The sequence below is a fragment of the Schistocerca americana genome, chromosome 4, assembly GCF_021461395.2.
Source record: "Schistocerca americana isolate TAMUIC-IGC-003095 chromosome 4, iqSchAmer2.1, whole genome shotgun sequence".
In the NCBI taxonomy this organism is placed as follows: Eukaryota; Metazoa; Arthropoda; class Insecta; order Orthoptera; family Acrididae; genus Schistocerca; species Schistocerca americana.
The window spans coordinates 761,141,038-761,213,126 of record NC_060122.1 but is presented as its reverse complement, the minus strand read 5'-3'; the positions used below and the strand labels follow the sequence as shown (position 1 = coordinate 761,213,126).

Here is a 72,089-nt window from a genome sequence, read left to right as displayed (position 1 = left end):
CTTTTTTTGATCCGCAGGTGATGAAGGAGTGGTTACCATCCGGTGAATAGCGGAATGAAAAAATGCCAATTTATGAGCTTTTGGATGGGTTGAGTCAGCAGGAATGACATTATCTGAATATGTTTCCTTGCGGAAGATATTAAAATGGAAGGAATTATCTTCTATAGAAATTGTTAAATCGAGAAAATTAAGTTCACGTTTATCATTTTGAAGTTCTTTTGTGAAGGAAATTTTTTCATGTAAACCGTTGAAAGTGTTAAAGAGATGCTCTAACTCATGATCAGTGCCATCAAAAGCAATGAAAATGTCATCAACATACCGTGCATAATAGCTGATTTTGTGGCGTAATTCTGAACTTGAATTGAAGAACGTTGTTTCCAGGGCGTTAATGAAAACCTCTGCTAGAATACCGGCGAGGGGGCTACCCATTGCTAGACCATCTGGCTGTACATATATTTTCCCGTTAAATGTGAAGTAATTGTATTTTAAAATGACCTTAAGCAAACCAATGAGTTCGGCAATCTGAGTTTCACTTAATTTTTTATGTTTCAGAAGATTCTCTTTTACAAGGTCTATGGTTTCATCAACCGGAACATTTGTGTAAAGGCTGACGATGTCAAAGGACACCAGTCTAGTGTCAGGCGTACAACTTATAGATTGAATATTGTTAGTTAATTCCTTACTGTTTTTTACAGAAAAATTATTTTCAAATGTGAAAGCATCTTTAATTTTAAAATGGAGGCGCCTAGCAAGTGTGTGCTGTGGACTACCTATACCATTCACTATAGGGCGGATCGGGTGATTTTGTTTATGCAATTTAAACTGACTTCTGAGCACTGGTGGTTTAGGGTTCATATTTATAAGCCCTTTCTTTTGGAACTTATTAAACAAGCTGACGGAATTCGTTAAAGTACGCCGGATTTCATTTTGCAGTTCAGTAGTAGGATCTACAGTAACCTCAGTGATGTCGTTTTCCTCTTATTCTATATTACGTAGTAACTGGATTGTAGACCAGGTCTCGTAATTTTCTTAAAAGCCATTACTGATTGTTCTTGATGTTTTGACTTATATATGTTCTATGGGCTTCACTAATATGGTAATATAACTTTTATATTTTGGCTATATAGACCACTGCATGTAACTCACGGCGGAAGCGCCACCTGTCTTTTTGATGTATGTATCTACGTTACTGTTCCTATACCTCCCACAATGTCATAACGGGAGTGTTAAATGCTTGCCATTTTATTTATTATCACTCTATTTAAGAACGCATTTAATATTGATGTTTCAAATGTTACTTCAGTACGCCTATCGGCACATAGTTCGCGACATGAGCGCCACCTGCCCTGGCCGCTGTGCTACTACGCTGGCCGATTTTACTCAGTCGCTTAGGCGCTCTGCAACTTCTATGTACCTATTTTATTTGTCTGACAAACCCTGTTTTCAGGGCTATATTTTATATGATTAATGTAACTATGCAGATGTTTGCCTAAACGATAAGGACATATCACTTCATGTTGTTATAATACTGTAAGTACCAAGAACCTTTCTCACATCTTGTAATACAATATTTTCCTAATATATGTTAAACTTCATTCTTGACTCATGGCATTCGAGGGTTGGATTCCCTCTCTTCTTCATCGAAGAGTTTCACTGCCTGGGCTACTCTCAGGGTGCGCCTTCGACGTGGAAGATCCTTGCCGTGTCGTCTGTTTGCCGCCGCCGCCGCCGCCGCTTGGTCGCCGCCTTCCGGTCCTTGCCGCCGCCGCCGCCGCCGCCTGCCGGGGCTCGTCGCCCCCGCCTGGTCGCCGCCTGCAGGTCCTTGCCGCCGCCGCCGCCACCGCCGCCGCCGCCGCCGCCGCCGCCGCCGCCTGCCGGGGCTCGCCGCCCGCCGCCCCCGCCTGGTCGCCGCCTGCCGGGGCTCGCCGCCCCCGCCTGGTCGCCGCCTGCCGGTGCTCGCCGCCGCCGCCGCCGCCTGCCGGTGCTCGCCGCCGCCGCCGCCGCCGCCGCCGCCGCCGCCGCCGCCGCCGGTGCCCGCCGCCATCCGGTGCCGCCTGGTCGCCACCATCGCCGCCGTCCTGACCCTGGTCTACGGCCGTCTTCGTCTTCATCCGTCTTCGTCTTTGTCTGTCCCCGGTTTCTGTCCTCTCCTCTTCGTTCTGTTCGTTCTTGTTTCTCTCTCCCGTCATGTCCGCCCCCACCACCACTGTCACTACTACCACCACCGCCATTGTCTATACCTCCCCTTCCGCCGCCTCCACCACTATAACTTGGTGTGCCCAGTCCCACCTCCCTCCTTCCATTCCACCTCTCCTCACTGTCCCTTCACCCTCTATCTTTGTCGCCCCCTCTCCCGCTTCTTCCTCCCGCTCCTCTCGTTCTGATCCCTTCCCCCCACTCCCCCAGCCTGTCACTGCAGCTCCAGCTCGGGTGGTGGCCCGTCGGGCCACTGCCCACGCCCCGCTCTCCCCGTCACCTTCGCCATCACCGCCGCCTCTGCCGCCGTCATCGTCATCGTCGCCTTCACCGTCACCGTCACCATCTCCGGCGCCGACTCCGGCCCCGGGACCTGCCCCTCCCCGCCACATTCCCGTTGTTCCCATCCCCCACACCTCCTCCACCGCCGTCAAGCGCCCCGGTGGCACCCCTGCTTCCTCTGCTTCCAAAAAGGCTGCACCTCGTCCTCCTTCCCCCACCCTTGATGCCATGGAAGTCTCCCCGCCTGTCCCTGCCCCCTCATCCTCCTCCTCTCTCCCTTCCTCCTACCGCTACCTCCTCTCCCGTCCTGATCCCTCTCTCCTTGAAGCCCGGAACCTCACCCTCTTCCTTCGCCAGCATTGTCCTGGTGCCCCCATCTCCCTCCTCACTCCTCGCCGAGATTCTGTTCTCATCTCCTCCCCCAGCCCAACCCTCCATACTGACATCCTCTCCCGTCTCCCCATCACCCGTTTTGGTCCCAACGCCTCCCTTACCCCTGCTCCTTCTCCATCTCCTACCCGCCAACCCCAACCCCCGCGTCGCCCGCCGACCCTCACCGCCGTGATCACGCGGCTCAGTCCGTCGATCACGGAGGAGGAGGTGTTGGCGGAGCTCCAGGCCCATCCCACACTGGAGGTGCGGGCGGTCCGCCGCATTTTCAACTCGGCCGGCCCCACCCGCCTTATGCGGGTTTTCTCTGAGGACGCCCCCTCCATTGACCGTCTCCTGAAGGAGGGTGCCCTCCTCTTCCACCAGCGGTACAAGGTCGACCCTTCCCGTTCCCCTCCTCAATCCCTGCGCTGCCAGAGGTGTCTGCGCTATAATGCGCACCCCACAGCTGAGTGCCGCGAGGCCCCCACCTGCCCGCATTGTCGGCAGGCGCACTTCCTCCGGCAGTGCCCTAACCTCCAATCCCCTCCCTCCTGTAATACCTGCAATCTCCCTCATCCCACCTACTCCCAAAAGTGTAAAGCCCGACCCCCTCCAACCACTCCTGAACTCACCGTACCTGTCCGTCCTCTGGACGCCCCCACCCCTCCTGGCAATTCCCTTCGTCCCCCACCCACCGCTGAGGACATCATCAGGTTCCTCACCATCGTCCTCCAGAATGTTCATCCCTTTCAGCGCCCTCACACCCTCCAGCAGATCTCCCTTGCTGCCCGTTCCATCTTCCAACTCAAGATGTACGCCACCTACTCCAACAACCAGGCCCATTTCACCTTCTCCCGTCTTGACACCCTCGTTTAAATCCCAGTCATGGCGCGACAGCAACGTATCCTTTTCAACAACATACGCTCCCTTCCCGCCAACAAAAACCTGTTCCTGCACACCGCTGCCACCCACCGCGTGGATGCCTTCCTCCTCAATGAAACCTTCCTGCAACCCCACCACACAGTCCACACTTCGCCCTACCTCCTCCACCGCTCCGATAATCCCCTCCCGATTGCGCGTGGCGGAGTTGCCATTGGTCACCACCGCCAGATCCCCGTTCGGCTCCAACCTCTCCTTCCCGACCCCACCGAACACCTGATCCTTAGTCTCTTCTTCCCCGGCCTTACCGTTACCTGCGCCACCATCTATGTCCGCCCCAACGCTCCTATTCCCTTCGACTTCCTCTCCCACGTCGATCGTACCTTTTCCTCCTACGTGATCGCCGCCGACCTCAACATCCATAGTCGTTCCGCTGCCCAGTTACGGCGATGGCATCGGTTCCTCTCCACCCTTCAAGGTGACCTCGTCCCCATCCCCCGGCATACCCGTCCTGAATCCAACTCCACTCCTGATGTTATCCTCTCCTCCCCCAACCTCCTTGGCCGCATCACGGTGGATGTCCTGGAGCCTATTGGTAGCGACCATCTCCCTGTCCTCCTCACCGTTTCAGACGGTCGTCGCCCTCGCCCCGACCCTCGTACTGACCCTCCCCCTAAGTATGTCCACGACTATTCCCGAGCCGACTGGAATGCCTACCGGGATACCCTTTCCACCCAGGTCGATAGCCACCCTCTCACCTACCACCACCCTGACGATGTCACCCATGCCGCCTCCTTTCTCCAGCGGACCTTGTCTGAGGCCGTGGAGGCCCACGTTCCTACTGTCGCCATCCACCCCCACCGTCCTACCTTACCCCCACAGGCCGTTCTCCTCCTCCGTGAATCCCGTCGTCTCTACCGTGCCTTCCTCCGCACGCGTGACCCGGACACACTACGACGCCACCGGCAACTCCAGCGACACGTTCGTAATTTGCTCGCGGCTAAGAAACGCCGGGACTGGCGACAGACATGCACCCGTTTAAATGCAACCCTACCAATCAACTCGTCCAAGTTCTGGTCGGCCTTCCGTCGCCTTACCGGAACTAAACCCTCCCCCTATTATCCTCTTCTCCATGATGATCACCCTTTCCCTGACTCCCTTAGTAAGGCCAATCACTTTGCCTCCTCCCTCTCCGATGTATTTTCCGTCCCCGATGATCCCCAGTTCGATTACTCCCTCTTCCCAGATATCCGCGATCGAACTGACACCTCTTCCCCTCCCCTCGCTCCTGGCTTCCAGTACTTGGACAACATTACACACACGGAACTCAATGCCCCTATCACTACACAGGATCTCATTGCTACACTCCGCACAAAACGCAACACCGCTCCTGGTCACGATCGTGCCACCTACCGTCACCTTCGTGAAGCTCCTGTCTCTTTCCTCTCCACCCTGGCCAGGCTCTACAATGTAGTCCTGTCCACCGGTTACTACCCCGACCTGTGGAAAACCTCCCGTATCCTCATGTTCCTTAAACCTGGCAAACCGCCGTCCGCCGTCTCCTCCTACCGTCCCATCAGCCTTACCTCGGTCTTCAGCAAGGTCCTAGAATCTATCCTCACCCGCCGCATCCACCAGCATCTCCGCCAGCACCGCCTCCTTCCCGTCACCCAGTGTGGCTTTCGGCCATCCTTCTCTTCCGACGATCTTCTCCTTCACCTCACTCATCTCCTTTCCGAACAGCTTAATTCCCGTCGCTCCGCCATCTTCCTCTCACTTGACCTCGAACGCGCTTATGACCACGTCTGGCATTCCGGTCTCCTCTTCAAGCTCCAAACCTTTGCCCTTCCCATTAACTACGTCCGTCTGATCGGTTCCTTTCTCTCCCGCCGTCCTTCCTATGTCACCATCCATAACACCGATTCCTACACCTTTTTCCCCTCCGCCGGTGTGCCCCAAGGCTCCGTCCTCTCCCCCCTTCTGTACCTTTTGTACACGGCGGACATGCCGCCGCCGTCGCCCCCCGTCCACCTTCTCCAGTTTGCCGATGACACCGCCTTCCTCGCCCTTGCCCCCACCCTGCAACGCTCCCAACGCCTTCTCCAATCCCATCTTGACCGGTTCACCGCTTGGTGCAACCAGTGGTTGCTCAAGGTCAATCCCTCCAAAACCCAGGCGATCATTGTAGGCAAAACCACCCCTTCCTTCCGCCTCCTTGATTTCTATCTCACCGTCTATGGCCGTCCTATCGCCCTCACTCCCACCCTTAAGTACCTTGGCGTCACCCTCGACCGTCGCCTCTCCTGGACTCCCCATCTCCAGACAATCCAAGCCAAGGCACGTTCCCGACTCCGTCTCCTCAAGCTCCTTTCCGGCCGCACGTGGGGTCTGGACCCCTCCACAATCCTCCACACCAATAAATCCATCATCCGCCCTATCCTTTGTTACGCCCATCCAGCCTGGATCTCCGCCCCCCCTACCTTCTATAAATCCCTCCAAATCCTTGAACGCCATGCTCTCCGCCTTGCCTATCGCATCCGTCTCCCCTCCCCCACACGGATCCTGTATGATCTCATCCCCTTCCCCCACCTCCTCCTTTTCCTTGAAAGGATACGTATCCTGTACACCTCACGTAAACTTGATCCTCCTCACCCGCTCGTTTCCTCGCTCCTCTCCCACCCCCGCCCGCTGCCGCGCCTGTATTCGCACGTCCCACCCGGTCTCCATCTCTCCACCCTCCATACCCTCTCCCAAGGTGGCTTCCGCCAGCTCCCTCTCCCTGATGATGTCCTCGTCCCCTCCATCTACCCCTCCTATCAACTTTGACCCTGCCCCACCCCCCACTTCCCGTGTCCTTTCCTTTCGGCACCCTCCCTCCCTTCTCTTCTCTTCCCTTCTTTTTCCATCTCCCTGTCCCCTCTCTTCCCCCTCTTCCCCCGGGCTTCCTCTCCCCCTTCCTCCCTCCCCCCTATCTCCCCTGCCCGTGGCATCTCTGCTCTCCCCTCTCGCTCTCCCACTCCCCTTCCTCCTCCTCCTCTCTTGGCAGGTCCCCGGACTCGCACACGTATAGTGAACATTCGCGCGCCGGAGATCGTCGCCTTTTGTGCTTCGTGTGTGTGACGTCATATAGTGTTTTTGGTGTCCGCCGTCCCACTCCTACGTTCACTTGTGCCGTCGGACTCACCAGTGTTTTGTGCGCCGTGCCGACGTGTTTTCCGTGTTGTTATCGTCACATGTGAACGACTCCGTGTTTTTTATGTCTCTGTGACCTCTCTCTTTTGCCCCTCACTTTGTTCTTTGTCATTCACCATGTTTTATACTCTTGTAAAACGCTATGGCTGAAGAGCGGCGTAGTGTGCCGCTGCCAGCCTACCTGCATTGTACAGGTTTTAAAATAACAATAAAGTAAAAAAAAAAAAAACTTGACTCATGGCGCATTCGAGGGTTGGATTCCCTCTCTTCTTCATCGAAGAGTTTCACTGCCTGGGCTACTCTCAGGGTGCGCCTTCGACGTGGAAGATCCTTGCCGTGTCGTCTGTTTGCCGCCGCCGCCGCTTGGTCGCCGCCTTCCGGTCCTTGCCGCCGCCGCCGCCGCCGCCGCCGCCTGCCGGGGCTCGTCGCCCGTCGCCCCCGCCTGGTCGCCGCCTGCCGGGGCTCGCCGCCCCCGCCTGGTCGCCGCCTGCCGGTGCCCGCCGCCGCCGCCGCCTGCCGGTGCTCGCCGCCGCCGCCTGCCGGTGCTCGCCGCCGCCACCGCCGCCGCCGGTGCCCGCCGCCTGCCGGTGCTCGCCGCCTGCCGGTGCTCGCCGCCGCCGCCGCCGCCGCCATCGCCGCCGTCCTGACCCTGGTCTGCCGTCTTCGTCTTCATCCGTCTTCGTCTTTGTCTGTCCCCGGTTTCTGTCCTCTCCTCTTCGTTCTGTTCGTTCTTGTTTCTCTCTCCCGTCATGTCCGCCCCCACCACCACTGTCACTACTACCACCACCGCCATTGTCTATACCTCCCCTTCCGCCGCCTCCACCACTATAACTTGGTGTGCCCAGTCCCACCTCCCTCCTTCCATTCCACCTCTCCTCACTGTCCCTTCACCCTCTATCTTTGTCGCCCCCTCTCCCGCTTCTTCCTCCCGCTCCTCTCGTTCTGATCCCTTCCCCCCACTCCCCCAGCCTGTCACTGCAGCTCCAGCTCGGGTGGTGGCCCGTCGGGCCACTGCCCACGCCCAGCTCTCCCCGTCACCTTCGCCATCACCGCCGCCTCTGCCGCCGTCATCGTCATCGTCGCCTTCACCGTCACCGTCACCATCTCCGGCGCCGACTCCGGCCCCGGGACCTGCCCCTCCCCGCCACATTCCCGTTGTTCCCATCCCCCACACCTCCTCCACCGCCGTCAAGCGCCCCGGTGGCACCCCTGCTTCCTCTGCTTCCAAAAAGGCTGCACCTCGTCCTCCTTCCCCCACCCTTGATGCCATGGAAGTCTCCCCGCCTGTCCCTGCCCCCTCATCCTCCTCCTCTCTCCCTTCCTCCTACCGCTACCTCCTCTCCCGTCCTGATCCCTCTCTCCTTGAAGCCCGGAACCTCACCCTCTTCCTTCGCCAGCATTGTCCTGGTGCCCCCATCTCCCTCCTCACTCCTCGCCGAGATTCTGTTCTCATCTCCTCCCCCAGCCCAACCCTCCATACTGACATCCTCTCCCGTCTCCCCATCACCCGTTTTGGTCCCAACGCCTCCCTTACCCCTGCTCCTTCTCCATCTCCTACCCGCCAACCCCAACCCCCGCGTCGCCCGCCGACCCTCACCGCCGTGATCACGCGGCTCAGTCCGTCGATCACGGAGGAGGAGGTGTTGGCGGAGCTCCAGGCTCATCCCACGCTGGAGGTGCGGGCGGTCCGCCGCATTTTCAACTCGGCCGGCCCCACCCGCCTTATGCGGGTTTTCTCTGAGGACGCCCCCTCCATTGACCGTCTCCTGAAGGAGGGTGCCCTCCTCTTCCACCAGCGGTACAAGGTCGACCCTTCCCGTTCCCCTCCTCAATCCCTGCGCTGCCAGAGGTGTCTGCGCTATAATGCGCACCCCACAGCTGAGTGCCGCGAGGCCCCCACCTGCCCGCATTGTCGGCAGGCGCACTTCCTCCGGCAGTGCCCTAACCTCCAATCCCCTCCCTCCTGTAATACCTGCAATCTCCCTCATCCCACCTACTCCCAAAAGTGTAAAGCCCGACCCCCTCCAACCACTCCTGAACTCACCGTACCTGTCCGTCCTCTGGACGCCCCCACCCCCCCTGGCAATTCCCTTCGTCCCCCACCCACCGCTGAGGACATCATCAGGTTCCTCACCATCGTCCTCCAGAATGTTCATCCCTTTCAGCGCCCTCACACCCTCCAGCAGATCTCCCTTGCTGCCCGTTCCATCTTCCAACTCAAGATGTACGCCACCTACTCCAACAACCAGGCCCATTTCACCTTCTCCCGTCTTGACACCCTCGTTTAAATCCCAGTCATGGCGCGACAGCAACGTATCCTTTTCAACAACATACGCTCCCTTCCTGCCAACAAAAACCTGTTCCTGCACACCCTTGCCACCCACCGCGTGGATGCCTTCCTCCTCAATGAAACCTTCCTGCAACCCCAACACACAGTCCACACTTCGCCCTACCCCCTCCACCGCTCCGATAATCCCCTCCCAATTGCGCGTGGCGGAGTTGCCATTGGTCACCACCGCCAGATCCCCGTTCGGCTCCAACCTCTCCTTCCCGACCCCACCGAACACCTGATCCTTAGTCTCTTCTTCCCCGGCCTTACCGTTACCTGCGCCACCATCTATGTCCGCCCCAACGCTCCTATTCCCTTCGACTTCCTCTCCCACGTCGATCGTACCTTTTCCTCCTACGTGATCGCCGCCGACCTCAACATCCATAGTCGTTCCGCTGCCCAGTTACGGCGATGGCATCGGTTCCTCTCCACCCTTCAAGGTGACCTCGTCCCCATCCCCCGGCATACCCGTCCTGAATCCAACTCCACTCCTGATGTTATCCTCTCCTCCCCCAACCTCCTTGGCCGCATCACGGTGGATGTCCTGGAGCCTATTGGTAGCGACCATCTCCCTGTCCTCCTCACCGTTTCAGACGGTCGTCGCCCTCGCCCCGACCCTCGTACTGACCCTCCCCCTAAGTATGTCCACGACTATTCCCGAGCCGACTGGAATGCCTACCGGGATACCCTTTCCACCCAGGTCGATAGCCACCCTCTCACCTACCACCACCCTGACGATGTCACCCATGCCGCCTCCTTTCTCCAGCGGACCTTGTCTGAGGCCGTGGAGGCCCACGTTCCTACTGTCGCCATCCACCCCCACCGTCCTACCTTACCCCCACAGGCCGTTCTCCTCCTCCGTGAATCCCGTCGTCTCTACCGTGCCTTCCTCCGCACGCGTGACCCGGACACACTACGCCGCCACCGGCAACTCCAGCGACACGTTCGTAATTTGCTCGCGGCTAAGAAACGCCGGGACTGGCGACAGACATGCACCCGTTTAAATGCAACCCTACCAATCAACTCGTCCAAGTTCTGGTCGGCCTTCCGTCGCCTTACCGGAACTAAACCCTCCCCCTATTATCCTCTTCTCCATGATGATCACCCTTTCCCTGACTCCCTTAGTAAGGCCAATCACTTTGCCTCCTACCTCTCCGATGTATTTTCCGTCCCCGATGATCCCCAGTTCGATTACTCCCTCTTCCCAGATATCCGCGATCGAACTGACACCTCTTCCCCTCCCCTCGCTCCTGGCTTCCAGTACTTGGACAACATTACACACACGGAACTCAATGCCCCTATCACTACACAGGATCTCATTGATACACTCCGCACAAAACGCAACACCGCTCCTGGTCACGATCGTGCCACCTACCGTCACCTTCGTGAAGCTCCTGTCTCTTTCCTCTCCACCCTGGCCAGGCTCTACAATGTAGTCCTGTCCACCGGTTACTACCCCGACCTGTGGAAAACCTCCCGTATCCTCATGTTCCTTAAACCTGGCAAACCGCCGTCCGCCGTCTCCTCCTACCGTCCCATCAGCCTTACCTCGGTCTTCAGCAAGGTCCTAGAATCTATCCTCACCCGCCGCATCCACCAGCATCTCCGCCAGCACCGCCTCCTTCCCGTCACCCAGTGTGGCTTTCGGCCATCCTTCTCTTCCGACGATCTTCTCCTTCACCTCACTCATCTCCTTTCCGAACAGCTTAATTCCCGTCGCTCCGCCATCTTCCTCTCACTTGACCTCGAACGCGCTTATGACCGCGTCTGGCATTCCGGTCTCCTCTTCAAGCTCCAAACCTTCGCCCTTCCCATTAACTACGTCCGTCTGATCGGTTCCTTTCTCTCCCGCCGTCCTTCCTATGTCACCATCCATAACACCGATTCCTACACCTTTTTCCCCTCCGCCGGTGTGCCCCAAGGCTCCGTCCTCTCCCCCCTTCTGTACCTTTTGTACACAGCGGACATGCCGCAGCCGTCGCCCCCTGTCCACCTCCTCCAGTTTGCCGATGACACCGCCTTCCTTGCCCTTGCCCCCACCCTGCAACGCTCCCAACGCCTTCTCCAATCCCATCTTGACCGGTTCACCGCTTGGTGCAACCAGTGGTTGCTCAAGGTCAATCCCTCCAACACCCAGGCGATCTTTGTAGGCAAAACCACCCCTTCCTTCCGCCTCCTTGATTTCTATCTCACCGTCTATGGCCGTCCTATCGCCCTCACTCCCACCCTTAAGTACCTTGGCGTCACCCTCGACCGTCGGCTCTCCTGGACTCCCCATCACCAGACAATCCAAGCCAAGGCACGTTCCCGACTCCGTCTCCTCAAGCTCCTTTCCGGCCGCACGTGGGGTCTGGACCCCTCCACAATCCTCCACACCTATAAATCCCTCATCCGCCCTATCCTTTGTTACGCCCATCCAGCCTGGATCTCCGCCCCCCCTACCTTCTATAAATCCCTCCAAATCCTTGAACGCCATGCTCTCCGCCTTGCCTATCGCATCCGTCTCCCCTCCCCCACGCGGATCCTGTATGATCTCATCCCCTTCCCCCACCTCCTCCTTTTCCTTGAAAGGATACGCATCCTGTACACCTCACGTAAACTTGATCCCCCTCACCCGCTCGTTTCCCCGCTCCTCTCCCACCCCCGCCCGCTGCCGCGCCTGTATTCGCACGTCCCATCCGGTCTCCATCTCTCCACCCTCCATACCCTCTCCCAAGGTGGCTTCCGCCAGCTCCCTCTCCCTGATGATGTCCTCGTCCCCTCCATCTACCCCTCCTATCAACTTTGACCCTGCCCCACCCCCCACTTCCCGTGTCCTTTCCTTTCGGCACCCTCCCTCCCTTCTCTTCTCTTCCCTTCTTTTTCCATCTCCCTGTCCCCTCCCTTCCCCCTCTTCCCCTGGGCTTCCTCTCCCCCTTCCTCCCTCCCCCCTATCTCCCCTGCCCGTGGCATCTCTGCTCTCCCCTCTCGCTCTCCCACTCCCCTTCCTCCTCCTCCTCCTCTCTTGGCAGGTCCCCGGACTCGCACACGTATAGTGAACATTCGCGCGCCGGAGATCGTCGCCTTTTGTGCTTCGTGTGTGTGACGTCATATAGTGTTTTTGGTGTCCGCCGTCCCACTCCTACGTTCACTTGTGCCGTCGGACTCACCAGTGTTTTGTGCGCCGTGCCAACGTGTTTTCAGTGTTGTTATCGTCACATGTGAACGACTCCGTGTTTTTTATGTCTCTGTGACCTCTCTCTTTTGCCCGTCACTCTGTTCATTGTCATTCACCGTGTTTTATACTCTTGTAAACCGCTATGGCTGAAGAGCGGCGTAGTGTGCCGCTGCCAGCCTACCTGAATTGTACAGGTTTTCAAATAACAATAAAGTAAAAAAAAAAAAAACTTGACTCATGGTCTAGAGGGTTGGATCCCCTCCTTCGAAAGCGTCAGATTGCAAAGCCTGGGCTACTCTCAGGGTGGAATCTCCGTCTTCGAAGATTGTGTGTGTGTGTGTCTGTCTGTCTGCCCGCTGCTGTCGCTGTTCGTTCGTCCGTCCGTCCGTCCGTCCGTCCGTCCGCCTGCTGGCTGTCCATCGCCGTCGTCGTAACCGCTGCCGCTGCCGCCGCCGCCGCCGCCGCCGCCGCCGCCGAAGCCGCCGCCTGCTGTTCGTCCGCCTGTTCGCCGCCGACGCCGACGCCGACGCCGACGCCGACGCCGCCTGCTGTTCGCCGCTGCCCATCGCCGACGCCGACGCCGACGCCGCCTGCTGCACGTCCGTCTGTCCGTCGCCGTTCGTCTGCAATGAGTACTCCCACCTCCACCGTCATCTACACCTCCCCCTCCCCCTCTCCCACAGTCACTTCCTGGAGTGCCGCCTCTGGCCTCCCTCCTTCCACCTCCCCTTCCCTTCCTCCACTTACCCACCCCCCTATCTCCTCCCCTGCTGTATACCCACACCTCTACACCCTTCCTCCAGCCTCCACACCCTCAACAGCTCCCACTACTACCCCCGCCCTCACGTACGCCTCTGTTGCCGCCTCTGCTGCCGCCCCTCAGGTGGTTGGCTTCCCCTCTCTCACCGTCCCCGTCGCTTCGTCTTCTGCATCTCCCGCACGCCTCACGTTGCGCCGAGCCACCATCGCCACCACTGAACCAGCTGCTTCTCCCGGTGCCTCCACTACGCCACAGGGATCTGCCACCCGCCACCTCCCTCTCCTCCCCGTCCCTCTCCCCTCCTCCCAGCCTCCAGTCTCCAAAAAACCCCAAAAGCGCGTCCTTACCGACTCTGCTCCCGCCACTTCCCACAAAAAATCAACGCCACCTCCCCCTCCCCCTCCCCCTGCCGTCACCATGGACACCACCCCTCCTCCTGCCACCCCTACCTTGGCCCCCACCCTCCACACCTTTGTCCTGTCCACTCCCGATCCTAAGTTCCTCGACGCTCGTACCCTCACCAAGGAAATACGAAAGTACTTACCTGGTGCTCCCATCTCCCAACTCATTCCCCGCAGGGACTCAGTCCTTATCAAGTCCCCATCCCCATCATTTCACACAGACCTCCTGCGAAAACTCCCACGAGTTATGTTTGGCCCCCACGCCTCTCTGACACCCTTCCTTTCCGCTTCCACTCCTCGTCAGCCCCAGCCTCCCCGTCGCCCCCCCACCTACACCGCTGTGATCACCAAGCTCAGCCCGGTGATCACAGAGGATGAAGTGTTGGTAGAATTGAACTCCCACCCGGACTTGGACATCCGCTCTGCTCGCCGTATCCACAATGCCTCTGGTCCCACCTACCTCATGCGGGTATTCTCAGAGTCCGCCCCGTCCATAGACCATCTCCTCACCCAGGGTGCCCTGATATACCACCGTCGCCACCCTGTTGAATCCTCCAAATCCCCTCCCCAATCCTACCGTTGCCAACGGTGCCTGATGTACAATGACCACCTGACTCCCAACTGCAAAAACCCCCCCACCTGTCCCCATTGCAAGGCCTCCCACTTTCTCAAGAACTGCCCCAACCTCGCTGCTCCTCCTTCCTGTAATACCTGCAATGGCCCCCATCCCACATACTCCTACAAGTGTAAAGCTAAACCCCCTCCAGCCACCCCTGAACTTACAGTCCCAGTTCGTCCCGTCGATCCTCCTGTCCATCCTAACAATTCCCTCCGTCCACCCCCCACGGCCGAGGACATCATCCGGTTCATTACCGTTGTACTCCAAAACATTCACCCTTTTCAGCGCCCGCACACCTTCCAACAAATATCCCTTGCTGCTCGCTCTGTGTTCCACCTGAACACCTTCGCCACTTACTCCCACAACCAAGCCCACTTCACCTTCACCCGCCTCGACACCCTAGTTTAAGTCTCTTCCCTTCCCTCTCTTCCCCCCCTCCTTCCCGTCATGGCGCGGCACGAGTCTCGCATCCTCTTCCAGAACATTCGCTCCTTCCGCTCCAACAAATACCTCCTCATGCACACCCTCTCCCACCACCAGGTCGACGCCTTCCTCCTGAATGAAACCTTTCTCCAGCCCCACCATTCTGTCCGCTCCTCCCCCTATATCCTCCACCGCACTGATGCTCCTGGTCCTCGTGCGCAGGGTGGAGTCGCGATTGGCCACCTTAAGCATATCCCCGTCCGGCCACAACCTCTCCTCAATGACCCCACTGAACACCTTATCCTTAGCGTCTTCTTCCCCTCCCTCACCATTACCTGTGCCACCATCTATGTCCGCTCCACTGCTCCTCTTCCTTATAACTTCATCTCACACATTGTTCACACCTTCTCCACCTATGTGATTGCCGCCGACCTCAACGTCCATAGCCGCACTCCTGCTGCCCTTCGGCGGTGGCATCAGTTCCTCTCCACAATCCAGGGTGACCTTGTTCCCATTCCCCAGCACACCCGGCCCGAAAGTAACACCACCCCCGATGTTGTCATTGCCTCCGCCAACCTCCTTGGGCGTATCACTGTCGCCGTCCTTGACCCCACAGGTAGCGATCACCTCCCTGTCCTTCTCACCATAACGTCTGCAAACCGCCCCCCTCCAGCTCCGCAACCTGCACCCCCTCCCAAGGTCGTCCATGACTATCGCCGTGCCAACTGGGCTGCCTACCGGGACTCCATCTCCACCCAGGTCGAAAGCCACCCTCTTACCTATCGCCATCCTGACGACATCATCCGCGCCTCGTCCTTCCTTCAGACGGTAATTACTGACGCCGTGGAGGCCCATGTTCCTACTAAAACCATCCACCCACACCGTCCCACTCTCCCTCCGCGGGCTGTCCTCCTCCTCCGTGAATCCCGCCGCCTCTATCGCTCCTTCCTCCGCACTCGTGACAGGGATACACTCCAACGCCACCGGCAAATACAGCGACACGTACGGAACCTTATTACAGCAACGAAACGCCGGGACTGGCGCCAGACCTGCACACGACTCAATGCCACCCTCCCTATCAACTCCTCCAAGTACTGGTCTGCCTTCCATCGTCTTACTGGTTCCCTTTCCGCTCCCCACTACCCCCTTCTCCATAACGATCGCCCCCTTCCAGACAACCTCAGTAAGGCCAACCACTTCGCTTCCCACCTTTCCGAGGTCTTCTCCATCCCCGATGATCCCCACTTTGATTATTCTCTTTTCCCCACCGTCATGGAACGTGCTGATACCTCAGTCGCTCCACTTGCTCCTAGTCTCCAGTACTTGGGGCAGTTGCCCCCCTCGGACGTCAACACTCCCATCACAGCACAAGACATTAAACTTCTCCTCCAGTCCAAACGCAACACGGCCCCTGGTCACGACTGTGTCACCTACCGTCACCTTCGAGAAAGCCCCTATTCCTTCCTAACTGTCCTCGCCCATCTCTATAATGTCATCCTCTCTACTGGCTTCTACCCTGACCTGTGGAAGACCTCCCGCGTCCTCCTCTTCCTCAAACCCAACAAACCCCCTTCTGCCGCCTCTTCCTATCGTCCCATCTGCCTCACCTCCGTCTTCAGTAAGGTCCTTGAATCCATCCTCTCCCACCGTATCCATCGGCACCTTGCTCAACACCACCTCCTCCCCCTTACCCAGTGTGGCTTCCGACCCTCCTTCTCTGCTGATGACCAACTCCTCAACCTTGTTCACCTTCTGTCCCTCCAGCTCAACTCCCGTCGCTCCGCCATTTTTGTTTCCCTTGACCTCCAAAATGCCTATGACCGAGTATGGCATCCCGGTCTCCTCTTTAAACTCCAAACCTACGCCCTGCCTATCAATTTTGTCCGTCTGGTCGCTTCCTTCCTCTCGCACCGTCCTTCCTATGTCGCCCTCCACAACACCAACTCCCGTATCTTTTATCCCACGGCTGGCGTCCCCCAGGGTTCTGTCCTCTCCCCTCTCCTTTATCTCTTGTATACAGCTGATATGCCCAAGCCACCCCCACCAGTTCACCTTCTCCAATATGCTGATGACACCGCCTTCCTGGCTCTCTATCCTACCCTTCAAAGGTCTCAACGTACCCTCCAAACCCACCTTAACCAGTTCACCACTTGGTGTAACCAGTGGCTCCTCCGTCTCAACCCCTCTAAAACCCAGGCAATCATCATAGGCCGTACCACTCGCTCCTTTCGCCTCCAAGATTTCTACCTCACCCTTTATGGTCGTCCTATCCAACTCACCCCCACCCTGAAATACCTTGGCCTCACCCTTGACCGACACCTCACCTGGACCCCTCATCTCCTGACCATCCAGCAGAAAGCCCATTCCCGCCTCCGCCTGCTGAAACTCCTGTCCGGCCGGACATGGGGATTGCATCCTTCTACCATCCTCCACACCTACAAATCCCTCATCCGTCCTCTCCTCTGTTATGCCAGCGTCGCCTGGATCTCCGCCCCCACCCGCTTTTACAAGGCTCTCCAAATCCTTGAACGCCATGCGCTCCGCCTTGCCTTCCGTATCCGCCTTCCTTCCCCCACACGGCTCCTGTATGAACTGATCCCCTTCCCCCACCTCCTCTTGTTCCTCCAACATCTCCGCATCCTTTACATTGTTCGCAGGGTTGATCCCCCCCACCCTCTGGTTTCCTCCTTCCTCTCCACCCCCCGCCCGTTGCCGCGCCTCTATCGCTGTATCCCTCCCTCTCTCCACCTCCACACCCTCCATCTCCTTCATCAGGGCAATTTCCAACGCCTCCCCCTCCCGGATGACGAACTTCGCCGTGACATATACCCTTCCTTCCAACTATAACCCGGCCTTGTTCCCCCCCCCCTCCCCAGGGCCCCCTTCTCCTCTTTCCTCCTTCTCCCAGAGCGGATTTTCCTCCATCCCCCCCTCCCTGAGACCCTGCACCCCATACTTGCCTCTCTCCTTCCCACATCCCTCCCTACCTGGCCCTCTTCCGAGCGCCCCCCATTTCCCCTCCCCCATCTCTTCCCCTCCCTCCCTTCTTCAGGTCTCCCTCATCTCCTTGAACCTGGAAGATCCTCTGTATTGATCAACATCAGTGTGCCACGTCAGTGTTGTGTTTCGTGCTTTTCTCGTGTGCGTCAAGAGGTGTGATTTTAATTGTGTGCTGCCTTGAGGTTCGCCGTCAGTGCTACGCTGTGTGCTATGCCAGCCGTCAACACCTTTATGCTCCAGTCATACTGTGCCTTGTGTTTCTTTTAATCGTCGCAGTGTGTGGCTTTTTGTGTGTGCTACTTTTAAACAGTTTTTTATCTCCATTTTACAGTCACCCCGTTTTTTGTACATTGCCTTCCATGATGTTCTCCCTTTTTATATCTATGTTCGCCTTCTTCTCTCCTTTGCTGTTTTTAAATGTCTTCTATTGTTTTGTTCTATGTCTTTCGGCTGAAGAGCAGCGCATATGCTGCTGCCAGCCCGCCCCGATAGGGGAATTGAAATACAATAAAGAAAAAAAAAAAAATAAATCTTGACTCATGGTCCTATGTCACCTTCCACAACACCAACTCCCGTATCTTTTATCCCACGGCTGGCGTCCCCCAGGGTTCTGTCCTCTCCCCTCTCCTTTATCTCTTGTATACAGCTGATATGCCCAAGCCACCCCCACCAGTTCACCTTCTCCAATATGCTGATGACACCGCCTTCCTGGCTCTCTATCCTACCCTTCAACGGTCTCAACGTACCCTCCAAACCCACCTTAACCAGTTCACCACTTGGTGTAATCAGTGGCTCCTCCGTCTCAACCCCTCCAAAACCCAGGCAATCATCATAGGCCGTACCACTCGCTCCTTTCGCCTCCAAGATTTCTACCTCACCCTTTATGGTCGTCCTATCCAACTCACCCCCACCCTGAAATACCTTGGCCTCACCCTTGACCGACACCTCACCTGGACCCCTCATCTCCTGACCATCCAGCAGAAAGCCCATTCCCGCCTCCGCCTGCTGAAACTCCTGTCCGGCCGGACATGGGGATTGCATCCTTCTACCATCCTCCACACCTACAAATCCCTCATCCGTCCTCTCCTCTGTTATGCCAGCGTCGCCTGGATCTCCGCCCCCACCCGCTTTTACAAGGCTCTCCAAATCCTTGAACGCCATGCGCTCCGCCTTGCCTTCCGTATCCGCCTTCCTTCCCCCACACGGCTCCTGTATGAACTGATCCCCTTCCCCCACCTCCTCTTGTTCCTCCAACATCTCCGCATCCTTTACATTGTTCGCAGGCTTGATCCCCCCCACCCTCTGGTTTCCTCCTTCCTCTCCACCCCCCGCCCATTGCCGCGCCTATATCGCTGTATCCCTCCCTCTCTCCACCTCCACACCCTCCATCTCCTTCATCAGGGCAATTTCCAACGCCTTCCCCTCCCGGATGACGAACTTCGCCGTGACATATACCCTTCCTTCCAACTATAACCCGGCCTTGTTCCCCCCCCCCCTCCCCAGGGCCCCCTTCTCCTCTTTCTTCCTTCTCCCAGAGCGGATTTTCCTCCATCCCCCCCCTCCCCTGAGACCCTGCACCCCATACTTGCCTCTCTCCTTCCCACATCCCTCCCTACCTGGCCCTCTTCCGAGCGCCCCCCATTCCCCTCCCCCATCTCTTCCCCTCCCTCCCTTCTTCAGGTCTCCCTCATCTCCTTGAACCTGGCAGATCCTCTGTATTGATCAACATCAGTGTGCCACGTCAGTGTTGTGTTTCGTGCTTTTCTCGTGTGCGTCAAGAGGTGTGATTTTAATTGTGTGCTGCCTTGAGGTTCGCCGTCAGTGCTACGCTGTGTGCTATGCCAGCCGTCAACACCTTTATGCTCCAGTCATACTGTGCCTTGTGTTTCTTTTAATCGTCGCAGTGTGTGGCTTTTTGTGTGTGCTACTTTTAAACAGTTTTTTATCTCCATTTTACAGTCACCCCCGTTTTTTGTATATTGAATTTCCATGATGTTCTCCCTTTTTATATCTATGTTCGCCTTCTTCTCTCCTTTGCTGTTTTTAAATGTCTTCTATTGTTTTGTTCTATGTCTTTCGGCTGAAGAGCAGCGCATATGCTGCTGCCAGCCCGCCCCGATAGGGGAATTGAAATACAATAAAGAAAAAAAAAAAAAAAAATCTTGACTCATGGTCCTATGTCACCTTCCACAACACCAACTCCCGTATCTTTTATCCCACGGCTGGCGTCCCCCAGGGTTCTGTCCTCTCCCCTCTCCTTTATCTCTTGTATACAGCTGATATGCCCAAGCCACCCCCACCAGTTCACCTTCTCCAATATGCTGATGACACCGCCTTCCTGGCTCTCTATCCTACCCTTCAACGGTCTCAACGTACCCTCCAAACCCACCTTAACCAGTTCACCACTTGGTGTAATCAGTGGCTCCTCCGTCTCAACCCCTCCAAAACCCAGGCAATCATCATAGGCCGTACCACTCGCTCCTTTCGCCTCCAAGATTTCTACCTCACCCTTTATGGTCGTCCTATCCAACTCACCCCCACCCTGAAATACCTTGGCCTCACCCTTGACCGACACCTCACCTGGACCCCTCATCTCCTGACCATCCAGCAGAAAGCCCATTCCCGCCTCCGCCTGCTGAAACTCCTGTCCGGCCGGACATGGGGATTGCATCCTTCTACCATCCTCCACACCTACAAATCCCTCATCCGTCCTCTCCTCTGTTATGCCAGCGTCGCCTGGATCTCCGCCCCCACCCGCTTTTACAAGGCTCTCCAAATCCTTGAACGCCATGCGCTCCGCCTTGCCTTCCGTATCCGCCTTCCTTCCCCCACACGGCTCCTGTATGAACTGATCCCCTTCCCCCACCTCCTCTTGTTCCTCCAACATCTCCGCATCCTTTACATTGTTCGCAGGCTTGATCCCCCCCACCCTCTGGTTTCCTCCTTCCTCTCCACCCCCCGCCCATTGCCGCGCCTCTATCGCTGTATCCCTCCCTCTCTCCACCTCCACACCCTCCATCTCCTTCATCAGGGCAATTTCCAACGCCTTCCCCTCCCGGATGACGAACTTCGCCGTGACATATACCCTTCCTTCCAACTATAACCCGGCCTTGTTCCCCCCCCCTCCCCAGGGCCCCCTTCTCCTCTTTCTTCCTTCTCCCAGAGCGGATTTTCCTCCATCCCCCCCCTCCCCTGAGACCCTGCACCCCATACTTGCCTCTCTCCTTCCCACATCCCTCCCTACCTGGCCCTCTTCCGAGCGCCCCCCATTCCCCTCCCCCATCTCTTCCCCTCCCTCCCTTCTTCAGATCTCCCTCATCTCCTTGAACCTGGCAGATCCTCTGTATTGCTCATCATCAGTGTGCCACGTCAGTGTTGTGTTTCGTGCTGTTTCTCGTGTGCGTCAAGAGGTGTGATTTTGTGTACTGCCTTGAGGTTCGCCGTCAGTGCTACGCTGTGTGCTATGCCATCCGTCAACACCTTTATGCTCCAGTCATACTGTGCCTTGTGTTCTTTTAATCGTCGCAGTGTGTGGCTTTTTGTGTGTGCTACTTTTAAACAGTTTTTTATCTCCATTTTACAGTCACCCCGTTTTTTGTATATTGCCTTCCATGATGTTCTCCCTTTTTATATCTATGTTCGCCTTCTTCTCTCCTTTGCTGTTTTTAAATGTCTTCTCTTGTTTTGTTCTATGTCTTTCGGCTGAAGAGCAGCGCATATGCTGCTGCCAGCCCGCCCCGATGGGGAATTGAAATACAATAAAGAAAAAAAAAAAAAAAAACTTGACTCATGGCATTCGAGGGTTGGATTCCCTCACTTCCTCATCGAGGACTCGCACTGCCTGGGCTACTCTCAGGGTGTATCTTCGACGTGGAAGAGCCGCAATCGCGCTGTTGCACGACTGCACGCCGCCGCCACCGCCGCCGCCGCCGCCGCCGCCGCCGCCGCTTGGTCGCCGTCTGTCGGTGCTCGCCGCTTCCTCTTCTGCCGCCACCACCTGGTCGCCGCTTCTTCAGCCGCCGCCGCCGCCGCCGCCGCCGCCGCCGCCGCCACTGTCGCCGTCTCTTGGTGCTCGCCGCTTCTTCTGCCACCCTCTCTCGGTGCTCGCCGCTGCCGCCGTCTCTCGGTGTTCGCTGCCGCCTGCGATCATGGACGCCCCAACTACCACCATCATCTACACCTCTACTTCACCTGCCCCCACTGTAACGTCATGGAGTGCTTCCTCTGGGATTCACCCGTCTCATGCACCTGCCCTACTCACAGTCTCCTCCCCATCTCTCTCCTCTCCATCGATGTATCCCCACCTGTACGTCACTCCTGCTCCTACCCCTGCTACTGCCCCTGCTGCTTCTCCTGCTCCTGCCTCTGTCCCTGCTCCCAACCCCCCTCCCCCTCCTGTCGCCCGCCGAGACGACTTTCCCCCTCTCCCCCCTGCGACTACCGCTGCTTCCCCTGCCAGAGTCTCCGCCCGCCGCGCCACAGTCGCCGCCACAGAGCGCCCTACCCTCTCATCCGGTGCTACTGCCTCACAGGAGGGCCCTGCCTCCCACCACCTCCCCATCCATCCAGTCCCTCATCCCTCCTCCCAGGCAACACCTGCCAAAAAATCTTCCAAACGGCCCAGTGGCGACCTCTCCTCTACTCCTTCCTCCAAAAAGCCACTGCCCGCCCCACCTCCCACTGACCCCGCTATGGATACCACCCCACCTCCCTCCTCTCCAGCCCCCTCCCTGTATACCTTTGTCCTAGCCAACCCTGATCCGAAATTCCTAGATGCCCGCACCCTCACCCTTGAAATCCGGAAGTACATCCCCAGTGCACCCATCACCCAACTTATCCCTCGCAGAGACTCTGTCCTCATCAAGTCTCCCTCTCCGTCCTTCCATACTGATCTCCTCCGGCGCCTTCCCCGCATCACCTTTGGGCCCCACGCATCCCTCACCCCATTCCTTACATCCTCCTCTCCTTGTCAACCCCAACCGCCTCGTCGTCCGCCGATCCTCACTGCCGTCATCACAAAACTCAGCCCTGTGATCACGGAGGCTGAGGTGTTAGCGGAACTGAATGCCCACCCCTCCCTGGAAGTCCGTTCTGCCCGCCGTATTTACAACTCTTCTGGCCCTACTTTCCTCATGCGTATCTTTACAGAGTCCGCCTCCTCCATCGACCACCTCCTCACGCAGGGAGCCCTGATTTTCAACCGCCGCCACCCTGTTGACCCGTCCCGTTCCTCTCCTCAATCCTACCGCTGCCAGCGTTGTCTTCTGTACAATGACCACCTCACCCAAAACTGCAAGAACCCACCCACCTGCCCCCATTGTAAGGCCTCCCACTTCCTCAAACAGTGTCCCAACCTCGCCTCCCCCCCATCCTGCAACACCTGCAATGAACCTCACCCCACCTATTCCTCCAAATGCAAAGCCAAGCCCCCTCCCACCAACCCTGAACTCACTGTCCCCGTTCGCCCCATTGACCCACCTATCCACCCTAACAATTCCCTCCGCCCTCCCCCTACAGCAGAAGGCATCATCCGGTTCCTCACCGTCGTTCTGCAGAACATCCACCCCTTCCAGCGCCCCCACACACTCCAGCAGATTTCCCTCGCTGCCCGCTCTATTTTCCACTTAAACACCTATGCCACGTTATCCCACAACCAGGCCCACTTTACCTTCACCCGCCTAGACACCCTCGTTTAAGCCCCTCTCTCCCCTTCCCACACCCTTCCCACACCCAACCCCATGGCTCGTCAACAGTATCGTCTCCTCTACCTCAACATTCGCTACCTCTCTGCAAACAAATACCTCTTCATGCATACCCTCTCCCAGCACCAGGTTGACTCCTTCATCCTTAATGAAACCTTCCTCCAACCCCACCATGTGGTCCGCATCTTCCCTTATCTCCTTCACCGCACCGACAATCCCCTTCCCCTAGCTCGAGGCGGGGTCGCTATCGGCCACCTCCGGCATCTCCCTGTCCGGCCACAACCTCTCCTCAATGACCCAACCGAACACCTTCTCCTCAGCCTCTTTTTTCCCTCCCTCACCGTCACCTGTGCCACTATCTATATTCGCCCCGCAGCTCCTCTCCCCTTTGACTTCATTTCCCATGTTGACCGTACCTTCTCCACCTATGTGATCGCCGCTGAGCTCAACATCCACAGCCGTGACCCTGCCACCCTTCGGCGGTGGCATCAGTTCCTTGCCACCCTCCATGGTGACCTTGTTCCTCTCCCACAGCACACCCATCCTGAAAGTAACTCTACCCCCGATGTTATCCTCGCTTCCCCCAACCTCCTTGGTCGCACTGCCATTGATGTCCTCGATCCTGTCGGTAGTGATCATCTCCCTGTCCTTCTCACCATCTCCTCTACCCGTCCTGCCACTGCAGCCACCCGCCCACCTGCCCCTCCAAAATCTGTCCATGACTACCACCGTGCCAATTGGGATGCCTACCGGGAATCCATTGCCTTACAGGTTGAAAGCCACCCCCTCACTTTCCACCACCCTGATGACATCACCCATGCCTCTTCCTTCCTTCAGAAGACCATCACTGACGCTGTGGAGGCTCATGTCCCTACTAAACTCATCCACCCTCACCGCCCTACGTTTCCTCCACAGGCCGTCCTTCTTCTGCGTGAATCCCGCAGGCTCTACCGCTCCTTCCTCCGCACTCGTGACTGGGATACTATCACCCGCCACCGGCAATTACAGCGACATATCCGGAACCTCCTCACTGCAAAGAAACGCCGGGACTGGCGACAGACATGCACACGCCTCAACTCCACCCTCCCTGTCACCTCCTCCAAGTACTGGTCAGCCTTCCACCGCCTTACTGGTAGCCATCCCACCCCGCATTACCCCATCCTCCATGACGATCGACCCTTTCCTGACAACCTCAGTAAGGCTAACCATTTTGCTTCCCACCTGTCCGAGGTCTTCTCCATTCCTGACGATCCCCATTTTGATTACTCCCTCTTCCCCACTGTCCTTGATCGCACTGACACCTCTGTACCCCCGCTCGCCCCTAGCTTCCAGTACTTGGATCGGCTACCCCTCTCCGACATCAACACTCCCATCACCATGCAAGACATCACACTCGTCCTCCGCTCCAAACGAAACACCGCCCCTGGTCATGATGGCGTCACCTACCGTCACCTCAAGGAATCCCCTCCATCCTTCCTGTCTATCCTTGCTACGCTGTACAATGTCCTCCTCTCCACTGGATTTTGCCCTGACCTGTGGAAGACTTCCCATGTCCTGCTGTTCCCTAAGCCTAACAAACCCCCCTCTGCTACCTCTTCCTATCGTCCCATCTGCCTCACCTCCGTGTTCAGTAAGGTCTTTGAGGCCATCCTCTCTCGCCATATCCACCGCCACCTTAACCAGCACCGCCTCCTTCCTCTTACCCAATGTGGCTTCCGGCCTTCCTTCTCTGCTGACGACCAGCTCCTTAACCTTACCCATCTTCTTTCCCTCCAACTTAACTCCCGTCGCTCTGCTATCTTTGTTTCCCTTGATCTCCAGAACGCCTATGACCGTGTCTGGCATCCCGGGCTCCTTTTCAAACTCCAGACCTATGCTCTCCCTATCAACTTCGTCCGTCTCGTTGCTTCCTTCCTCTCCCATCGTCCCTCCTATGTGACTATCCACAATTCCAATTCCCGTACTCTCTACCCCTCTGCCGGCGTGCCCCAAGGTTCTGTCCTTTCCCCTCTCCTCTATCTCCTGTACACTGCTGATATGCCCAAACCTCCCCCTCCTGTTCATCTTCTCCAGTTCGCTGATGACACCGCCTTCCTAGCCCTTTATCCTACCCTTCAACGGTCCCAACGTACCCTCCAAACCCACCTTGACCAATTCACCGCTTGGTGCAACCAGTGGTTCCTCCGTGTTAATCCCACCAAGACCCAGGCGTTCATCATAGGCCGCACCACCCGCTCCTTCCGCCTCCATGATTTCTACCTCACCATTTACGGCCGACCTATCCACCTCACTCCTACCCTCAAATACCTTGGCCTCACACTCGACCGCCACCTCACCTGGACTCCCCATCTCCTTACCATCCGAAACAAAGCTCACAACCGCCTCCGCCTCCTGAAACTCCTGTCCGGCTGGACGTGGGGTCTGCATCCTTCCACCATCCTTCACACCTACAAATCCATGATCCGCCCCATCCTTTGTTATGCCAGCATCGCTTGGATTTCCGCCCCTCCCCGGTTCTATAAAGCCCTCCAAATCCTCGAACGCCATGCACTCCGCCTCGCCTTCCGCATCCGCCTTCCGTCCCCCACGCGCATCCTCTATGACCTCATCCCCTTCCCCCACCTTCTCCATTTCCTTGAACACATCCGCACACTATATGTTGTCCGCCGCCTTGATCCCCCTCACCCCCTGGTGTCTCCCTTCCTCTCCATTCCCAACCAGTTGCCGCGCCTTTACCGTTGTGTCCCTCCCTCTCTCCATCTCCACACCCTCCATCTCCTTTCCCAACACAACTTCCACCGTCTACCGCTCCCGGATGATGAGCTTCACCCTGACATCTACCCTTCCTACCAACTCTAACCCCCTCTTCCTGCCTCCTCCTCAGGGCTCCCTCTCCTCCCCCTCCCTCCTTCTGAGCGGATTTCCCCTCCTACTCCCCGTCCATTTCTTGTGCCTTCTTTCAGTGTCTCTGCGCTCCCTCCTGCCCTGTCTTCCCTTTCCCTCTCCCGCCCCATGTGTCTCCTGCCTCTTCGTGCATCCACGGTTGCCCCTCCTCTCTTCATCCCGCCGCTTCCCCAGCTGCCCCATGCTCTCCCCTCCTTTTCCATCCTCTCTGCCCTTTCCCTCGGCAGGTCCCGCCTGGTAGTTTTACTCTTCGTCGTGTGTGCTCCAAGTGGGTTTTAAGTGTGTTGTTTTCGGAGTGTTTTTCATACTGTGGCCAACTTTTAAACTGTGCATGCGCATCCAGTGTCTTCTCTGTGTTTTACGACCGCACACTGTGTTTTTTAAACTTTCTGGTGACTATTTTAACTGTCCCCAATGAACTTCTACATGTCAGTGATTTTTACCTCCATTTTCTCCCCTTACTCTGTTTTATGTTCCCCTTTTTTACCTCCTTATGTATGTATTATTTTATTCTTGTTTTAGTTGTCATGTCACTCGGCTGAAGAGCGGCGGATTGTGCTGCTGACAGCCCTCCCCTGCCCATATGGGGCAGGGGCATGAAATCACAATAAAGTCGTCTCGGCGGGCGACAGGAGGGGGAGGGGGGTTGGGAGCAGGGACAGAGGCAGGAGCAGGAGAAGCAGCAGGGGCAGTAGCAGGGGTAGGAGCAGGAGTGACGTACAGGTGGGGATACATCGATGGAGAGGAGAGAGATGGGGAGGAGACTGTGAGTAGGGCAGGTGCATGAGACGGGTGAATCCAAGAGGAAGCACTCCATGACGTTACAGTGGGGGCAGGTGAAGGAGAGGTGTAGATGATGGTGGTAGTTGGGGCGTCCATGATCGCAGGCGGCAGCGAACACCGAGAGACGGCGGCAGCGGCGAGCACCGAGAGAGGGTGGCAGAAGAAGCGGCGAGCACCAAGAGACGGCGACAGCGGCGGCGGCGGCGGCGGCGGCGGCGGCTGAAGAAGCGGCGACCAGGTGGTGGCGGCAGAAGAGGAAGCGGCGAGCACCGACAGACGGCGACCAAGCGGCGGCGGCGGCGGCGGCAAGCACCGGGCGGCGGCGAACAGACGACGACGACGACGGCGGCGGCGGCGGCGGCGGCGGCGGCGGCGGGCAGCAGTGACGGCGTGCAGACGTGCAACAGCGCGACAAGCACGATTGCGGCTCTTCCACGTCGAAGATACACCCTGAGAGTAGCCCAGGCACTGCGAGTCCTCGATGAGGAAGTGAGGGAATCCTGTCCGGCCACAACCCCTCCTCAATGACCCTACCGAACACCTTCACCTCAGCCTCTTTTTTCCCTCCCTCACCGTCACCTGTGCCACTATCTATATTCGCCCCGCAGCTCCTCTCCCCTTTGACTTCATTTCCCATGTTGACCGTACCTTCTCCACCTATGTGATCGCCGCTGATCTCAACATCCACAGCCATGACCCTGCCACCCTTCGGCGGTGGCATCAGTTCCTTGCCACCCTTCATGGTGACCTTGTTCCTCTCCCACAGCACACCCGTCCTGAAAGTAACTCCACCCCCGATGTTATCCTCACTTCCCCCAACCTCCTTGGTCGCATTGCCGTTGATGTCCTCAATCCCGCCGGTAGTGACCATCTCCCTGTCCTTTTCACCATCTCCTCTACCCGTCCTGCCACTACAGCCACCCGCCCACCTGCCCCTCCAAAATCTGTCCATGACTACCACCGTGCCAATTGGGATGCCTACCGGGAATCCATTGCCTTACAGGTCGAAACTTTCCACCACCCTGATGACATCACCCATGCCTCTTCCTTCCTTCAGAAGACAATCACTGACGCTGTGGAGGCTCATGTCCCTACTAAACTCATCCACCCTCACCGCCCTACGCTTCCTCCACAGGCCGTCCTTATTCTGCATGAATCCCGCAGGCTCTACCGCTCCTTCCTCCGCACTCGTGACCGGGATACTCTCACCCGCCACCGGCAATTACAGCGACATATCCGGAACCTCCTTACAGCAAAGAAACGCCGGGACTGGCGTCAGACATGCACACGCCTCAACTCCACCCTCCCTGTCAACTCCTCCAAGTACTGGTCAGCCTTCCACCGCCTTACTGGTAGCCATCCCACCCCGCATTACCCCATCCTCCATGACGATCGACCCTTTCCCGACAACCTCAGTAAGGCTAACCATTTTGCTTCCCACCTGTCCGAGGTCTTCTCCATTCCTGACGATCCCCATTTTGATTACTCCCTCTTCCCCACTGTCCTTGACCGCACTGACACCTCTGTCCCCCCGCTGGCCCCTAGCTTCCAGTACTTGGATCGGCTACCCCCCTCCGACATCAACACTCCCATCACCATGCAAGACATCACACTCGTCCTCCGCTCCAAACACAACACCGCCCCTGGTCATGATGGCGTCACCTACCGTCACCTCAAGGAATCCCCTCCATCATTCCTGTCTGTCCTTGCTACCCTGTACAATGTCCTCCTCTCCACTGGATTTTACCCTGACCTGTGGAAGACTTCCCGTGTCCTGCTGTTCCCTAAGCCTAACAAACCCCCCTCTGCTACCTCTTCCTATCGTCCCATCTGTCTCACCTCCGTGTTCAGTAAGGTCTTTGAGGCCATCCTCTCTCACCGTATCCACCACCACCTTAACCTGCACCGCCTCCTTCCTCTTACCCAATGTGGCTTCCGCCCTTCCTTCTCTGCTGACGACCAGCTCCTTAACCTTACCCATCTTCTTTCCCTCCAACTTAACTCCCGTCGCTCTGCTATCTTTGTTTCCCTTGATCTCCAGAACGCCTATGACCGTGTCTGGCATCCCGGGCTCCTTTTCAAACTCCAGACCTATGCTCTCCCCATCAACTTCGTCCGTCTCGTTGCTTCCTTCCTCTCCCATCGTCCCTCCTATGTGACTATCCACAATTCCAACTCCCGTACTTTCTACCCCTCTGCCGGCGTGCCCCAAGGTTCTGTCCTTTCCCCTCTCCTCTATCTCCTGTACATTGCTGATATGCCCAAACCTCCCCCTCCTGTTCATCTTCTCCAGTTCGCTGATGACACCGCCTTCCTAGCCCTTTATCCTACCCTTCAACGGTCCCAACGTACCCTCCAAACCCACCTTGACCAATTCACTGCTTGGTGCAACCAGTGGTTCCTCCGTGTTAATCCCTCCAAGACCCAGGCGATCATCATAGGCCGCACCACCCGCTCCTTCCGCCTCCATGATTTCTACCTCACCATTTACGGCCATCCTATCCACCTCACTCCTACCCTCAAATACCTTGGCCTCACACTCGACCGCCACCTCACTTGGACTCCCCATCTCCTTACCATCCAAAACAAAGCTCACAACCGCCTCCGCCTCCTGAAACTCCTGTCCAGCCGGACGTGGGGTCTGCATCCTTCCACCATCCTTCACACCTACAAATCCATGATCCGTCCCATCCTTTGTTATGCCAGCATCGCTTGGATTTCCGCCCCTCCCCGGTTCTATAAAGCCCTCCAAATCCTCGAACGCCATGCACTCCGCCTCGCCTTCCGCATCCGCCTTCCGTCCCCCACGCGCATCCTCTATGACCTCATCCCCTTCCCCCACCTTCTCCTTTTCCTTGAACATATCCGCACACTATATATTGTCCGCCGCCTTGATCCCCCTCACCCCCTGGTGTCTCCCTTCCTCTCCACTCCCAACCAGTTGCCGCACCTTTACCGTTGTGTCCCTCCCTCTCTCCATCTCCACACCCTCCATCTCCTTTCCCAACACAACTTCCACCGTCTACCACTCACGGATGATGAGCTTCACCCTGACATCTACCCTTCCTACCAACTCTAACCCCCTTTCCTGCCTCCTCCTCAGGGCTCCCTCTCCTCCCCCTCCCGCCTTCTCAGCGGATTTCCCCTCCTACTCCCCGTCCATCTCTTGTGCCTTCTTTCGGTGTCTCTGCGCTCCCTCCTGCCCTGTCTTCCCTTTTCCTCTCCCGCCCCATATGTCTCCTGCCTCTTCGTGAACCCACAGTTGCCCCTCCGCTCTTCCTCCCGCCGCTTCTCCAGCTGCCCCATGCTCTCCCCTCCTTTTCCATCCTCTCTGCCCTTTCCCTCGGCAGGTCCCGCCTGGTAGTTTTACTCTTCGTCGTGTGTGCTCCAAGTGGGTTTTAAGTGTGTTGTAGCCCGCATCTCGTGGTCGTGTGGTAGCGTTCTCGCTTCCCACGCCCGGGTCCCGGGTTCGATTCCCGGCGGGGTCAGGGATTTTCTCTGCCTCGTGATGGCTGGGTGTTGTGTGATGTCCTTAGGTTAGTTAGGCTTAAGTAGTTCTAAGTTCTAGGGGACTGATGACCTAAGATGTTAAGTCCCATAGTGCTCAGAACCATTTTTTTAAGTGTGTTGTCTTCGGAGTGTTTTTCATACTGTGGCCAACTTTTAAACTGTGCATGTGCATCCAGTGTCTTCTCTGTGTTTTAAGAATCGCCAACTGTGTTTTTTAACTTTCTGGTGACTATTTTAACTGTCCCCAATGAACTTCTACATGTCAGTGATTTTTACCTCCATTTTCTCCCCTTACTCTGTTTTATGTTCCCCTTTTTTACCTCCTTATGTATGTATTATTTTATTCTTGTTTTAGTTGTCATGTCACTCGGCTGAAGAGCGGCGGATTGTGCTGCTGACAGCCCTCCCCTGCCCATATGGGGCAGGGGCATGAAATCACAATAAAGAAAAAAAAAAAAAAAAAAAACTTGACTCATCCCACCCCCGCCCGCTGCCGCGCCTGTATTCCCACGTCCCACCCGGTCTCCATCTCTCCACCCTCCTTACCCTCTCCCAAGGTGGCTTCCGCCAGCTCCCCCTCCCTGATGATGTCCTCGTCCCCTCCATCTACCCCTCTTATCAACTTTGATCCTCCCCCCACCTCCTATGTCCTCTCCCTTAGGCACCCTCCCTCCCTCCCTTCCCATCCCTCCTCTTTCCTTTCCCCCCTCCCTCCTCCCCTCTCCACCGGGCTTCCCTCCCCCTTCCTCCCTCCCCCTCTCTCCTTTGCCCATGGCATCTCTGCTCCCCCCCATTCCCCTTCCCATTCCTCCTCCTCCACCTCCTCTCTTGGCAGGTCCCCGGACTCGTACACGCTCAGTGAACATTCGCGCGCCGGGGATCATCGCCGTCAGTGTTTCGTGTGTGTGCCTTAGTTTGTGTGTAGTGTTGTTCGCCGTCGCGCCCCCACCGTTCACGTGCCGTCGCCATCATCCATGTTCTGTGCATCGTGTCGCCCAGTGTTAGTGATGTTTCTCGTCTAGCGTGAACGGCTCCATGTTTTTTCGATTTTTAGTGTCTACATTTTTTTTTGCCCACCGTTTTTACTGTCTACTCTGTGCCACCTTTATGTACTACTTGTTGTAACACTCAAAGCTGAAGAGCGGCGTATTGTGCTGCTGCCAGCCCGCCTTTGTATAAGGTGTTAAAATCACAATAAAGTAAAAAAAAAAAAAAACTTGACTCATGTTTCATACCTTAATATGTATTACGATGTTCATTGTCCCCAGGCCGTCTTCTGAAGAAGATAGATTTATATCTATTGAAACCTAGGTAAAGATTACTTTATCCTTTGCAACTGGTCGGCTGCTCTTAGTCTGATTTTTAGAAAACTAAAGTTTGGATCAACAATTAGCATTTAATTTCTTTAAGTAGGACATGTTTACAATAGTACTATTGGTGGGGTAGATCGTTTTGACCAGCTAAAAGTAAGATACACGATTGGCAGGCGATCAGTGGAATGGTGACACCTTCACTTTCAAATTTTTTTGTTGACTTAGCCATGGTCAGGTGCTATATATTACTTAAACTCTTAAGACCAGATCAGCTGTCATTTCGAATGAGACTGGCAGGACAGCTGACAAACGGATTTTCATCCTCATCGCCTGCTTTCTGTTCCAGGAAAAGAGGTGTCACTATCGTGCCAGAGGAAGTCAGGCATGTGAATTTCGGGAGTCATACTCCATTGGAACTAAAGACCAGGAGGCGGTAAATGGAAATGTCGTGTGGCTAGGGCCTCCCGTCGGGTAGACCGTTCACCTGGTGCAGGTCTTTCGATTTGACGCCACTTCGGCGACCTGCGTGTCGATGGGGATGAAATGATGATGATTAGGACAACACAACACCCAGTCCCTGAGCGGAGAAAATTTCCGACCCAGCCGGGAATCGAACCCGGGCCCTTAGGATTGACAGTCTGTCACGCTGACCCCTCAGCTACCGGGGCGGACACCAGGAGGCGGTGTAGGTTCTGTCGTACAAAAGAGACAGTTTGGTTTTCCTGTACCGCGCCACTCTTTATTTCACCTTGCTTTCACAAATTTCATGTAAAATGTATAATGTTCACTAACTTGTATCTGTAATATGGCATTCTGTATTTCACCTTCGTTTCACAAATTTCGGGTAAAGTAACTAACGTTTACTAACTTCAAAACGTATTTTTATTGGAAATAATAATGGAATCAACTTGTATGTGTAACAGCAAAAATGACAAATTTAGTATCCTATTGGATGATGTTAAATACTGGTGCAAGTAAGTCTTGCTTGTAAGTGTTGTATTAAATTGTAGTGATTTCATTCTGAGGAAAATCGGTTCCAGGAATGGTCAGTGGGATGTGTGCGTCCCACTTTTCTTTTTGGAAAAATAGTTGTTGTTGTGGTTTTCAGTCCAGAGACTGGTTTGATGAGGCTCTCCATGCTACTCTATCCTGTGCAAGCTTCGTCTCCCAGCACCTACTGCAATCTACATCATTCTAAATCTGCTTAGTGTATTCATCTCTTGGTCTCCCTCTACGACTTTTACCCTCCACGCTGCCCTCCAGTATTAAAATGGTGATCCCTTGATGCCTCAGAATATGTTCTACCAAGCGATCCCTTCTTCTAGTCAAGTTGTGCCACAAATTTCTCTTCTCTCCGGTTCTATTCAATACCTCCTCATTAGTTATGTGGACTACCCATCTAATCTTCAGCATTCTTCTGTAGCACCACATTTCGAAAGCTTCTATTCTCTTCTTGTTTAAATAATTTATCGTCCATGTTTCACTTCCATACAAGGCTACACTCCATACAAATACTTTGAGAAAAGACGTTCTGACACTTAAATCTATAATCGATGTTAACAAATTTCTCTTCCTCAGAAACGCTTTCCTTGCCATTGCCAGTCTACATTTTATATTCTCTCTGCTTCGACCATCATCAGTTATTTTGCTACCCAAATAGCAAAACTCATTTACTACTTTAAGTGTCTCATTTTCTAATCTAATACCCTCAGCATTACCCGATTTAATTCGACTACATTCCATTATCCTCATTTTGCATTTGTTGTTGTTCATCTTATATCCTCCTTTCAACATACTGTCCATTCCGTTCAGCTGCTTTTCCAGGTCCTTTACTATCTCTGACAGACTACAATGTCATTGGCGAACCTCAAAGTTTTTGTTTCTTGACTGTGGATTTTAATTCCTACTCCGAATTTTTCTTTTGTTTCCTTTACTGCTTGCTCAGTGTACAGATTGAATAACATCGGGGAGACGTTCTGACACAAATTTCTCTTCCTCAGAAACGCTTTCCTTGCCATTGCCAGTCTACATTTTATATTCTCTCTGCTTCGACCATCATCAGTTATTTTGCTACCCAAATAGCAAAACTCATTTACTACTTTAAGTGTCTCATTTTCTAATCTAATACCCTCAGCATTACCCGATTTAATTCGACTACATTCCATTATCCTCATTTTGCATTTGTTGTTGTTCATCTTATATCCTCCTTTCAACATACTGTCCATTCCGTTCAGCTGCTTTTCCAGGTCCTTTACTATCTCTGACAGAACTACAATGTCACTGGCGAACCTCAAAGTTTTTGTTTCTTGTCTGTGGATTTTATTTCCTACTCCGAATTTATCTTTTGTTTCCTTTACTACTTGCTCAGTGTACAGATTGAATAACATCGGGGAGACGTTCTGACACTTAAATCTATAATCGATGTTAACAAATTTCTCTTCCTCAGAAACGCTTTCCTTGCCATTGCCGGTCTACATTTTATATTCTCTCTGCTTCGACCATCATCAGTTATTTTGCTACCCAAATAGCAAAACTCATTTACTACTTTAAGTGTCTCATTTTCTAATCTAATACCCTCAGCATTACCCGATTTAATTCGACTACATTCCATTATCCTCATTTTGCATTTGTTGTTGTTCATCTTATATCCTCCTTTCAACATACTGTCCATTCCGTTCAGCTGCTTTTCCAGGTCTTTTACTATCTCTGACAGAACTACAATGTCATTGGCGAACCTCAAAGTTTTTGTTTCTTGTCAGTGGATTTTAATTCCTACTCCGAATTTTTCTTTTGTTTCCTTTACTGCTTGCTCAGTGTACAGATTGAATAACATCGGGGAGAGGCTACAACCCTGTCTCACTCCCTTCCCAACCACTGCTTCCCTTTCATGCCCCTTGACTCTTATAACTGTCATCTGGTTTTTGTACAAATTGTAAATAGCCTTTCGCTCCCCGCGTATTACCCCAGCCACCTTCAGAATTTGAAAGAGAGTATTCCAGCCAACATTGTCAAAAGCTTTCTCTAAGTCTACAAATGCTAGAAACGTAGGTTTGCCTTTCCTTAATCTATCTTCTAAGATAAGTCGTAGGCTCAGTATTGCCTCACGTGTTCCAGCATTACTACGGAATCGAAAATTATCGTCCCCGAGGTCGGCTTCTACCAGTTTTTCCATTCGTCTGTAATGAATTCGTGTTAGTATTTTGCAGCCGTGGCTTATTAAACTGATAGTTCGGTAATTTTCACATCTGTCAATACCTGCTTTCTTTGGGATTGTAATTATTACATCTTCCAGAAGCCTGAGGTTATTTCGCCTGTCTCATACATCTTCCTCACCATATGGTAGAGTTTTGTCAGGGCTGGCTCACCCAAGGCTGTCAGTAGTTATAATGGAATGTTGTCTACTCCCGGGGCGTTGTTTTGACTTAGGTCTTTCAGTGCTCTGGAAAAATAGTATGTATCAAAAATTTTTGTGTAACATATGTGTAATCCTGAACCAAATCAGATTCTGTAACAGCTGAGGTAACTTAAGAAATTCTAAAAAAATGAGTAACACCCGACGACAGGGGTAACGTTCTCCATGTATTCGCCAAACGCGAATCCTTCCATCATATTGTCGGTATAGCTGGACTCACCACACCAAATTAATCGTTTCCAGTGAGCCAGCCGCTGTGGACGAGTGATTCTAGGCGCTTCAGTCCGGAACCGCGCTGCTGCTGCGGTCACAGGTTCGAATCCTGCATCGGGCATGGATGCGTGTTATGTCCTTAGGTTAGTTAGGTTTAATTAGTTCTAAGTCTAGGGGACTGATGACCTCAGATGGTAAGTCCCGTAGTGCTCAGAGCCATTTGATCCATTAGTTTCCAGTCAACGGGTACCCAGTGGTGTCGCTCTTTACATCACATCATGCGTCGCTTAGCATCACACAATACCACCTGCCTCCTTTTTTACTGAGGAGTGTGCCTCACGTGACATCTAGTCGTCAATTCCGCGTTGTATACAGGTGGCCGCATATTTTTGATTAGATAGAGTGCATAACTGAACGCAGCGGACAAGAGATGTGACAGCTCACGTAAGAGGAACATGATTCATAAATCATTGCTTGATTCAGGTTCCCTCCAGGCAACACGATTTGCACTAAACTCAAGATGGTAGGCGCCTAGTTTGCAAACATCAACGAAAACGAGGGTCAGTACACACACAATGATTGATGTGTTGTATTTACATACATTTAACACACAGCTTTAGCATCCGACGGTTTGAAAATATGCTATCTCTCCTGCGGTTTGGCATTCGTATGGCGCATAGGGCGCAAAACGAGGAACGATATATGCACAACATGACTGTGAAGCAGCTCTGGAAGCGATAACTTTTCATTATGCGGCTCAAATTGAATTCGTGGCCGCGAAAACGGCCGTAAAGACGCGGACGGATAATGGCCTGTAGCTCATTTTCCTCGTGTTAGGGAGGTGGATGGGGGTGAGAGGGCGGAGAGGGGTGGCCTCCATGTTCCTGTTTTACTGGCTGCCGACGGGTCCGTGATTAAAGTCGGTCTTTTACGATCTCTTAATGCGTCGACAGCCACGCCCACCGCTCGCTATCTGCGGTTCCACGGAAATTAGTGCGCAGCAGCCGACGCCGCAGCGGCTGCCGATCGTAAAAATGGCGGAGGCCCGCCCTCGGGCTACCGATGAGCTGCGCGTTGGAGAACAGAAAGTTAAGACGTGTGAATCTGACACAGAAATAGCTGTCTGCTTCAGGCAATGGCACTTGGAGATGCTTCGCGTTAATAGACTGGAGACTTGCACGGAAGTACCAGCGTCCAGAGAAATAGAAATGATTGTATCTTGCGGAATATGTTCTGTTTTACCTTATCATTTCTGAAACTTGATACTCCAAGCTCACGACAGATGACTGAAATAAAATAAAGAACTGGGTGGTTGGTAGGGTGACCAGATGCAATTGTTTAAAAAGGAGGACAAACAGTTCCAAAAAGGAGGACAAAGGAAGAAAAAAGAGGACACATCAAACGGGTCAACTGCAGATGAGGATACCACCCGTCAGATTTAGACAAGTCACGTGACTGCCGGGAATTACCGATAAAACTAGTAGTTAATTGTTACTGATGGTCAGGTGGTGGTTAACTGAGCAATATAAAAAAAATTAAAAACATTTATTGTGGTGACAGTGTGGCGTCAATTGTTTTGTTATGTCAACAACACGGAACTGTTTACAAAGCGAAAAACTTAAGACCATTCACCTCCCTTCATTCGACGCACTGCTACCAACAGCAGCAGCAGCAGCAGCTGACGACATGTAAACTGCACTTTAACTTGCCGAATACAAATAAATTGAATGACTGTGAAACAATGAAATAAAACCATTACAGTTAATCTGTCGAGTTATTTTTTACCTTTGTTGACCACTGAGACGTACGTTCCAGGTCCACATATCTTACATTCCGCTTCAAAACGAAAATTTTAAATACTCGATATTTGCATTCTCTTAAAGGTAGATCAACGATAACGTCGACGATCCTGGTGCCACCTACTAACACCGCCTTCGAGCGTGTTTGTCACGAAGGCCCTGCCAATAGTTAAAGTATTTAAGAAAAGCGCAATAGAACGGGACGAATTTTAAATTTAACTGTATTACGCTCAACTTTGCGAAAAAGCCGGACACTGTAAAAATCCGCCCGGACCCCGGACAAAGAGCTAAAAAGGAGGACATGTCCGGATTAATCCGGACGTCTGGTCACCCTAGTGGTTGGTTACAATTAAACTTTCACTACTTGAGCCGGTGCAGACGTAAAACCTGTAGGTAGCCAACTTTATAGGAATAATGTTCAGATTGTGCGCTGAAGAATTTACGTTGTTAGTAGTGCTAGGGGCACAACTTGCTGTCAGGCAAAATAACAGCAACAGTGCTGTCGCACTTCACCAGTATCAACGCGTTAAATGAATACGGGGAGGTCCTCCTTCCGCACAGCGATTGAAAAATACATTCGAATTAACTGGCGGTATAGAAAATGCTCCTAGGAGAGGTCGACGGCCATTGCGCGACAAATTCTTGAAGAAGCTACTATTGTCATGGATGAGAATGCTTGGCTCAATGTGCGATCCTGAAGCAGTGCACGATCTGTGTCACGACAGCTGAGCATTCCGCCGTCTACCGTCCTGAAAGTGTTGAGAACAATTATGAAATGGTATCTCTAGCAGTAATTTGTATAGCAATCCAAGGGAAAATTTGAGTGTATCTAAACTAAATGATGTACCTAGTGTTCCAGATATACTCCCATCGCAAGTCAAGTGTGCTCTAGATAGCATAAAGAAGGGAACAGTGCCACGTGACGATGAGCTCAGTATTGACATCCTCAAACTGGCAGGAGACGTAACAATAAATCACTTGGCAAAAGTATTTACTTCTTGCCTGCACTATGCTTCAATCCCACTATCGTGGAACAAGGCTAAGATTATTTTGATACACAAGAAAGGAAATATTCACAATATTAAAAACTACCGTCCTATCAGCTTGCTCTCAATTTTGTACAAAATTTTCACAAAGATCTTGTTAAACCGAATTAGTTCCACTCTAGACTCAGCCAAACCTATAGAACAAGCAGGATTCCGAAGCAATTTTAGAACTATTGACCACATTCTGGCCGTTAGTGGAGTGATAAGCAGAGCGAATGGATACCAACTGCCTCTCTGCATTGCCTTTGTTGACTTTGAAAAGGCATTTGACTCCGTTAGCCATGTAGCTGTCCTCCAAGCTTTGAGTGAGCAAGGAGTGGAAGCAGCATACATTGAAGTGCTCGGGAAAGTCTACGAGAATTCTTCAGCAACTCAAGAATTCCGCGCCGGCGCTGCAGTCCGGAACCGCGGGATTGCTACGGTCGCAGGTTCGAATCCTGCCTCGGGCATGGGTGTGTGTGATGTCCTTAGGTTAGTTAGGTTTAAGTAGTTCTAAGTTCTAGGGGACTTATGACCTAAGATGTTGAGTCCCATAGTGGTCAGAGCCATTTCCTTTCAAGAATTCCGCATCATGAGGGGTGTCAAGCAAGGCGATCCCATCTCCCCAAAACTGTTCTCTGCTGTATTGGAAATGGCTATGTCAGAGCTGAGCTAGGAAGGTAAGAGAATTAGAATTAATGGAAGAAGGCTTATCAACTTGAGATTTACTGACGATATTGCCTTACTGGCCGAAGACTTTGCAGAGCTCCAAAACTTAGTTACAGATCTTGCATCGGAATGTCAGCTGGTTGGCTTGAACATGAACCTTTCCAAAACAAAAGTAATGTCCAACAAATGGGTCCCAGCTGGAGATGTGAAAGTCAAAGCCATGGAGAGATCAATGCTGGGCTATACAAGAAAGGATAGGAAAATGGCAGATGACATCCGGTCCGTGACGAACGTTAATGACATCTTAGAGACACTAGGTTCCTTGAAATGGCAGTGGGCTGGCCACTTCGCAAGAAGAAAAGACAAAAGATGGACGAAGCTAGTACTGGAATGGAGTCCGAGAGAGCACCGGAGGCCTAGAGGAAGACCACCAGACAGATGGGACAAAGACACCAAGAAGATCGCTGGTAACACCTGGCAGAGAACTTCCCAAGACCGCAACACTTGGAGAAGACTGCTGAAAGCCTACCTGAATCCACGACTCGAAGAGGCCACATCATTTAATGACTGAATTGGCTGATGTTGATGAGGATGATGATGATGATGATGATGATGATGATGATCTCTAGTGTGGTTCTAGGCTCTAGTGGATTCAAATGTTAGTCACATTGAGCAACACTTGTAATGTGGAACGTAAACATGGTACGCAATTAACAAATCTTAGCCTCTCTTGTGGAAACTGAACTGTGGTCCTTTCAATAGTTTATGTGTTTTATGTATGTCTGCAGGTATTCGTGGCTGTTGTCACTGAAGTTAAAAATCTTCTGGGCCGTTAGACCGTGTTATATTTCTTCACACAATCGACGTTTCGACTCCTCTTCTGGGATCGTCTTCAGGTTCTTCTGAAGTCCACTGTAGACTGAGGTCAATCTATAGTGGTCACCAGAAGATCCTTAAGAAGGTCACCACAGTAGTTGGTCGAAACGTCGATTGTATGAAGAAATATGACGTTACGCGGCCTAACAACCAAGAATATTTTAATTTCAGTTTATTCTTTATTTCTCTTCCGCTTGTCCTTACAAATGCTTGCATCAAGTTTCATTGTCCTATGAACACTCGTATTTCATGGGGGCCTTCTCGAGTAGCGGAAGTTTCTTTATAACCACTCTGTATATAATTGTGCACACGATAGCACGAAGTATCTCAGCACTTACTAATTACCATGATGAACAAGCGGCAAACAAACTATATGGCAGATTTGTTCGATGCACGACGTATCAGTCAGCTTTGAGGAATAGCTTGCTGTGATATCTGTCATTCTTTGAAGAAAGCATGTACATTCCTCGTCTCATGTGACTGGGCATTGCCTGCTTAAATATGTCTCCGAAGCTATCTGAAGGATGGACAATTCTCTGGGCACTATTACTTGCCTTTCAGAATGTCTTGAAAGAAGTCGGTATGCTGTATCTTTTTGTAAGAAACACATTCGTTTCATTTCCTATTAGGGGAAGTCCCCAAATTTGGCGTTATCAAGATACATAACACAAAAAAGTCATGCTAACGAACGGTAGCAATAAAGTTTAACTCTCCTCAAAAAATAAAATATTCAATTAATTTTTCGGTAATTTTCGGGTACAAGTCTGTATTCATGGTACACATAGAAATTCCCTCACCCCACAACTTTGTAACATGGCGCTAGGCAAAAAAAAAAAAAAAATGTTGATAAAATCGAGTACCGTACAGTAATTCGTTTTCCCAGTGTTACAGGGAACAATATTGCAACGTTAGATGATGAGTTGTTGGAAGTGTGCGGCAAAACTATGCACCAACGTGTGAAGCAGTAGTTACTGGCTTGGTGCATAAGTTCGCATCGTTTTTCCGTAAGTTTCAAAACACGACAGACACACATAGCAGAGACTTTGATCATCAATAATAAGTTGTTCTTCATTATTAACAGCAGTCTGTCAACGCCGGAGTAACTTTTCGATTTCGCGACTGTAGAAATCTCATGGTTTTTAGGCTAAGAACTCGTCGAGCCATGTTCCGAGAGCATTTTCATGCGGAAAGGAAGTTCCTGGAAGGCTGTTCGGTAGAGAGCGGAAAAGCTGGAAATCTGAGGATGCAAGACTAGGCTAATGTGGTGGGTATGGAATGACTTCCCAAACTAATTCCTGTATAGTATTTTTTGTCAGTCTAGCAGAATGTGGGCGGACCTTGTCGTGGAGTAGCATCACTTCACACAGTCTTCCTGCTCGTTGTTCTTGGACTGCTTCTGCAAGATGTCTCAGTGATGGTTACACCTCAGAGGAGCAATTCGTAGTACACCATACAATCATTAGTCCACCGGATGTGTAACATTATCTTTTGTGGAGGTGGCAGGTCTTTGCACGGGGAGCCGCTGCTTTGTTTTGGTTCAGTCATTTTCTTTTCCTTTTGTTAGCATAAGGATACTGGACAGGAATGGTCGGTACTGTTCACGGGCCAGTTGATGACGAGCAAGCAGAGATGCATATTTTTGTGATTTTGGTGTAGAGCATGCGGTACCCATACACCCGATTTTTGAACCTTCCGCAATGCATATAAGTGTCGCGCGATGGTGGAATGATCACAGTTCGTCACATTAAAAAAAAATAAAAAAAATAACAAAACCTTTGTGTTTTGCCTTGCGACAGGTCTGGTCATGGGGAAAGCCTCGTCAGAGAGGTCCACCGCATGAGCGTCTAGGGAAGTGATTCCAGTGGTGGTTTCCCGTTGCCTTCCACTGATGATGATGAAATGATAATGAGGACAACACAACACCCAGTCCCTGACAGGAGAAAATCTCCGACCCAGCCGGAAATCGAACCCAGGCTCATTGGCGTGACAGACCGCCGCGCTGACCACTCAGCTATTAGGGCGGACACTGATGTCAAAAGGATCCTCTTTAAAACGAGAAAACATTTTCTTGCCGCGCTCTGCCCAATGGCCTTATTCCCATGCACGGCGCAAATATTTCTGGCTGCCTCTGCTGCTGTCACCGCTCTATTGAAACAAAAAGAAGAATATGTCGGGAATATTCCGATTTCTCCACTTGGCACTCCATTCTCTAGCGTCCACAGCTTCACCCAGTAACTTCAAATAACGATACAGGAACTCGCATAGCAACAATGAACTACAAATAACAATCGACAAATAAATCCATAACAACCGAAATACCAACATGCAAAACAAAAACGGTGCGAACTTACTTACCAACCTAATAGGTTCCGCAGATGTTTCTAATATCGTCAAAAAATCTGAAAGACGAAAAGCGATGTAGTGTATCATTTATAACTGCAGGTCTGGGGCCTTTAAGAGAAGGACCTAATGTTCTTTGGCTATTGTATGACAATCGAGGCCATAGAGGAAAAAAGTGAAAATCAATCATGCATCAGCTTTCAACATTTTGCATAATATTTTGAACAGAAGACGGTCGCCACCCTTTGGGTTCAAAATTGTTCAAATGGCTCTGAGCACTATGGGACTTAACTGCTGTGGTCATCAGTCCCCTAGAACTTAGAACTACTTAAACCTAACCAACCTAAGGACATCACACACATCCATGCCCGAGGCAGGATTCGAACCTGCGACCGTAGCAGTCGCACGGTCCCGGACTGCGCGCCTAGAACCGCGAGACCACCGCGGCCGGCACCCTTTGGGTTCTGGGACTTCTCACACCCACTGAGAAACGTCACCGAACCGAGGTAGAAGCGGAAATGCGGCTCACGCCAGTCAAGATGAATTTTTTTTGCCGCCTAATCATCGTGTACGAACGCTAGGTTTAACAGTATGAGCGAAAGAACAAGCAGTAGAAATACCTGGATCGACCATCGCTGAAACTGACGAAGATCTAAGCATCATCGGGTGATGCAGTGATGAGAGTTTTTAGAACTGCTGTGGTGTGATGCTAGCAGTTTACGTTCATAAGGATCAGTCTATCACAGGAGCATCCCCTCACACCGTTATGGCAGTCTGTCAAGACGAAGTGTGGCGACAAGCTATTCAAAGAGGTATGAGACCTTTGTTTCTCCCAGTGTGTACAATGTTCAAATAGCTTAGAGGATTACAGCCGGGTGAGGACGTCGACGTCCTGCATTACCGTGACGTATTTGAATATCCAAATGGATATTTTTGCTCGGTGGCAACGCCCGAGTAGATTCTCTCTGCACACGACGCAAAGCAGCTTCTTTGGGCTTTCACGTTTTGCCCCCACCCCTCCCCCCTATTCGCCAGGTGTGGCAACCAGTGATTTCCGTCTCTTTACTTGGGTAAAGAAACCATTGCGTGCAAAGATTTCCAGAATGACTACGACGTGATTTTCGGGCTGAGACGTTACCAGAACAGCTAAAAGCAGACTTGTACAACATAGCTCTCTGACAAGTCATCCATTTTTAGGAAAAATGCGCCTTTCGTAGTCGCATCTGCTTGTTCCTTATTTTCTAGGTAATATTTAAAAGCCGAGCGGAGTGGCCGAGCGGTCTCAGGCGCCATGTCACGGACTGCACGGCCCCTATCGCTGGAGGTTCGAGTCCTCCCTCGGGCATGGGTGTGTGTCTTGTTCTTAACATAAGTTGGTTTAAGATTTTAAACATGGCTGCAGCAGTAACTGTTAAAATTCTTCACAATAAAGGCTGGCAGCCAAAAACAGTTGCAGGATAGAATTTTTTTATTAAAATTCTTGACCAAGGTTTCGGTACATATAAATATACCTTCATCAGAAGTAAAACTTCCTGAATAGAAAGACACATTCATTAGAAAAGCCATATCAACGAAAGTGAGAAACAGAAGCTTAAATAACGCTGAAATTGCTAAAGTAATACAGGCACACAATCTTTAGTACTTACTAAAATTACATCATGCACTGGAGAATAATAAAACAATTATGCCAAAAGGCGTCGTCAGTAATTAAAATATCATCTCCATTTGTACAACATGTGTAATGGGCACAAGATCAAAGCGAACAGTTTAACAATGTTACTTCGCCTATGAACTGTTGAGACACGAGTGTGAAGGCACTAAGGCAGATTGTTTCGCCGAGAGAGGGCACTTGCATGTGCCAGACTCGCGCATATTACAATCCATAAATACATACATAAGCGCATCAAAAATTATTAAAGGTGGTGTTAATTCAAACTTTGTCTTAATAAATAAAGCGTATCACACCAATTAAAGACATTTATGTAAACTAGAAATATAGAACCAAATTTACCTGTGTCCTAGTGTCAAACGGATAAAGCTTGCGCTTGGAACATCTAACGAGAGAGGGCACTACTGTAATGCGCGAGAGTCTCGCGTAACGTAGGCAGTGAAATACATACTAGCGAAACAACCAAAATGTTATAATAAAACGAAACCATCTGTCTGTATGAATAAAACATAGTAGTCATTTAACCACACATACACATTGAAATTCATAATTAACAAACATCACAATATATCTTTAATTGGCGTGATACGCTTTATTTATTAAGACAAAGTTTGAATTAACACAACCTTTAATAATTTTTGATGCGCTTATGTATGTATTTATGGATTGTAATATGCGCGAGTCTGGCACATGCAAGTGCCCTCTCTCGGCGAAACAATCTGCCTTAGTGCCTTCACACTCGTGTCTCAACAGTTCATAGGCGAAGTAACATTGTTAAACTGTTCGCTTTGATCTTGTGCCCATTACACATGTTGTACAAATGGAGATGATATTTTAATTACTGACGACGCCTTTTGGCATAATTGTTTTATTATTCTCCAGTGCATGATGTAATTTTATTAAGTACTAAAGATTGTGTGCCTGTATTACTTTAGCAATTTCACCGTTATTTAAGCTTCTGTTTCTCACTTTCGTTGACATCTAGAGGGTTGGATCCCCTCCTTCGAAAGCGTCAGATTGCAAAGCCTGGGCTACTCTCAGGGTGGAATCTCCGTCTTCGAAGATTGTGTGTGTTTGTCTGTCTGCCCGCTGCTGTCGCTGTTCGTTCGTTCGTTCGTTCGTTCGTCCGTCCGTCCGTCCGCCTGCTGGCTGTCCATCGCCGTCGTCGTAACCGCCGCCGCCGCCGCCGCCGCCTGCTGTTCGTCCGCCTGTTCGCCGCCGACGCCGACGCCGACGCCGACGCCGCCTGCTGTTCGCCGCTGCCCATCGCCGACGCCGACGCCGCCTGCTGCACGTCCGTCTGTCCGTCGCCGTTCGTCTGCAATGAGTACTCCCACCTCCACCGTCATCTACACCTCCCCCTCCCCCTCTCCCACAGTCACTTCCTGGAGTGCCGCCTCTGGCCTCCCTCCTTCCACCTCCCCTTCCCTTCCTCCACTTACCCACCCCCCTATCTCCTCCCCTGCTGTATACCCACACCTCTACACCCTTCCTCCAGCCTCCACACCCTCAACAGCTCCCACTACTACCCCCGCCCTCACGTACGCCTCTGTTGCCGCCTCTGCTGCCGCCCCTCAGGTGGTTGGCTTCCCCTCTCTCACCGACCCCGTCGCTTCGTCTTCTGCATCTCCCGCACGCATCACGTTGCGCCGAGCCACCATCGCCACCACTGAACCAGCTGCTTCTCCCGGTGCCTCCACTACGCCACAGGGATCTGCCACCCGCCACCTCCCTCTCCTCCCCGTCCCTCTCCCCTCCTCCCAGCCTCCAGTCTCCAAAAAACCCCAAAAGCGCGTCCTTACCGACTCTGCTCCCGCCACTTCCCACAAAAAATCAACGCCACCTCCCCCTCCCCCTCCCCCTGCCGTCACCATGGACACCACCCCTCCTCCTGCCACCCCTACCTTGGCCCCCACCCTCCACACCTTTGTCCTGTCCACTCCCGATCCTAAGTTCCTCGACGCTCGTACCCTCACCAAGGAAATACGAAAGTACTTACCTGGTGCTCCCATCTCCCAACTCATTCCCCGCAGGGACTCAGTCCTTATCAAGTCCCCATCCCCATCATTTCACACAGACCTCCTGCGAAAACTCCCACGAGTTATGTTTGGCCCCCACGCCTCTCTGACACCCTTCCTTTCCGCTTCCACTCCTCGTCAGCCCCAGCCTCCCCGTCGCCCCCCCACCTACACCGCTGTGATCACCAAGCTCAGCCCGGTGATCACAGAGGATGAAGTGTTGGTAGAATTGAACTCCCACCCGGACTTGGACATCCGCTCTGCTCGCCGTATCCACAATGCCTCTGGTCCCACCTACCTCATGCGGGTATTCTCAGAGTCCGCCCCGTCCATAGACCATCTCCTCACCCAGGGTGCCCTGATATACCACCGTCGCCACCCTGTTGAATCCTCCAAATCCCCTCCCCAATCCTACCGTTGCCAACGGTGCCTGATGTACAATGACCACCTGACTCCCAACTGCAAAAACCCCCCCACCTGTCCCCATTGCAAGGCCTCCCACTTTCTCAAGCACTGCCCCAACCTCGCTGCTCCTCCTTCCTGTAATACCTGCAATGGCCCCCATCCCACATACTCCTACAAGTGTAAAGCTAAACCCCCTCCAGCCACCCCTGAACTTACAGTCCCAGTTCGTCCCGTCGATCCTCCTGTCCATCCTAACAATTCCCTCCGTCCACCCCCCACGGCCGAGGACATCATCCGGTTCATTACCGTTGTACTCCAAAACATTCACCCTTTTCAGCGCCCGCACACCTTCCAACAAATATCCCTTGCTGCTCGCTCTGTGTTCCACCTGAACACCTTCGCCACTTACTCCCACAACCAAGCCCACTTCACCTTCACCCGCCTCGACACCCTAGTTTAAGTCTCTTCCCTTCCCTCTCTTCCCCCCCCTCCTTCCCGTCATGGCGCGGCACGAGTCTCGCATCCTCTTCCAGAACATTCGCTCCTTCCGCTCCAACAAATACCTCCTCATGCACACCCTCTCCCACCACCAGGTCGACGCCTTCCTCCTGAATGAAACCTTTCTCCAGCCCCACCATTCTGTCCGCTCCTCCCCCTATATCCTCCACCGCACTGATGCTCCTGGTCCTCGTGCGCAGGGTGGAGTCGCGATTGGCCACCTTAAGCATATCCCCGTCCGGCCACAACCTCTCCTCAATGACCCCACTGAACACCTTATCCTTAGCGTCTTCTTCCCCTCCCTCACCATTACCTGTGCCACCATCTATGTCCGCTCCTCTGCTCCTCTTCCTTATGACTTCATCTCACACATTGATCACACCTTCTCCACCTATGTGATTGCCGCCGACCTCAACGTCCATAGCCGCACTCCTGCTGCCCTTCGGCGGTGGCATCAGTTCCTCTCCACAATCCAGGGTGACCTTGTTCCCATTCCCCAGCACACCCGACCCGAAAGTAACACCACCCCCGATGTTGTCATTGCCTCCGCCAACCTCCTTGGGCGTATCACTGTCGCCGTCCTTGACCCCACAGGTAGCGATCACCTCCCTGTCCTTCTCACCATAACGTCTGCAAACCGCCCCCCTCCAGCTCCGCAACCTGCACCCCCTCCCAAGGTCGTCCATGACTATCGCCGTGCCAACTGGGCTGCCTACCGGGACTCCATCTCCACCCAGGTCGAAAGCCACCCTCTTACCTATCGCCATCCTGACGACATCATCCGCGCCTCGTCCTTCCTTCAGACGGTAATTACTGACGCCGTGGAGGCCCATGTTCCTACTAAAACCATCCACCCACACCGTCCCACTCTCCCTCCGCGGGCTGTCCTCCTCCTCCGTGAATCCCGCCGCCTCTATCGCTCCTTCCTCCGCACTCGTGACAGGGATACACTCCAACGCCACCGGCAAATACAGCGACACGTACGGAACCTTATTACAGCAACGAAACGCCGGGACTGGCGCCAGACCTGCACACGCCTCAATGCCACCCTCCCTATCAACTCCTCCAAGTACTGGTCTGCCTTCCATCGTCTTACTGGTTCCCTTTCCGCTCCCCACTACCCCCTTCTCCATAACGATCGCCCCCTTCCAGACAACCTCAGTAAGGCCAACCACTTCGCTTCCCACCTTTCCGAGGTCTTCTCCATCCCCGATGATCCCCACTTTGATTATTCTCTTTTCCCCACCGTCATGGAACGTGCTGATACCTCAGTCGCTCCACTTGCTCCTAGTCTCCAGTACTTGGGGCAGTTGCCCCCCTCGGACGTCAACACTCCCATCACAGCACAAGACATTAAACTTCTCCTCCAGTCCAAACGCAACACGGCCCCTGGTCACGACTGTGTCACCTACCGTCACCTTCGAGAAAGCCCCTATTCCTTCCTAACTGTCCTCGCCCATCTCTATAATGTCATCCTCTCTACTGGCTTCTACCCTGACCTGTGGAAGACCTCCCGCGTCCTCCTCTTCCTCAAACCCAACAAACCCCCTTCTGCCGCCTCTTCCTATCGTCCCATCTGCCTCACCTCCGTCTTCAGTAAGGTCCTTGAATCCATCCTCTCCCACCGTATCCATCGGCACCTTTCTCAACACCACCTCCTCCCCCTTACCCAGTGTGGCTTCCGCCCCTCCTTCTCTGCTGATGACCAACTCCTCAACCTTGTTCACCTTCTGTCCCTCCAGCTCAACTCCCGTCGCTCCGCCATTTTTGTTTCCCTTGACCTCCAAAATGCCTATGACCGTGTATGGCATCCCGGTCTCCTCTTTAAACTCCAAACCTACGCCCTGCCTATCAATTTTGTCCGTCTGGTCGCTTCCTTCCTCTCGCACCGTCCTTCCTATGTCGCCCTCCACAACACCAACTCCCGTATCTTTTATCCCACGGCTGGCGTCCCCCAGGGTTCTGTCCTCTCCCCTCTCCTTTATCTCTTGTATACAGCTGATATGCCCAAGCCACCCCCACCAGTTCACCTTCTCCAATATGCTGATGACACCGCCTTCCTGGCTCTCTATCCTACCCTTCAAAGGTCTCAACGTACCCTCCAAACCCACCTTAACCAGTTCACCACTTGGTGTAACCAGTGGCTCCTCCGTCTCAACCCCTCCAAAACCCAGGCAATCATCATAGGCCGTACCACTCGCTCCTTTCGCCTCCAAGATTTCTACCTCACCCTTTATGGTCGTCCTATCCAACTCACCCCCACCCTGAAATACCTTGGCCTCACCCTTGACCGACACCTCACCTGGACCCCTCATCTCCTGACGATCCAGCAGAAAGCCCATTCCCGCCTCCGCCTGCTGAAACTCCTGTCCGGCCGGACATGGGGATTGCATCCTTCTACCATCCTCCACACCTACAAATCCCTCATCCGTCCTATCCTCTGTTATGCCAGCGTCGCCTGGATCTCCGCCCCCACCCGCTTTTACAAGGCTCTCCAAATCCTTGAACGCCATGCGCTCCGCCTTGCCTTCCGTATCCGCCTTCCTTCCCCCACACGGCTCCTGTATGACCTGATCCCCTTCCCCCACCTCCTCTTGTTCCTCCAACATCACCGCATCCTTTACATTGTTCGCAGGGTTGATCCCCCCCACCCTCTGGTTTCCTCCTTCCTCTCCACCCCCCGCCCGTTGCCGCGCCTCTATCGCTGTATCCCTCCCTCTCTCCACCTCCACACCCTCCATCTCCTTCATCAGGGCAATTTCCAACGCCTCCCCCTCCCGGATGACGAACTTCGCCGTGACATATACCCTTCCTTCCAACTATAACCCGGCCTTGTTCCCCCCCCCCCCTCCCCAGGGCCCCCTTCTCCTCTTTCCTCCTTCTCCCAGAGCGGATTTTCCTCCACCCCCCCCTCCCCTGAGACCCTGCACCCCATACTTGCCTCTCTCCTTCCCACATCCCTCCCTACCTGGCCCTCTTCCGAGCGCCCCCCATTTCCCCTCCCCCATCTCTTCCCCTCCCTCCCTTCTTCAGGTCTTCCTCATCTCCTTGAACCTGGCAGATCCTCTGTATTGATCAACATCAGTGTGCCACGTCAGTGTTGTGTTTCGTGCTTTTCTCGTGTGCGTCAAGAGGTGTGATTTTAATTGTGTGCTGCCTTGAGGTTCGCCGTCAGTGCTACGCTGTGTGCTATGCCAGCCGTCAACACCTTTATGCTCCAGTCATACTGTGCCTTGTGTTTCTTTTAATCGTCGCAGTGTGTGGCTTTTTGTGTGTGCTACTTTTAAACAGTTTTTTATCTCCATTTTACAGTCACCCCGTTTTTTGTATATTGCCTTCCATGATGTTCTCCCTTTTTATATCTATGTTCGCCTTCTTCTCTCCTTTGCTGTTTTTAAATGTCTTCTCTTGTTTTGTTCTATGTCTTTCGGCTGAAGAGCAGCGCATATGCTGCTGCCAGCCCGCCCCGATAGGGGAATTGAAATACAATAAAAAAAAAAAAAAAAAAAAAAAAAAAAAAAAAAAAAAAAAAAAAAAAAAAAAAAAAAAAAACTTTCGTTGATATGGCATTTCTAATGAATGTGTTTTTCTATTCAGGAAGTTTTACTTCTGATGAAGGTATATTTATATGTACCGAAACCTTGGTCAAGAATTTTAATAAAAAAATTCTATCCTGCAACTGTTTTTGGCTGCCACCCTTTATTGTGAAGTAAGTTGGTTTAAGTTACTTTAAGCAGTGTGCAAGACTAGGGACCGATGACCTCAGCAGTTTGGTCCCTTAGAAATTCACACACATTTGAATATTTGAATAATTAAAAATTAATGAATAACCTTTGTACACCATGCAGCGAGTTTCTGCATTCTTATTAGAGACATTACTACATGTTGCTCTTTCCGTACTGCTGTATGTAGCACGTAACGTACATTTTTTTTACGATGAACCTTTATGAAGCGCAATCGAGCACAGTTCGCAAACCTTACATTAAATGTTTATTTTTTTTTAGAAAAAAAGACAGCATCACGCAAGAAAATTACTTCTGTCAGTCAGTATGAAAAACCCAACGTATGTTGAATGTAAATAAAAATCCGAATCAGTAAACAAATTGTGAAATAGATCCAAACTAACTTACTGTACGCAAACGGATTCATAAACACAATGAGATTTTAAGCCCTAGTTGTGCTCCAAAAGGGAGGAATTGCCTAATATCAAAGTGAAAATGTTCAAGGTGTTAACAAAAACAAAATTTGGATGATCACATTAATTTATTTAAAGAAAGCAAAAATATGGAAAAGCATCTATCTGACAATAAAGCAAGTGAAAAACATGAAATACACTAAGACTCCAAACAAAATGAATCTTCTTGTTGTCAGAATTAGTTCGAAAGCTACAAAGCTACTAATCGACTACAATGACTCTTGCTTCAATGTTAAACTGAAAGTGACGCATGCATCTATCATTGGTCTGGTGGACTTTGAACAGATTGAGGCGTAGCGCCTTCACACAGCGCCTATTTAGATGGGACATTACAGCAGTGAACAGGCGTGCAGTATGAGTCACACGCGGGGCAGGTGGCGTTAGATTGCTTGAGAGTAGGTAGTTGCTATGCGATCTGGTAGAGGTCACTAGCTGACGGACAGTTTGGGCTGCAGTTAAAATACTCTCAGTTTTATTAGTGGTTCTGTTTGTTTAATTTTCCAATTGTTAATTAGTTACTACTGTTGCTGTGCTGAGTTATGAGAATGAATGATGTGATTGTGATGTGTTTCATGTAAAAATATTTACAATACATTGAAGTAACTGGTCACTTGAGGAATTTACGAAAATGACGTGTATTAGTCATTCGTACGAGGATAATCTGATGAAAAGTTTTTCACCAGTTTATGTTACCAGGAAAATGAGATTATGATTTCGGCAATGAAGTTTTGTTAAGAGGGAATTAATTTTGTGTTTGTGGGTTTCCAGAATGTATTTATGATAATAGGGAAAAATTTTTATTGGCTCTGTATACAAGCGCGGGATTGAGCGGTTTGATGCTGCTTTCCGTATGCGCGGGCTTGAAAAAAAAAAAAAAAAAAAAATGTGATGAGGTGGTGGCCTTCAACTACGCACCCTCAGACTCAGTGTTGAAAAATTAAAAGTTTCGGCTGGTTTCGTTGTGTAGTGCCTGGGATACGTAGTTGCCGCATTACAAGCCAAATACTGCTTAGTCTACAGTAGACAATATGAAATGACACGTCAATCGAATGGTCAAAGGTTCCTATTACTCGACAATTGCGAATTTTTAATGCAACACAGTACTTTATAAATGAAAGATTGCAATTAAATAAAATCTGCAGGTACTATCTTAATGACTTTACATGATGAGTACGATAGCAGAAGTACCTTTAAGAATGCTCTTTATTACTGTAACACTTATTGGTGTCGATGGTCCGCCGGCCAGAGTGGCCGAGCTGTTCTAGACGCTACAGTCTGGAACCGCGCGACCGCTACGGTCGCAGGTTCGAATCCTGCCTCGGGCATGGATGTTTGTGATGTCCTTAGGTTAGTTAGGTTTAACTAGTTCTAAGTTCTAGGGAACTAATGACCTCAGCAGTTGAGTCCCATAGTGCTCAGAGCCATTTGAACCATTTTGTCAAATCGTGTTGAAGCTGCATGGGCAGCTGTACATGTACGCCCGTTCCAAGCTCTGTTTGACTCAATGCCCAGGCGTATCAAGGCCGTTATTACGGCCAGAGGTGGTTGTTCTGGGTACTGATTTCTCAGGCTCTATGCACCAATATTGCGTGAAAATGTAATCACGTGTCAGTTATAGTATAATATATTTGTCCAATGAATACCCGTTTATCATCTGCATTTCTTTTTGGTGTAACAATTTTAATGGCCAGTAGAGTATTACGCACATAAATACTTTCATATAACTATTCCTTCCACCGACAAAACAGTTTTAGTATCGCTTGTGGTTACGATGTGTACAGCTGTTTTTTCTATAGCTTTTTACGGTTAAGGACTGCGTATCAGTAACTCCGAGGAGGCGCACGTGTAAGAAGAGTTTCACCGCCAGGTTGGTGGAACTGTGCAGTTCACTGCGCCGCCGCAAGACGATTGCAGTGCTCAGACTGAATTGTCCTAACGAGCCGGTGCTGTGATTATCTCCACCATTAACTACCAGCGGAAGCCGTACAGTGTGTTTGTGCCGTCTCTGACTCTCTCAAGTGCGACGCCACTGCGGACTCAACACTGGTCTCCCGATCAGCTGCTCCAATGGGGACCGCAGCCTGTGGAGATGCGTCCAGCGCCAAGGCCCACGTCTAAGACTCGTCTATCAGAATCGAGCAGCTTGGTCTTTCCTTACAGCCAAGACAAGAGGAACACCAGTCATTATTAAATGATCTGTCCGCCAATGGCGTAATAGCACCTGCAGATGAAATCCCACCAAGAAAGCGCGTCGTGTGGAAAGCTCCAATAATTTCTCTAATCTCCTCTGTTCTCTAAACAACTTACGTCTACGTGATCTGCCTCATGACGTCATATGTAGCTTTTACCAATTGGTGTTTTTCGCGCTCAGCAGCTAGCCTCGCCTCCCAGATTCAGAAAGTTAGGAACTGTGCCAGAGGCTACTCGTTACTTCTGTGGCCTAATCATGTTCTTTCAGAAGTTGGGAATGGTTATCTCCCGAAGGCACTATTATCAACTTGACAGAACGCCGCCCTCCTGCTGAATCAGGTTCTTTCTCTCATTCCACAGTTATGCATCCCCGGCCAGAGTCGCGAACAGTGGGTCGCAGTAGTGCCTTGTATTCGGTCTCCTTTACAGATGAACCACACTTATGCAAAATTCTCCGAATAAACTGGAGTCGACCATTCGCCTTCCCTGCTGCAGGCCTTACGTGCTCGTTCTGTTTGATATGGCTTTGCAACGTAACGCCTAGACATTTAATCGACGTGACTCTGCGAAGCATCACACTACTAATTCTGTATTCCAACATTACTGGTTTGTTTTTCCTACTCAACTGGGTTAACTTACATTTTTCTACATTTAGAACTATCTGCCATTCACACCAACTAGAAACTTTATGTAAGTCGTCTTGTACCCTCCTGCAGTCACTCAACAACTACACCTTCCCATACATCACAGCAGTATCAGAAATCAGCCGCAGATTACTACCCACCCTGCCCGTCTGATCACTTGTGTACATAGAAAATTACAGCGGTCCTATAGCACTTCACTGGGGCACTCCTTACGATACCCTTGTCTCTGATGAACTTACATCAGCCATGGAAGGTTACTCGCTGTAAAGCCACCAATGTGTTCTTTTAATACTGTGACTAAAGTTTTGTCTGGCGAGCTTACTTTTACTTGAAAAACAAGTCAATATTAAAGAATATATTCAGTAGTTTACAGTGGAAGGAAACAAAGTGAATTGATCAATTCACCGAGTGATTTGGAACAATGCTACTGGTAGTGGCCTCACATTCGGGAGAAACAGGGCTCACATTCCGAGTAATCATCCTGATTCAGATTTATCGAGTTATCCCTAAATCGTTTGAGTAGAAATCCGGGGAAGGGAGGGGGGGGGGGGAGTATTCCGTAATTATGGTTATAGCTAAAATCCTGCCAGTTTGCTCTTAACGTAGAAAAATGCAAAGCTGCACACATTCCAACCGTAAAGTATGATATCCTCTGACTATAGGACGCCATAACAGATATTTTGGAGTCACATTCTCTAGAGATATGGAACATAACACCGCATAGGCTCAGGTGAAGGAGAAAGAAAATGGCACGCTACGTCGTTGGGGAATTGCCTGATGTCCACGAAATAGATCACCTAAACAAGCTTTTACGTGTGTACTTCAATACTGCTCAAGAGTGTGGGACATTGTGCACATACAAAAAAAAGGTTGATGCGAACGGTCACAGGCTGTTTTGATCGGCGAAAGTGAGTTGCAGTAACACTGAAAGATTTTAAACTATGGGTGGTCGAGGGAAGGCACCTAATATCTCGCGAGTTACATTACATTAACACGACATTTCGTAACGATGTGTAACGTGTCAGTTTAACGTAAATTTTCTTTACACGAATTTTTTTCACAGTTCCTACTTCATATCTAAAAATTCATCAACTGAGTATAGTTCATCTATTGAGTATAGTTCGTCTACTGAGTACAGTTCATCTAACGAGTATTGTTATTGAGTATAGTAAGCTCCACCTGTGAACAAGAAGGACAGTTAGTATGTGTTACAGCGAAAAATATCCTCTGGAATGCAATTCACAAGGATTCGCATGACATATCTGTAGACATAGATTCCAGTACAACTTTAGTTTTTGCGCAGATATAATAGTCGCACCGTCCACGGAAAACTAAACTCTAAATTCCCTCCCTCCTTTCTTCTTCTTCTCAAATATCAGTCAGTTAACGCAAGGGGTATTCCATAGGTTTCTCAATTTATTTGCTGAAATCCGACGCTACTAGATCATACTTCTTTTTTACAGAAAGTTTAATATTCTATGAAAATCAATTCAAATTACCACATTAAAAGTCTCCAGTCTCAGGCTGCGGTTCTGTCTTCAGAAATATAGGCAGAAAAATTCAAATCTTGGGGAATACTGCACAGTTCCTTCATTAATACCTCCGTCTCGTCGGTCGTGCTAAAACGGGACCTGGTCATATCTCTCCATTCTCGCTTTCTGCTAAACAAAGTCACGAATTCAAAACCTCCGCATAACAGAGTCTTGTTTTCGTAGGCTCTTCAAGTCTGTTTACCTCAAACATTCTGTCGTGTTTAAAGACATGCACTTGAGTGCACGACTATTTCCGAACCCAACTTTCGAAATCTCTGTCAAATATTTGGCTTGAAAATTCTGCATTCAAGAATTTTGCCGATTCAAGGACTATTTCTTAAGTCTCGGACTAGTCAAGCAAATGTGAATAATAGTAGTGACAGAGATTATACTGTAAAGTATGGATTTGAGGTACCATTTGATTCCCTGCACTAGAGTGCCTAAACCAGCTTCCTGAATGATGCCCTGATAGCAAACGACACGTATCGCCTCTGCGGTTTCCGTCGCGTATCTCAATCGATAAGTTCAGTCACCATTTTTCTATGCTTCAACTTGTGTGCGAGACTGCATACGGTGAGCAGAGGTGCTGATATGAGAGATCCCGCCTGCACCCCATAGCAAGGAGGGGTGCAGAATGATACCTCTGCTCACTGACTCTTGTATTTGTGTCTCTTTACCAGGATGTAACTGATGACTGATCTGTTGCACTGTTTCTCGCCTATACACGGGTCAGGTACGTTTACTCTACGCGCTAGTTGGACTAGGGTGCTTCACGGGACGAGTTTCTCGCCCTTGTGTTTACACACAGCATGGCAGACACGAAAAGGATGAGTTGTCAGTCTGGGCAAGACAACCATCTCGAACGGCCTCTGTCGTACCTCCGGATTCTGCATATGTGATCATCCATATCATGATGCTGTAGTATAGAAACAAACGAGGTTCACGCTGCTGGAGCAAGAAATTATTCCGTCGGCAATTCCAATATAGGAACCAGCTTACGAGAGAAATGGCAGTGCAACCCACTTAAGACCCCGTCACGAAGGTCGTCCTGTGAAATATTACAAATTGATAAGCACGCAAACATACACAGCGAGAGTCAGCTAAGGCAGGCCACCATTCATATGTCCACAAGAAGTAAATATACTGCCTGACAAAAAAGAGTACAGTATTAGATACATTATCGGATGTTAACGAAACTACATACAGGTATACACCATCTGTGGGTACGTAAATTATTAGAGTTGCATTTCCTGTGATAGTACAACGACCACCAGAATGCGTTAGTCTTTCTCGTGTTTCCAGTCAGGGTATATAAGGGGAGTGAACGTTAGATATTGAATGATCAGTGTGAAGGACGCAAAATGCTGTGTACTTGATTGAGACAGCGTTATCAACAACGAACAGAGTTTCAAGGGGGGCTCCTTGTGAGCCTACATTTGGCCGACTGCTCGAGTGGTACAATACCCAGATTTGTGGGACATTCGGAAGTGACAGTGGTCCTACGGTGGACTGCGCTGGAACTTGAGGGCAGTCATACCACGTCTGACCAGCACTAGGGAGGATCGCCGTAGTGTGCATCAGTAACGTGCTGACCCCTTCACATCTACGCCTTGCCATTCATGACCAGGCAATAGACTCTCTGCGACATTCTGTAATCCCGTATCGTCACCTGGAGACCAGCAGCTGCCGGGTTAGGGAATTACGCTCCCATGTTTAGGCTGACATTAACACCACAACATAACCGGCTGAATGAATATGGTATCTCTTCCCGAAAGAACAGATACCATCGATGAACGTGCAGCTTCTCTAGAATGAAATGATAATTAAATCGAAACCCTTAGCTGCCAACAGGTGTTGTTGATACACATCAATGGGGACAGCTGAAAATGTATGCCCCTATCGGAACTCGAACACGGGATCTCCTGCTTACATGGCAGACGCTCTATCCATCTGAACCACTGGGGGCACAGAGGATAGTGCGACTGCAGGGACTTATCCCTTGCACGCCTCTCGCGAGAGCCAAATTCCCAACTGTCCACAACCTACATTTGCAGTACTCCTAATAGAGTGAATGGGCAAATATCTATTAGGAGTACTACAAATGTAGGTTGTGGATAGTTGGGAATGTGGGTCTCGCGGGAGACGTGCAAGGGATAAGTTCATGCAGTCGCACTATCCTCCGTGCCCCGGTGGCTCAGATGGATAGAGCGTCTGCCATGTAATCAGGAGATCCCGGGTTCGACTCCCGGTGGGGGCACAACTTTTCAGCTGTCCCCATTGATGTATATCAACAACACCTGTCGGCAGCTAAGGATTTCGATTTAATTATAATTTCATAACCGGCTGAGTTTGGAGTCGTGTCGTGACCGGAAAGCATGGACTGCTGATGAAAAGCATCGAGTTGTGTTCAGTGGTGATTCGCTTTATCCACCATCCTGGATGGCCATCGTCAGTGAGTATGGTGTCGGACTGCAGAGAGATCCCGCACTTCCAGTGAAAGGGAGAGAGGTGGTAGTCCTAGCGGGCATGACTTTAAGTCACGACTGGTAGTGATTCAGGTGAGTCTGACGGCACAACGATACGTCACAAACATCCTGCGTCCTCATATGTCATGGTGTCAGTATTCAATATGGTAATGCTCGTCTAGACATGACACGTGTCTCTATGAACTGTCTGCGCTATGCTGAAGTAGTCCTGTGGCCAGAAAAATCCCAGGCTCTGCCTCTGATAGAATATGTGCGGGACCGGATATGAATTTCATCCCAGTGCCAGTGTTCAGAATGTGAAGGACAAGTTACAACGCTCGTGGGTCAGCTTACCTCAGGAGAGGATGCAACGCCTTTGTGACACGGTTCCAAAACGAATCAGTGCATTCATTCAAGCAAAAAAGGATAGAACATCGTACTGAGAAGTTGTATGCGCATTGTCATATCGGTGGCTTGGTTGCGGAGTATCTTGGCGGGTGGCAGCGTCTGGAGAGTCGAGCACAGGACACGGAGCTGTTATGTTGTCCTGTCGGTAGCTCTGCACGTAAAAGGCGTTGTTATGGAAGTTTAAGTGTTGCTACAAATGCTATTGCAGTGAAGTAATGAGATATAGAACTGGTTTCAGTGAAAAGCGCGCAAAGAAGTAATTAAATATGAACAGTGCCGCCGATAACGTTTTTGTGTATCCGCTCGTTGCGTGTCGTACCGTGCAGCATCAAACATCCGCGCCGTGTTCCGGCTCCCAGAATGAACTAATGTGAATCAGTATAAATTAGTTACCACTAAAAAGTGCAATCAAGTGCCAGTCAGTGTCTTGAAGAGAGCGTGAGAACGTGCGTTCGGTCATCGCGTTTCCGCATCACCAACAATCAGTCGCGCCGCGACGGTTACGCGCACGCTCGTACAAATGACAACTGAGAAAAATTAACTCTATAAACAGTGTTATATCGTTACTAGTTTCAACGAGGACTGGTACAAAATATCTGTGTACGCGTGACGAGCGTAAGAACTTTCGTTCGATCAGTAGGCTTCCTCATCATTAACAATCACCCGCGTCGCGTCGGTTACGCGTACGCTCGTCCAAGTGATATTGTGGACGGATAATCATCTAGAAATTGGCATCAACATTTACGGCTTAGAGTGTAAACAGTGCAATCTGCTATTCTACTTATCGTTTCAGAATATAGTTGTTCATACCAGATGAAGGACAGCGTTGTGTTTGATGTTGATTGGCTCCCCTAAACCCGCTTGCATATTTAGGTTCATAGTTTCAAGCAAACCAGCAGCAGTGTGAGGCAGAACAATACGACCGACGCGAAATTATCAGATACGTGGTGTGGACAGGACGCACGATGAAGAAGCGACAACCAGTTCGAGGGACCGCCACCATTTGTACCGCTGGGCGTGTTACAAAGTGAACTCACACTGCCAAGTTCTTTGTAAATCTCATTGAAATTTGTGATCACTGAAACAGCAGTAAAGGAAACAAAAGAATAATTTGGAATAGGAAAAAACAGGAACTTGGAGGTTTGCCAATGATATAGTAATTCTGTCAGCTATAGCAAAGTACGTCGAAGAGCAGCTGAACGAAACGGACAGTGTCTTGAAACTATGATATAAGCTGAACAGCAACAAAAGCGAAACGAGGATAATGGAATGTAGTCGAATTCAGTCAGGTGACGCTGAGAGAACTAGATTTGGAAATGAGACACTGAAAGTAATAGATGAGTTTTGCTATTCGGACTGCGAAGAAACATGATGCTCGAAGTACCGAGGGTATAAAATGTAGGCTGGCAATGGCAAGAAAAGTTTTTCTGAAGAAGAGACATTTTTTAACATCGAGTATGGACTTAAGTGTCAGGAAGTATTTTCTGAAAGTATTTGTATGGAGAGTAGCCATGTGTGGCAGTGAAACATGGACGATAAACAGTTTAGATAAGAATAGAATAGAATCTTTTGAAATTTGGTGCTAACGAAGAATACTGAAGCTGAAGATTAGGTGGGTAGATCAGTAACTAATGAGGAGGCACTGAATAAAACTGGGGAGAAAAGAAATTTGTGGCACAGCCTGCCTTGAAGGATTCGGTTGGTAGCACACATTCTCAGACATCAAGGGATCACCAAATTAGTGCTGGAGGGAAGCATGGGGGGAGGGGGCGTAAAACTCGTAGAAGGAGACCAGAAGATGAATACAGCAAGCACATTCAGAAGAATGTAGGCTACAGTAGTTGCTCACGGATGAAGTGGTTTGCAGAGGATAGGGTAGTGTAGAGAGCTGCATCAAACCAGTCGTTGGACTGAAGATCACAACAACAACACTCACTGAAATAGCGTCACAGACCATCTCTGTCAGTGAAGATTCATTCCACTTCCGCGTCGCCTCTTGCTTTCTTCAATTATCTTAGTCAGTGTATGTCAAGGTGCGGTTTTCAGTAAGTTGTAATTGATAATGTGACAAAATTACTGATCGCCGCAAGTATTTATTAACGTTCGTGACTGCCGAAGTAAGGCACTGACCTTTTTAACGGAAGTATATCCTTTTTTCTGTGGCAATGGAAAGAGACTCCGAAGAGTTCAGCGATGTAACTTGTTTGAAAGTTTCTCAAATGCTAGCAAGATAACACCACAGCCAACTATTGCCCGCCGTCAGGAGAAGAGATCCCACAAACATAGGTACCAAATCTAAGTAAACACGTAACTAATGCACAGTTCGTATACTTATTACTAGTTGACAAACCGGTTACTGTCGGGTTTTCGTTTTGCCAATTTGACCTGTGACCAAGACGAATATTTTCCTTTCGTTTTTTTATTGCCTTTGTACGTACTCCTTCAGTAGACTCGGTGTGAGGTGATCCCGGACAGTTTCTGTACTCCGCGTGCAGCTTTTTAGCGTGTCTAAAACGCGATTTTGTAAACGTCTCTATGGCAAAAGTTCTCGTAGCTAAGTTGCCTCGAGTGTCTTAGTGCTAAGGAGTAAATTCATAAAGACTTGACGCATGATGCGGCATCCTATAAGCGCGAAGACCGTTTTGTGTTTCACGAACTACTGATCGAAGGCTCTCGAAAGTGTTCTGTTAAGGTCTGCAGTTGTTTGTGTGGAACGGGCAAAGCATTCACAATGATGGAATTACATGGATTGCCTCACGTTCAGTGACATGTCCACCAATAACTCTTGCAGCATATCTGTTAGAATCTGTATACAGCCTTTTATAGTCACCTGAATGAAGCAAGGAGCAACGACGTAATTCTTGAATGGCCGAACGTTACGCTGACAGTCTGAGGCCGTTATTTATCCAGTTCTCTCAGTCAACTTGATTTTCGACTAATCTGAACTGCAAACTGCTGTGATTAGACTGTCGTTTCTAAATGGTAAAATCTTGTGTAGATACGTCATATGCAGTTTCTGCAGACATAATTTGGAGAACTCTAATCGATTTAGAAAGTGATTGTCACGCGGAATGTCAAAAGGCTGAACTGTGTTGGGATGTAGTACTCGCAGTGCACTCGCACTTTCAAACTTCTTCGCAGTGACATTTTGACGTGTTGCCGCTGCTAAAAATAAGCTTCATTTACCTCATCAGAGGCTGTTCTTTTTTTCGTGGCATATTTTATCCTTCACATCCTCAGTTCCTTAAAATTATTTTAATAATCTTTGCAAATGCATATCGTGAGAGTTTGGGACGAACAGGGTACCGATCAGCATATAGTAACACCGGTGATCTAACATGACGAGATTCGCTATAAAGAAAACCATACCCATGTTTTCGACTTCAGTGTAGGGAATAGCTAGGCATAGTGGCCCTGTCGTGTAAAGTGACCGTTGGGTTCCTGGGGTACACCAGAAGCTGGCATGGCGGGGAAATGCTTCAGTTTATTCCACTTGGAGGGCCCAGTCTCCCTTTAATGTCTAACCTGTTTGTTGTGCCGCTCCTCAGAGCTACACTCCTGGAAATTGAAATAAGAACACCGTGAATTCATTGTCCCAGGAAGGGGAAACTTTATTGACACATTCCTGGGGTCAGATACATCACATGATCACACTGACAGAACCACAGGCACATAGACACAGGCAACAGAGCATGCACAATGTCGGAACTAGTACAGTGTATATCCACCTTTCGCAGCAATGCAGGCTGCTATTCTCCCATGGAGACGATCGTAGAGATGCTGAATGTAGTCCTGTGGAACGGCTTGCCATGCCATTTCCACCTGGCGCCTCAGTTGGACCAGCGTTCGTGCTGGACGTGCAGACCGCGTGAGACGACGCTTCATCCAGTCCCAAACATGCTCCATGGGGGACAGATCCGGAGATCTTGCTGGCCCGGGTAGTTGACTTACACCTTCCAGAGCACGTTGGGTGGCACGGGATACATGCGGACGTGCATTGTCCTGTTGGAACAGCAAGTTCCCTTGTCGGTCTAGGAATGGTAGAACGATGGGTTCGATGACGGTTTGGATGTACCTTGCACTATTCAGTGTCCCCTCGACGATCACCAGTGGTGTACGGCCAGTGTAGGAGATCGCTCCCCACACCATGATGCCGGGTGTTGGCCCTGTGTGCGTCGGTCGTATGCAGTCCTGATTGTGGCGCTCACCTGCACGGCGCCAAACACGCATACGACCATCATTGGCACCAAGGCAGAAGCGACTCTCATCGCTGAAGACGACACGTCTCCATTCGTCCCTCCATTCACGCCTGTCGCGACACCACTGGAGGCGGGCTGCACGATGTTGGGGCGTGAGCGGAAGACGGCCTAACGGTGTGCGGGACCGTAGCCCAGCTTCATGGAGACGGTTGCGAATGGCCCTCGCCGATACCCCAGGAGCAACAGTGTCCCTAATTTGCTGGGAAGTGGCGGTGCGGTCCCCTACGGCACTGCGTAGGATCCTACGGTCTTGGCGTGCATCCGTGCGTCGCTGCGGTCCGGTCCCAGGTCGACGGGCACGTGCACCTTCCGCCGACCACTGGCGACAACATCGATGTACTGTGGAAACCTCACGCCCCACGTGTTGAGCAATTCGGCGGTACGTCCACCCGGCCTCCCGCATGCCCACTATACGCCCTCGCTCAAAGTCCGTCAACTGCACATACGGTTCACGTCCACGCTGTCGCGGCATGCTACCAGTGTTAAAGACTGCGATGGAGCTCCGTATGCCACGGCAAACTGGCTGACACTGACGGCGGCGGTGCACAAATGCTGCGCAGCTAGCGCCATTCGACGGCCAACACCGCGGTTCCTGGTGTGTCCGCTGTGCCGTGCGTGTGATCATTGCTCGTACAGCCCTCTCGCAGTGTCCGGAGCAAGTATGGTGGGTCTGACACACCGGTGTCAATGTGTTCTTTTTTCCATTTCCAGGAGTGTATAATAATTTTTGTGGATTTTAGTCATCATGACGTATGTGGTCAGTTCGTGTATTTATTCTGGAGAGGAAATGAGACTTACGTCTTTTTGACGAGACTGTGTTGACTCCGTAATACTACTTCAGTCATTGAAATTTCGGGATGGTATTAGAGAGTATTCACATTCTGTGTAATGTCGTTGATGTGAGCAAAGTGGCCTTCCCAGCGGTGGCCTTTGTCCACATTTGTAGAAGGAAAAAGTAACAGCAGTGGCTTGGCGATACTTACTTTCAAGTACTTGTAACAGTCACCTCGAAGTAGCAAATCAAGAAAGAGAAGAAAAGAAAGTAGAAAGAAAAAACACGGAAGAAGAGAAAAAAAGCACTAAAAAGAAAAGTGTGGAAAACAGGAACCCGATTCTAGAAGAGTTCGTTTTGACGACAACTGTGAACACACAAATTGCTTCTAGAATGAAGAAAAATTTTCAGATTCAAAGCAAAGATTAAGTGCCAATTACATTCCCTCTGGGCTCACGAACTCTATACAGGAGTTGAAGAACGCAGATTGAATTTTATTTGTGTCAAATGTGTGTGAATTCCTGTGGGATCAAACTGCTGAGGTCATCGGTCCCTAGCCGGCTGTTGTGGCCGAGCGGTTCTGCGCACTTCAGTCCGGAACCGCGCTGCTGCTCCGGTCGCAGGTTCGAATCCTGCATCGGGCATGGATGTGTGTGATGTCCTTAGGTTAGTTAGGTTTAAGTAGTTCTAAGTTCTAGGGGACAGATGACCTCAAATGTTAAGTCCCATAGTGCTCAGAGCCATTTGAACCATTTCATCGGTCCATAGACTTACACACTACTTAAACTAACTTACGCTAAAGGCAACACACACACCCATGTCCGAGGGAGGACTCGAACCTCCGGCGGTTATCTGTGAAAAGTGTAAATAATTTAATTCTAATCATGTTTTACAATAAAATGTATTAAGTTGTTTGTTAAAACAGATTTTTATCCCTTGAAACTAAGTGGCCACATTGGCTTCGCATGTGGGGCAAAGTGGCCATTTAGCCACTTTTTGAAAAGTACCGGTACTTCATTTGATTCTGGAGCAATTAAATTATTCGATACCATACATCAGTAGTTGTAGATTATAATCACAGATTTCTATGCATTTCCGTCTATTGCTACTCAGCTTAAAAAACAAAAGGAGAACCCTAGTCTAACCACTTCGTCCGATTCTCCCCATCTCTGTATAATTTTCAATAGTTGGTTACAAAACACGGTTAATAATTAACTAAATAACCGTAACGCCACACATTGACGCTCACGGCTTGGAAAAGTTTTGTTCCAAGTGGGTGACCACAAAGTGACTCAGTTCCCGTTATGTGTGTGACTCTCCGAATCGCTGTGGCTGTCCCCGCCTGGTGAGACGTATTCACACATCCCTTCCCCTCCCCCCCACCCCCCTCCCGCTTTTCCAACTGCTGGCGAAGCGCCGGAAGACGCGGCCAGAGAGCGCAGACGGCTGGGTGCCAGTTCTCGGTTTTCTGGGAAGCGGACCGGCAGATAACGAATCGTCTGCGGTGCGTCAGAACAGCTGCGACTGGTGCGTACGTGACTTCCTGACGGACCGCAGAGCTTCCGTACACAACCCCGGGTCTCCTTACACGGAATGCCGGCGGCGCCTAAATCACCATCAGTGTTCTGTACAACGACTGGCTTCGAAATTACGTATTTGGCATTGTATGGATCTCGAAAAGATGCATTTCTGGAATGTCTAAACAAGACGAGGATATACTGATAGTCCGCTAAGTCTTTTTGTGCTCTTATAAGAACATGAACCTGCCCTGAAATATATTCTAGACACTGAACGTGACCCATTATAAATGAATTTATTATAATGAATACAGTTATTGCAGCATCTCTGTAGTTCGATGCAGACGTCCTTCAGACATGCGTGCATGTCTGAAGGAAGACAAGACTGGTGACGATTTACGGCGGTATTAAATACGTGAAAGATTGTCTTTAACTGTACAGGAAATCACATAACGTGCGAACAGTATGCGAAGAGACAGCAGGAAATGTGGACGTCTGGACTGGTCATGAAGGCGTGCTCGGATAGCCGAAGTTGTTAAAGTGGCCGCTCGCAATAAGCGAGAAATATGGGTCGGGCACAAATTTTCATGTGTTTTTAGTAATTAAAACAGTTGATGTATAATCGTATTTGCAAATTACAAATATATTTCGAGTATTTATGAATTACAATGGACTTTCAGAGGTGAGAAAACTTTCGCAAGACGCAACTAAAAAGAGTGGAGGAAGGGCTACTCGGAAGTAACACAGCTGGGATTTAAACATTGACTGCCAGCATCGCACTACTTCAAATGTAATACGTTGATTCTTATTGGTTCAAAATGTGCAGGAAAAATACTTTTGTAAATAAAGAAAACGAAACAACAAAGCTGTATCATCAAAGAAGTTCACTTCAAACGATTAGTTTCGGTGCACTATAAACCAAAAGAGTACGTCCATTCCTTGGCCCACTTTTCGTAGAACTCACATAAGTAAAGATCTGTGTACTGACTTGGCAGGAAATCCTAAGAAATTTTGGTCTTATGTCAAAGCGGTAGTTGGATCAAAACAAAATGTCCAGACACTCTGTGACCAAAATGGTACTGAAACAGAGGATGACAGACTAAAGGCCGAAATACTGAATGTCTTTTTCCAAAGCTGTTTCACACAGGAAGACTGCACTGTAGTTCCTTCTTTAGACTGTCGCACACATGACAAAATGGTAGATATCGAAATAGACGACAGAGGGATAGAGAAACAATTAAAATCGCTCAAAAGAGGAAAGGCCGCTGGACCTGATGGGATGCCAGTTCGATTTTACACAGAGTACGCGAAGGAACTTACCCCCCTTCTAGCAGCGTGTACCGTAGGTCTCTAGAAGAGCGTAACGTTCCAAAGGATTGGAAAGGGCACAGGTCATCCCCGTTTTCAAGAAGGGACGTCGAACAGATGTGCAGAACTATAGACCTATATCTCTAACGTCGATCAGTTGTAGAATTATGGAACACGTATTATGATCCAGTATAATGACTTTTCTGGAGACTAGAAATCTACTCTGTAGGAATCAGCATGGGTTTCGAAAAAGACGATCGTGTGAAACCCAGCTCGCGCTATTCGTCCACGAGACTCAGAGGGCCATAGACACGGGTTCCCAGATAGATGCCGTGTTTCTTGACTTCCGCAAGGAGTTCGGTACAGTTCCCCACAGTCGTTTAATGAACAAAGTAAGTGCATATGGACTATCAGACCAATTGTGTGATTGGATTGAAGAGTTCCTAGATAACAGAACGCAGCATGTCATTCTCAATGGAGAGATGTCTTCCGAAGTAAGAGTGATTTTAGGTGTGACGCAGGGAAGTGTCGTAGGACCGTTGCTATTCACATTATACATTATACATAAATGACCTTGTGGATGGCATCGGAAGTTCACTGAGGCTTTTTGTGGATGATGCTGTGGTATATCGAGAGGTTGTAGCAATGGAAAATTGTACTGAAATGCAGGAGGATCTGCAGCGAATTGACGCGTGGTGCAGGGAATGGCAATTTAATCTCAATGTAGACAAGTGTAATGTACTGCGAATACATAGAAAGAAAGATCCCTTATCATTTAGCTACAATATAGCAGGTCAGCAACTGGAAGCATTTAATTCCATAAATTATCTGGGAGTACGCATTAAGAGTGATTTAAAATGGAATGATCATATAAAGTTGATCGTCGGTAAAGCAGATGCCAGACTGAGATTCAGTGGAAGAATCCTAAGGAAATGCAATCCGAAAACAAAGGAAGTAGGTTACAGTACGCTTGTTCGCCCATTGCTTGAATACTGCTCAGCAGTGTGGGATCCGTACCGGATAGGGTTGATAGAAGAGATATAGACGAATCGACGGAGAGCAGCGCGCTTCGTTACAGGATCATTTAGTAATCGCGAAAGCGTTAAGGAGATGATAGATAAACTCCAGTGGAAGACTCTGTAGGAGAGACGCACAGTAGCTTGGTACGAGCTTTTTTTGAAGTTTCGAGAACATACCTTCACCGAGGAGTCAAGCAGTATATTGCTCCCTCCTACGTATATCTCGCGAAGAGACCATGAGGATAAAATCAGATAGATTAGAGCCGACACAGAGGCATACCGACAATCCTTCTTTCCAAGAACAATACGAGACTGGAATAGAAGGGAGCGCCGATAGAGGTACTCAAGGTACCCTCCGCCAGACACCGTCAGGAGGCTTGCGTAGTATGTATGTAGATGTAGATGTAAATATACTGATAGTCCAAAAACATGGTTCAAATAGCTCTGAGCACTGTGGGACTCAACATCTGAGGTCATCGGTCCCCTAGAACTTAGAACTGCTTAAACGTAACTAACCTAAGGACATCATACACATCCATGCCTGAGGCAGGATTCGAACCTGCGACCGTAGGGGTCGCGCGGTTCCAGACTGAAGCGCCGAGAACCGCTCGGCCACAGCGGCCGGCATACTGATAGTCCGCTAATCCTTTCTGTTCTCTTATAAGAACAGGAACCTGCCCTGAAATATATTCTAGACACTGAACGTGACCCATTATAAATGAATTTTATATAATGAATACAGTTATTTCAGCGTCTCTGTAGTTCGATGCAGACGTCCTTCAGACATGCATACATGTCTGAAGGAAAACAAGACGTGACGATTTACGGCGGTATTAAATACGTGAAATATTGTCTTTAACTGTGCAGGAATCAAATAACGTGCGAACAGTATGGGATGAGACAGCAGGAAATGTGGACGTCTGGATTGGCCATGGAGGAGTGCTCGGATAGCCGAAGTTGTTAAAGTGGCCGCTCGCAATAAGCGAGAAATATGGGTTCGAGTCCCGATCGGGCACAAATTTCCATGTGTTTTTAGTAAATAATACAGTTGATGTATAATCGTATTTGCAAATTACAAATATATTTCATGTATTTATGAATTACAATTGACTTTCAGAAGTGAGAAAATTTTCGCAAGACGCAACGAAAAAGAGTGGAGGATGGGTTACTCGGAAGTAACACAGCTGAGATTTAAACATTGACTGCCAGCATCGCACTACTTAAAATGTAATACGTTGATCCTTATTGGTTCAAAATGTGCAGGACAAATACTTTTGTAAATAAAGAAAACGAAACACCAAAGCTGTATCATCAAAGAAGTTCACTTCAGGTGCACTATAAATCAAAAATCCATTCCTTGGCCCACGTTTCTTAGAATCCACATAATACTAGCTATCGTGGATTGCGTACGTCAAGAGTATATACTCTACAACGCGTTGTCACCACTGTTGTACGATACATGGACCACTGAATGAAAGTACTCTTTTGGCTTACAGTGAACTTCAGTATCGCGTAAGTGTTGCGCCAGAACTATTGGTTTGGAATACATTTCTTTGATCATACGGTTGTTATGGTTCGTTTTCTTTAATTAATCATCAGCCGCAGTTCTAGGTCCGCAACAACGATGGACCTCCACACATATCTTTGTCGTATCTGATCCATAACGCTTAAGAGCTTGTAAATCTGTAAGCTGGTTTGGAGGAAGAAATAAGTTCCGATGACGCCATCTTCATTGTCGCTTGTCTCGAAATACTGTATTACGTAAAACCAATGTGCAAGCACAGAGCCTGTGCTGTAAAACTCTTCCGCAAGATGACTGCAAATACTGCACATTCGTGCTCCGTTAAGAAGGAATTAATTGCAAAGAAGGCGGATGTACCACGTTTTTATGAAGCAAATCTTAAATATTCACATTAGAGATATGGGATACATGCTGGAATTCGTTAGCAAAGGGAAAGGTGGAACATAATAAATTCGTGAAGCCCAAAGTGTGAAAAATGCAATATATTGTTTCAAAAAGATAACATACGTAAAGTTGCTTGTTATGAACAACTACAAGTACCAGATAAAACCAGTTAACATCCCCACCGGGCATCACAGCAAAAAGATAATTCAAAATAAGATACAAACTTATGAGGCTTAATCTTTAGTATGAGAGAAATTCTAGGTCACTTGAATTCGCGGACGGTTAAATCAGAAACGGTTACCGATCACCACCTGTTAGATGAGATCAGAATGGGAGAAAAGTTAGTTAGTTAGTTACGTGTTCCATTGATCAGCCTTACGGAAACCGTTATAATGTGGAACGTGTAAAGTGCATAAGAAATGCACACATCAATCAAGGTTCTTTTTTTTTAAGCTTAAAAATTTTTTTACCGACTCCATTCCCTTAAATGGCACAAAATGCATATATTAAAGCCATAGATTTATTTATTCCTATTCAAGAATTCATCTATGGTATAGAAGAAGTTGTCAAGGAGATATGATTTCAGTTTACTTTTGAAACTATTACTGCTATCTGTCATACATTTTATTTCATCTGGTAATTTATGGAAAACTTTTACATCAGCATATTTTACCCCTTTCTGTGACAAAGATAGATTAAGTTCAGGAGAGTGTAAGCCTTTCTTTCTACTGCTATTATTATCATGAAATGAAATGAAATGTCGTGTGGTTAGGGCCTCCCGTCGGGTACACCGTTCGCCTGGTGCAGGTCTTTCGAGTTGACGCCACTTCGGCGACTTGCGTGGCGATGAGGATGAAATGATGCATTAATACAACACAACACCCAGTCCCTGAGCGGAGAAAATCTCCGACCCAGCCGGGAATCGAACCCGGGCCCTTAGCATTGACAGTCTGTCGCGCTGACCACTCAACTACCGGGGGCGGACATTATTGTCATGAATGTCACTGTTGTTTTTAAACTGGTCCATGTTTAAGACAAATTTCTTTATTGAGTAAATGTACTGTGAGGCTGTTGTAAGAATTCCTAACCTTTTAAACTGACGCCTACAAGATGTGCGACTATAAGCCCCACACATTATTCTAACAACTTTCTTTTGAGCGGTGAATACTTTTTACCTAAGTGTTGAGGTACCCCAAAATGTTATTCCGTATGACCTCAGAGAATGAAAGTATGAAAAGTATGTTAGCATGCTAATTTCTATATCCTCAAAATTAGCGCACACGTATAATGCTTCCCATGGCAACTCTCAATCCAAAATTCAATGCGAAAAGTCCATTACTTCAATGCACCCGTGAATTCTAACCATGTACACTACTGGCCATTAAAATTGCTACACCACGAAGATGACGTGCTACAGACGCGAACTTTAACCGACAGGAAGAAGATGCTGTGATAGGAAAATGCTTTTCAGAGCATTCACACAAGGTTGGCGCCGTTGGCGACACCTACAAAGTGCTGACATGAGGAAAGTTTCCAACCGATTTCTCATACATAAACAGCAGTTGACCGGAGTTGCTTGGTCAAACGTTGTTGTGATGCCTCGTGTAAGGAGGAGAAATGCGTACCATCACGTTTCCGACTTTGGTAAGGTTGGATTTTAGCCTATCGCGATTGCGGTTTATCGTATCGCGACACTGCTGCTCGCGCTGGTCTAGATCCAATGACTGTTAGCAAAATATGGAATCGGTGGGTTCAGGAGGGCAATACGGAACGCCGTGCTGGATCCCAACGGCCTCGTATCACTAGCAGTCGAGATGACAGGCATCTTATCCGCATGGCTGTAACGGATCGTGGAGCCATGTCTCGGTCCCTGAGTCAACAGATGGGGACGTTTGCAAGACAACAAACATCTGCACGAACAGTTCGACGACGTTAGCAGCAGCATGGACTATCAGCTCGGAGACCGTTTCTGCGGTTACCCTTGACGCTGCATCACAGACAGGAGCGCCTGCGATGGTGAACTCAACGACGAACCTGGGTGCACGAATGGCAAAACGTCATTTTTTCGGATGAATCCAAGTTCTGATTACAGCATCACGATGGTCGCATCCATGTTTGGCGACAACTCGGTGAACGCACATTGGAAGCGTGTATTCGTCATCGCCATACTGGCATATCACCCGGCGTAATGGTATGGGGTGCCATTGGTTACATGTCTCGGTCACCTCTTGTTGCATTGACGGCATTTTGAACAGCGGACGTTACATTTCAGATGTGTTACGACCCGTGGCTCTACCCTTCATTCGATACCTGCGAAACCCTACATTTCAGCAGGATAATGCACGTCCGCATGTTGCAGGTCCTGTACGGGCCCTTTCTGGATACAGAAAATGTTCGACTACTGCCCTGGCCAGCACATTCTCCAGATCTCTCACCAATTGAAAACGTCTGGTCAATGATGGCCGAGCAACTGGCTCGTCACAGTCATTACTCTTGATGAACTGTGGTATCGTGTTGAAGGTTCATGGGCAGCTGTACCTGTACACGCAATCCAAGCTCTGTTTGATTCAATGCCCAGGTGTATCAAGGCCGTTATTACGGCTAGAGGTGGTTGTTCTGGTTACTGATTTCTCAGGATCTATGCACCCAAATTGCGTGAAAATGTAATCACATGTCAGTTCTAGTATAATATATTTGTCTAATGAATACCCGGTTATCATCTGCATTTCTTCTTAGTGTAGTAATTTTAATGGCCAGTAGTGTAAATGCAACCCGAATACATTTCGCTTGCTGCTGAAATTTGTCAGTTGAATGCACCCGTCTTTTAAAACACAATTGTCTTATTCACGTCCATTAGATTATCTGCCAGGAACTAGAGCGCATTGTGTATGGTTACAAGAGACCTCCATCCGAAATACACTCGTCCCGTACTCTGACATTACCGGACAAAGCTTATTTGTAGTCTTAGGAAATACCTGCTGATTCCTTTGCAGAGGTACACCGATCTAGCAGACATAGTCGGCTAGTGTCGGATCGTCTTTGAATTGCCAAGTGACTGACGCATGACGCGCTAGTACACACATTACAAAAATGCAGTGTGACAAAGCAACATTGTGAAATATTATTGT

The 72,089-nt window shown here is 50.4% G+C and overlaps 1 protein-coding gene and 1 non-coding gene across 2 annotated transcripts; one reads left to right on the top strand and one right to left on the bottom strand.

The window, feature by feature from the left end:
* Positions 1-21,462: 21,462 nt before the first annotated feature.
* LOC124613783 (antifreeze protein Maxi-like) lies at positions 21,463-45,486 on the bottom strand. The gene is made up of 4 exons (XM_047142501.1): positions 45,427-45,486; positions 27,332-27,499; positions 27,042-27,218; positions 21,463-21,750 (listed from the first exon to the last, which is right to left on the bottom strand). The coding sequence occupies exons 1-4, from the start codon at positions 45,484-45,486 to the stop codon at positions 21,463-21,465; spliced, it is 693 nt and encodes a 230-aa protein (XP_046998457.1).
* A 12,004-nt stretch (positions 45,487-57,490) lies between these two features.
* Positions 57,491-57,564, top strand: Trnat-ugu. The gene has a single exon. It is a non-coding gene; the product is annotated as a tRNA-Thr (tRNA).
* The last annotated feature ends 14,525 nt before the right edge of the window (positions 57,565-72,089 follow it).

Coding starts and splice junctions, on each gene's coding strand:
- LOC124613783 (XM_047142501.1), bottom strand. CDS start 45,486: ATGGTGGCTCGGCGCAACGTGATGCGTGCGGGAGATGCAGAAGACGAA. Junction 27,500..45,426: donor AAGACGAAGCGACGGGGTCG/GTGAGAGAGGGG, acceptor GTGGCCGGACAG/GATTCCCTCACTTCCTCATC. Junction 21,751..27,041: donor CTCCTTCACCTGCCCCCACT/GTAACGTCATGG, acceptor CCATGATCGCAG/GCGGCAGCGAACACCGAGAG.